This window comes from Euprymna scolopes, chromosome 24 (genome assembly GCF_053919585.1).
Source record: "Euprymna scolopes isolate OS-2025 chromosome 24, ASM5391958v1, whole genome shotgun sequence".
NCBI lineage: Eukaryota > Metazoa > Mollusca > Cephalopoda > Sepiida > Sepiolidae > Euprymna > Euprymna scolopes.
This window is the reverse complement of record NC_136505.1, coordinates 64692676-64764764: the sequence shown is the minus strand read 5'-3', so window position 1 is coordinate 64764764 and position 72089 is coordinate 64692676. Positions and strand designations below refer to the sequence as shown.

Below are 72089 nucleotides of genomic sequence, written 5' to 3'. Positions count from 1 at the left end.
ATAATAATAGTTCGTGAATTGTGAATATACGCATAAAAAATATATATGTATCTTTCAGTAGTTACGTCAATCGAACTCAATACGTGAGGAGTTCTGACTGCTTACAACTAATAAAGAAATATATTTATAGACACTAAACTATACAGCATAATCGTGTTGACACACTGATTTTCGTTAGATCATCTAAGGCGATGTTCAGCCTGCTCAGTACTAAATTTGGCAATACAGGTTGCTGTATGTGCTCTGAAGCCTAAAGAGGGATAACCGCCGTCAGGCTATTTTTGCCCAATACATGCTACTTGAAATAATGTGGCGCTCCCACAACCCGAGATGGTTAAAAAACAAACAAACACATCCATCGTCCAAGCTTGACAAAATCGTTTATGTTTCATTCTCGAAGAAATCAGCAATTTAACTACAATTAACTTTATGAGAATATATATATATATATATTTATGTATATATATGTATATATATACATATATATATAAAGAGAGACAGAGAGAGAGAGAGAGATTTGCATATATATATATGATATTTGATTATAAAAATATATTATATTTGATTATAAAATATATTATATTTGATTATAAAAATATATTTTTTAATGTGTATGTTTAATAATTTTTTCATAATTTCCACAATTAATTAAGCTCAATAAAAATGAATTAACATTTTCAGAGTGTATGTACCACTAATAAACATTCCAAATCCAAATTTCACATTCATATTTCTTGTAAATATTCAGAATAATACACTGAGTGTAGAATAAATAATTATTGATTTTGAAATGTTTACAAGCGATATATAAATATATATATATTAACAATTAAATTCGATTTTCATCAGTAAATGCCATATATTTGTCTCTTCCGTGCCATGCTGATAGTACTGTGCCACACGTCCCCGGGTGTATATATATATATATATATATATATATATATATATATATATATATATATATATATATATATATATAATAGGACAATAGGAATTGATCTTCATCTTTTCTCTTTTACTTAAAGCTATACATATATATATATATATATATATATATATATATATAATAGGACAATAGGAATTGATCTTCATCTTTTCTCTTTTACTTAAAGCTATATATATATATATATATATATATATATATATATATATATATATATATATTCGTATGTTCTTAGTAACATTTTTAAAAATTACTTTTTTCATACTATATTGGCAAAATACTTGTCTTCTTCGAATTATTAAAATAATATTATATAGTTTTTATTCTTTTATATTTATCATTGATTTTACGATTTAAATGAATAAAATTATTTATTTTCAATGGAATTTATCTTTTTTTTCCTGGTTAAAATAAGTTTATGTTTGCTTCACAATAAAACGAATCTTAATTGTGTTTCTACTGAACCATTGTTTTATTTCGCTATTTTGGTAGAAAAAAATCATTAAAATTATCGAATAGTTTCACTGCTGACTGACAATTTTTTCACTTTTTTAAAAAGCATTTTAATATTCCCTTTGTATTTAAATATTCTACAAAGCTGCTTTCATTTTGAGTTATTTCCCTTTTTATTGGCTGTCTGCACACAATGAATCGTATTTGAATGCCTGTGTCAATTCGTCGTGGAAGAGAAATCACAAAAAAGCGTAATGAAGAAATTAATGAGGCCTTACTAGTGTGGTTGTTCATGTGACGCCTTTTCGACTGACAAAAATAATGAGTGGGGTTTTAGTTGACCGATAAAACCATTATTTTTCTGTAGAGTATTTTTTTTAACACAGAAGATCAATAGTAGACGTAAAGTTTTGCAGAATTCGAATGCAAAACGCGATAAATCAAATTTCTTCAAATTGCGAAATTAAATAATAAAATGACGAAATATCAATTCTATACTTTAATTAAAGAATTATTTAGATTCTTCGGACTACTGTTTTCATTTTGAGTGACGTTTTCACAACGTTTTGGTTAAGTGTACATTGCCGACCCCGGAATTCTTTCTCGCTAGGGGTTTTAAATGATTCAATTTTTTATGGACCGTTCTTTTACGGGTCTAAGCCGGTTTAAATAACCTTAAGGGGTTAAAAAAAATGGGTTAAAAATTGAAAAACTAGTAGTACATTTTGTACATCCATCTTAGTTTATTTTTAATACGTCACCAGCTTTGAATGCTATAGTTTTGCTTTGGGTTTTCATTCTAGCTCATGGCATTGAAATGCTTGTTTTGTTTTACTTTTGAAATCACGACTCTATGATAATATATACGAAATCTAGAAAAATTAAAATATCATATTAAAGCGTATCGACCCGGTACCTCCCCTCCGTTGATATATATATATATATATATATATATATATATATATATATATATATATATATATATATATATATATATATATATATATATATATAAAGCTGAATGTCTCTGTGTGTGTGTTTGTGTGATCACGAATAGGCTCCTATATGGTTGACTATTTTTTAAAAACTGACTACATATAATAATAGAGGATTATCCAGACACAGGAATGGGTATGTTTAATCTGACAGAACGGTGGTTCATAAAAATTGTGGGGTCTGCGTTCGCGCCTGGTCCACAAAGTATGGAAAAAAATTTTAAATTTAAAAAAAAAAAACGTTTACAAGTGTTTTTGATATAGATGTTCATAAGAACACTTTGATAAGTATGTTTTAACTTAAATAGGGACGTTATAATAAAATTGTGGGGTCTGCGTTCGCGCCAGGCCTCCATAGAATGGAAATAAGAACAAACTTTAATAAAGACTTTTCATATCTATCTGCGTAAGTGTACTTTGATAATTATGTTTCAGTTTGAAGAAATATAGGATGATAAAATTATGAGGTGTTCGTTCGCACCTGACCTCCATAGAATGAAAATATGTCACAAAGTTTAACAAGGTTTTTTTAATATAGATCCACAGAATATTGTGATAAGTGTTTCAGTGTTAACCAGTATGGTATAATAAATTATGGGGTTTATCTATTTTATTTTTACTTTCATCATATTTTGCTTTGGTTTTGATACCCCCAAATTCAACCCAAATTTACAACCGTTCCGTTTCATAACCTATCATACTTTTATAAATCAGAGTCCATTTTCTGTAGTCTGTTTTTGAACGCAGTCAACGATGAGTACTTTTGCTAGTATATATATATATATATATATATATATATATATATATATATATATATATATATATATATATATATATATATAGTAGTATTACTGTATCGTGTCTGGAGAAGATGATTGTAATATAATCAGCATGAATATACAGTTGGACTCTAAAGAAAAATGAAATGTGAATGAAAATTGCATAGCCCTGTTGACACATCCAACTATGTCGGTCGAGAATACCTTCTACATCAATTTATATAATTTACTACTAATAACAAGATTATAAATGCCTTTCAGTGTTAATGCCATTAAGAAAAAGATATTTATTCTTCCGTGAACTCGTTACTTATTTGAGAGCATTTTTTTTTACATTGGAATCACCACTAATCAAGGCCCAAAAGCCACTCGAGGATAAGGGTTAATGAGTGTACAGTAGTCACTAACAACAGCATATCAATAGTTTATAGCGGAAATGAGGTAGAAATAGATTATTAAGGGGGACGACTCAACAGGAACTTGTTTATATTGAACTTGAAGACGATAAAAATATTAGTGTTCGAAGATCGTTTTCATTTTAAAGTCTATGGAATTATGCAGAATGTAGAAACTATGCATAATATAATCCAGCGTAATAGTGAAATGAAACCAATCATCTAATAAGAAACCATTAAAACGTGAATAAGTAATATATTAACGCTCGTTTTACAAAGGAATATTCAAATTAGTTGTTCTTCGTGTAGTCGCTCGCATATCCATGCCCAAGTATATTAAAATTTTAATAAATTCTAAATACAAAAGTAAGCTTTTAATATCAATGTAAAAGCAAGAAAAACTTAATTTTATAGGTATATACATGTATATATATATATATATTTATATAAATATATATGTATATATTTATCAAATTTATTTATACAAACATTGATGGCTATATATGTGCATACATGTTTCTGTAATCACTCGCGTTGGGGGATTACGTCTTCAGGCCAAGAATTATCGTCGATAACTGATATTTCAAACAAAAACATTTTCTTATTTCGTTTAAAAAGTTAGAATGTAACATGGGTAGGGGTTATGAGCCGGGAGAGGATAAGTGAGGTCTTTGAAGATAATAAACATCTTCTTTTTTTCATTTTTTTCATATTCCCTTTTTAAGTGTATCTACCTTATCTTTTGGTTTTTATGGCATATAAATCTGAAGGTGTGTTTAAAAATGTGTAGAAAAAGCTGTGTTAACTTTAGTAGATATGCAGAAGCTTTAGCGTTTGTCGCAAGTTTTCGTATGTTCAAAAAATATATATACAAAAAAGAAATTTGATTCACATTTTTTTTTTTAACGTTAAACTTGCGTTAGAAAGATATACAAACCGAAACCGTAGAGAATTGAATCAGACGATTTCGAAACATATAGAAAAAAAAAACACATTTGCTTAACATTATCGAAAGGTTTAGTTTTGGACAAAATAACGTGAACCATGTTTTTACAGTCGGTCATATTTACCTGAACAGAATTCGCACACATATGACGCAAAGGGTTGAATATTTTATTCGCATAAATTAATGTGTCAGAATCATTCAGTGCATTTCGACAAACAACTCGGCTGGAAGTAATTCACATCGGCACGGAGTCAAATAAACGTTTCTACGCCCCCAGAGATTAAGCGAGGCTCAAAACACGTTTTGGAAAGTTAATGAATGTTTGTCGTTCTTAAACTTTATATTTTATGCTCTTACAAACCATGTAGTGTAAAAATGCGTTGCCATGTTCAGAAGAAATAAGTATATACATAAAAAAGTTAATAATTAATTCATCTCGGTATTGGAACGAAGAGAAAATAAAATATAAAATCGGTTGTTTCTGAAGTTTTGATATGAGATTTGATAATTTGGATTCTTTGGGTTATTCAGTCTACTGTCCCCTCTTGAGTATTATTTTCACAACGTTTCAATCAATGTAACCTCCGACCTTCTCCAGATGTATATTGTCGAATTCGGGAATCTTTCTATCGAACTCGTGAATCTGTGTAGAATTTCGAAAATTTTGAAAAGAATCGTTTATTTAATCCGCGCTTATAGCATGATTTCGTTTCGTCAGCCCTGGTCGGGTAGAAACACTAATTAATCCACAATTTCGTATCACCCACATCGAAAATTGGGCATACAACTTTACTTTACCAAGTACTTTATCCGTTAAACTATGGGCCCTTTGTGGATAGTTCTAGTATGAATTTTAGGAGACTTAAACTTGTTATTGATTTTAGAAGGATAATCTTACTGTATATGATTATACATCACTATTTATTATTATAGATTACTATATATTAGTATAGAAACGATTAATCGGAATCGAAATTGAGAATCGGAAAAATCGGAACTTTTTGTGTTATCGGGATTGGTATTGGAATCGAAAAAATGTGTTCCTATTTTCCGATGCCAAAACTTATTCCTTTATTTATCTTTTCTTTTAATTTTATTTTCAAAATAAAATCTTCCACTGCTGGTAGTAATAATAAAATGATAAATATTGATGAATTTTAAGCTAACAGCAAAGCTAAAGGCTACAAATCACCCCCACGAGTGTTTTTTTTTTTTACGTTTCGAGAAAATATACGCACATTTAAAACGTGTTTTTATTGTCATCCTGACAAAATAACAACTTTATAGTTAAATATTTCGAGATTTATAAAGAATCAAAATCAGAATCGGTAAATGTATGAGCATCGGGAATTTAGTACGGAATCGGTAATTGTATCGGAATCGCGAAAAAATCTTGGAATCTCCCTATCTCTACTATATATACATATATATATACATATATATATATACATATATGTAAACATATATAGTATTTATATATATATGTATATATATATATATATATATATATATATAAATTATGACTGTATTATTTATAATTAATAGTTCGCATATGGTATTAAATTCTATACTAGGTTGCGTAGGAGATGATCGTCGCCCAGTAGATGCGTTGCTTCTTTAAGTCCGCTTATTCTTCACCGTTATTCCATGTTTAAAAAGGGTGTGTCCTCTATAGTATCAGATCTGACCGAATGGTTAATTGTTGGCATAGACCAATTCATACGATCCAAAAAATTCCAACAAAAACCTAACAGCCAGCCATGGTTCTCTCCTGAATGTGCTGCTGCCATCGCACACAGAAATCAATTTTTCCATAGCTACCAACGTAATAGATAAAACTAAAGCTGCTTTCAGGACCACCAGGAACCACTGTAAAAGAGTAATAAAAAATGCAAGAGAACTATATGTTCAATCCGTTAAATCCAAAGTAGCTGAGCAGCGGCTTGGTTCCCACCAGTTCTGGCAAATAGCAAATAGGATCCTGAACAGAAACGTGCGTTCTATCCCAACCATTATCAATGGCCCAGAGGTCATCTCGACAGCATCCGACAAGGTCAAACTATTTGCCAAGAACTTTGCGGCAAATTCTACCCTATGCGACGAAGGCCATCAACTCTCCGTATGCCCTTCTATAACAGACAACACGCTAGGTAACATTCAAATATCTGTGCGTTAGGTCGCCAAGCTAATCAAGAACCTTGACTCCAGTAAAGCAACTGGTCCTGACGGTATTCCAATTATAGTGTTAAAAAAATTACAACCAGAACTTGCCCCCATACTTACCAAACTGTTTAAGCGTTGCCTTAAGGAGAAGTGCTTCCCAACATCCTGGAAAACCTCACCGGTATGCCCTGTATTTAAGAATTCAGGTTATAAGTCATCTCCCTCTTAGTACAGACCAATAAGTCTCCTGTGTGTCATGAGTAAGTTGCTGGAATCCACAATACATAGAGAAGTAGTCAACCACCTCAGCAGAAATAACCTTCTTAGCAACACGCAATATGGTTTCCGTGCTGCTAAATCTACAGCAGATGTGCTAACGGTTATATCTCATAGGATTAGCGAATCTCTCGACAAAGGCTTCATTTATAGGGCAATTGTTCTTGACATATCAAAGGTCTTCGATAAGGTTTGGTATAAAGGCCTACTACACAAGATTTCCAGCTACGGTATAACTGGAAATGTTTTCTCGATCATTAAATCATTTCTCTCTGATAGGCTCATAAGAGTAGTGGTTGATGGGCAGAAATTAGAGGCCCACAGTATTAATGCTGGAGTCCCTCAAGGGTCCATCCTAGGCCCAACTCTATTCCTGATCTACATCAATGATCTCCCAAAATCTTTCGTTGACATCTATGCTGATGACACGACTATCTATGGCAACACATCAAAGGCCGTAAATGATGATGTTCTCTCTGATTATCTCTCCTCTGATCTTGAGCGCGTGGTACAGTGGGGGAAGAGGGTGCTAGTTACCTTTAATGCATCTTAAACCAAGCTCCAATCTCTACATCATCAACGCTCTGATCCTCATCTGGCATCAATTGAAATGGATGGCTCTCGTCTAGGGGAAGCCCCATGTTTTGATAAGCTTCTGGCTTTAACCTTTACTTAAATGGAAAACATACATCAAGTCTGTTGCCAAGGTCGCCGGGAAAATGGTGGGATCCTTCTACCGCGCCAAAAGGTATCTCACTAATGATGCAATTCTCTATCTATATAAAAGCCTAGTACGCCCATGGTACTACTGCCATATCTGGACAGGAGCTGTAAAAACAGCCTATCCTGCCTTGATAGAGTACAAAATAGACTTCGTGGCTTGGTGGGGGATGCCCTTTTCTCTTCACTTCAACCTCTTTCCCACAGACGTTGCGAACCTATCTTTGTTCTATCGTTATTTCCATGGCAAGTGCTCGCCTGAGCTCCATTCTCTGCCCCCCTCGCCAATCTTTTTCAAAAAACACCCGACTAGCTGAAACCACCGTCAATAATTTCCTCCACTCCTTATCTGTGCCTAAATCAAAACGTAGTTTATATGAACAAAGCTTCTTTCTTAGGACTGCACGCCTGTGGAACTGTGTTCCGCTTGCCTGTTTCCCTCCCGAATTCAACTTGGATGTCTTCAAGTCCAACACAAACAAATTCCTGATGAACCGCCCCCTTAAGTAATGACACTTTATCAATTCTCCAATACTATTACTACACTATCCCATTGATTACTGTACACACAATAACCATTATCCGCGAGTGGCCCTTGGGTCTTGATAAGTGGTGAACTCCATGTAAAAAAAAAAGTTATTCTGCCTATAATTTCTAATTCGCCTTATAAGTATCGATGGTTTCCATTCTTGACGTTCAGTTTAGATACTACATACTTCGTCATAGAGTCTGATATATATTGAAACATGGAACATGTAGCGATGGAATCAGCACTGTCCCTAGTACTGGTCAATGTATGCATGGAAGACTTTCAGAAAATAGCATTAAGATCAACAGCAGTAAAGCCAACAATTTGACGACGATATGTGGATGACACATTCATACTCTGGCCTCACCAGGACATTAGTGGACCATGTGAACTCTATCTGTCAATCCGTACAGTTCACAATAGAAAAGAAATATAACATTATTTTTTTTAGATTGTGCTGATAACTCGCACTGATCGGAGGTTGAGGTCATCTGCATATAGTAAGCCAACTATACATCAGATAATATCTAACTTAACACTCTCACCGAAAACAATATATAGTAACAGCAATATATATCAAGAGGAGATGGATAGCTTAAGGGAAACTCTTCACTATCTAGAAACCATGAGATCACCTCCAAGATATCTGGACGAAACATTAAAGAACACAACTCGAAAACTTACGACGGATTGTATATTATATGTGACGGAAAAAAATCGCTCACTAAAAGTAAAGTAAGAACATCGTAAAAAAAGTAACACGTGTAGATATTGAAAAGGCCCAAGTTCTAGTATATGTTAAATATTAAATTGTTTTAAACACTAATATGTATTTAAAGCACAAAATAAATAATCTATATATTAATACGATAGCGAGTGTTGTATTTATTTATTTTCTGTGTCACGCTTACATCCAAGTCGTTTAATTGTTATGGACTTCCATTTCTTGTAATAAAGAATTCTTCAAAAGTTTTGATTTCAGTTTCGATTATAACTGATGACACTCCAGCAATTTATTCTTTTTAGAAATAGTTTTATCAAGCATTCTTCATACGTTTTGGTTTCGGTTTTGATTATAGCTGAAGGAACTCAAGTTATATATATATAGATATATATATATATGTTTTGATTAAAGCTGATGCACCCAAGTCATATGTATTGTTTTTATTTTTGAACTCGCAACTTTATAATATATAAAAATCGATAGAACATTACTCTATAATGATATATACGAAATCTGTACGAATTAAAATATAAAAACCGTACTTTACGGCCGGACTACGCCGAGTGTCCCTGCTAGCTTAGGCAAATACTTTTAACAAAAGAGCTCCAATAATATCAGAGCGTCTCCATTTACGCTGAGCATCTACAGAATGACAACATCAATATATTACATAGGAATGAGTTCTCCATGGAATTTTCACAGGTCCTGCTAGTTTTGACTATTGCAATAATTTCCAACACTATTTATAATGTTTACCTATGTCTGAATTCATGTTTTAAAACATGACGTAAATCATAAATCTATGATGTAACGCCATAACTATAATTATTCTGTTATGATAATGTTTTAAGGTTTATTTAAGAACGTCAGACTGTAGATAATTTTCGGTTATGACACAAACATATTTGCTGTGAATTTATTATCTACTGTCAATTTATTATTTTACGTTTCTAAATGGATTAAAAAATTATGATATTTCGAAATTAGACGAATACAGCGATGTATTTATTACGCTTCAAAAATTCTTACTGGCTTCAATTACTTGCCAACCGGACAAAATCACTAATGACATTATATTAACACGTGTACAATTAGAAGCAATTCAACGGAAACAAAACCAAATATTACGTCAGACTTACGGGTCGGTAACAATCAAGAAAAACACAATGATATAATTAGTAAAAAAATTGTATTAGCAACAATATGGTTCATAAGTATACGTCATAATTCTGGAGGTCATAACTATCACGACTCGCTACTTCCTAATATGTAAGATATAACAATATTTATTGTCTCTTGGTAATGTTCAAATAAATGCTCAACGAGAGTGTTTTGAAGTAAATTTTTACAAATCCTTACTGACAGTATTGTGACAGTGTAATTTTGGAATAATCCATCGCAAGTGTTGTAAGTTGTGTAATTTTAAAAACGATTATATCAAGTGTTGTATGCTGTGTAATTTCAAATCACTCATCAAATATGTTGTATGTTGTGTAAGTTTCAAATCGCTCATCATATATGTTGTATGTGGTGTAAGTTTCAAATTATCCATCGAAAGTGCTGTAGGTTGTGTAAGTTTCAAATCACTCATCAAAAGTGTGTATGTTGTATAATTTTCAAATAATTCATCGCAAGTGTTGTAAGTTGTGTGAGTTTAAAATCACTCATCAAAAGTCTTGTAGGCTGTGTAATTTTCAAATTATTGATCTCAAGTGTTGTAAGTTGTGAAAATTCTAAATAACTCACCAAAAGTGTTGTATGTTGTGTAAGTTTCAAATTATTCATCTCAAATGTCGTAGGTTGTGTAATTTTCAATTCACTCATCAAAAGTGTTGTAAGTTCTGTCATTTTCAAATCATTTATGTCAAGTGTTATATGTTGTGTAATTATCAAATCATTCATCGCAAGTGTTTTATGTTGTGTAAGTTTCAAATTACTCATCAAACGTGTTATAGGTTGTGTAATTATCAAATCATCCATTTCAAGTATTATAGGTTGTGTAAGTTTGAAATCACTTATCAAAATTGCTGTAGGTTAGAAAATATTTAAATCATTCGATCTCAAGTACTGTATGATGTGTAAGTTTCGAATTATTCATCAAAAGTGTTGTAAGTTGTGTAAGTTTGAAATCACTTATCTCAATTGTTGAAGGTTGTGTAATTATCAAATCATTCATCACATCAATGCTGTACGTTGTATAAGTTTCGAATCATTCATCAAAAGTGTTGTAGGTTGTGTAAGTTTCAAATCACTCATCTGCAGTATTGTTGATTGTCTAACTCTGGATAGCCAAGAATCTGTACTGAATCTATGGGAGTAGGTTGCTTTTCTTTTGTTTTCCATGACAACAAAAAAGGATTAAGTTAATCGTCATTGTAATATGAATATAGCCTGTATTGAGAAATGGAGCTTCAATCTTCAAAACAGATTATAGCCTAACACTTATATCTCTTGTGCCACAGGTTTGTGCATATTAGTATTATTTCAAATAAAAATAATGCATATTTAAGGGAATATTTCATTAGAACTAATATTCCAAGTATTTTGTCTAAAATTCTTCTGTTTTGTGCACCTCTCACCATATATATATATATATATATATATATATATATATATATATATATATATATATATATATATATAAAGAAATAATATTTTGAAGTCAGAATATTTGAACAGGAATGGCTAATTTCTTAAATAGCTAATCATTATAAAGTAGGGTAAAGCGTATACATTGTTGCTGACTGATCATTAATTTCGTGTCAGCTCTCAACCCCTCTCTGTTCTAATAAGGAGACTGCATTTAAATAAACTTGATATCGTCTCTGAAACGATCGTACACAGTTCTATGTTTTTATTGTCTTCCTTCCTTTGCACATATGTAAATGATCTTTTATGAACTTATTAGTTTTATTTACATTCCATTTAATACATATCTATCTATCTATAATCCTATAAATTCGTTTTTTTTCGTGTGTGTATTGATATTCATATTAAAATCCCTTTCTCTATGTATTTAAAAAGAAAATACAACTTTCTTATATGTGGTCGTGGAATTGCATTCACTAGCAAAAGATCTAGCTAATTTGCATATTCTTGTAAACATTCACTTTAATTAATTCCCTATTAGTTTCTTCCGTTTTCTTATGGGATGATCATCTTTAGTTTTATATTCATACAGTTGTTCTACATGATTTATACTTGCATAATATTTGCGTAAAAAGTTTATAGTAAACACAAAATTGTTTTCATATATATTTATGTACACGTATATATTTTTGTTTAAAAAATTTTGCCTACCAAACTCCTACTAAAGTTTTTGGTCTGCAGATACGAAGCTTCATATATAAGGTATTTGAATCCATACGAAACTTTATATTTGGGTTTTAGCCCAGAAAAATCAGTGCAAAAGTGTGAAAATTAAAAAAAATGAAATTTGCCAGGTGAAGGTCGAACGCCGGCATTACGAACTCATAACGCAGTAGCTATTGGTTCATTTTGTGTTTTTTAGCCTTGCAGTAAATATCTCTCCATAACCCAGTCGTTGGCGGCAGAGGCAAAAGTAAATCCTAAACTGAACATTTGGGTTTCGATTCTCGGTGGTGACACACGAGTTTTTTTTACATTTAATTTTTTAAATCACAAGCACCCATTTTTGCCCAGCTGAGCAAATTTGAATCCTTGTGTTACATGATAAGGGCTGTCCCCTTTTTATGTAAGTAAATAAATAGGGAATTAGTTTAATGTAAATATGAAATAGGATAGTCAAGGATTCGAACTTGCGAAGCTAGATTTGGAATTGAAAACTCCAATCAGTCAATCAAGTTAAAATAAATACAGAATGTTATTGAAATAAAGAATGTGGAATTGCAATTGTTTAGCTTACATATCTGTATATGGAAAAGGAATGTAATAATGAAATTTGTTTCTGTGAAAATTAAAATAAGGAATTTAATCGTCAATTGAAATTGTAAACCTATTTTGTAAAGAAGTTATTTGAAAAATAGGTTACTGAACTCGGTGTCATGTCAAGTTTGGCAACGTGACGCATATCATCCAACGTGCTTTATGAGCATAAGTTTGATCATGCGATGACGTGACGAGTTCTCACTATAGGTAGAGTTTTTAGGTGCAGTCTGAGAGAAGAGGAGAAGAGTCGGAGAGAAGCAGAGAGGTTCAGGCTTATTCTCCGTTAGAATCAAGGCACCCTCTAGAACTGAGAGAGCTTTAGAAATAACCATGTAACAACTTTGAATCCCTGAGATAAAATCATTTCCGACCGGTCGAAGATGAAATAAAGGACGTCAGCATGTGTTTTTGTATCTGCGTCTCCGTGTTGTTTTCAACAGAAAAGGTATTGTCCATTTATATTACAAGAACTTTGTGAAAATCATCATCTCAAAAATAGGTAAGAAATATATGTATCAATCTTTATAGAAACACTCCCGTTCATACAGAACTGTCTCTCTCTTTATATATACCTGTTTATGTCTCCAATATGCTATCTCTTACAACATGAACACTTTTAAGACTGTCTCTATCACTCTCACAAACATGGACAACAACAAATAACATCAGTCCTCTTCGAATAAGAATTACATAACATATACGAATACTTGGTGCCGTATATTGGTACTTCTAAAAATAACACCCCTATGCAACAATTGTACTGGAAAAATATCCAAGTAAATAAAACGTTGTTTAGTAAATCGTTATTATTTTGCATTTTTTTTTTTTTTTGCATTTCCATACACCAAACATGGATATAAATATCACTAAAATATCCGCTGGATCATAAGCTTCATTTCGAACCGCCTGCCTGCCTGCCTGCCTGCCTGCCTCTCTCTCTCTCTCTCTCTCTCTCTCTCTCTCTCATTCACTCACTCACTCACTCACTCACTCACACATTTACTCACTCACACACGCACACACAGTAAATCGAACTTACTAAGGGAGATAATAACTTCCGGTGAATACCGGAAAAGTATCCAGTAAATAAAACGTTGTTTAGTAAATCGTTTTTGATTTTTTTTTTTTTTTTTTTTTGCATTTTCATACACCAAACATGGATATAAATATCACTAAAACATCCGCTGGGTCATAAGCTTCATTTTGGTACCTAACTTGCCTGGGTTGATTGCCTGTAGGCTGAGACAAACCGCGTCACACACACACACACGCACACACACACACACACACAGTTAATCGAATTAACTAAGAGAGATAATAACTTCCGGTGAATACCGGAAAATTATCCAGTAAATAAAATGTTATTTAGTAAATCGTTATTTTTTTGCATTTTTTTTTTTTTGGCATTTCCATACACCAAACATGGATATGAATATCACTAAAACATCCGCTGGGTCATAAGCTTCATTTCGGTACCTAACTTGCCTGAGTGGATTTCCTGTAGGCTGAGACAAACCGGTCCACATACACACAGGCAGACAGTACGAAAATTTATAATAGGATTCCTATATATTGCGTCCAATATAATCTATCTATCTATCGATCTATCTATCTATATCTATTATACATATAAAAGTGAACGTGTCTGTGTGTATCTGTCTGTGTACATTTTCCTACGCAATAACTATGTCAATTTTTAGCCTACAGACTCGAAATTTGATATACAGGGTACTGAGATTTGGGCAAATCTTTGTAATTCGTTTTCGGCCAGAAATTTGGATGTTCAGTGGTCAAAGTTCAACGATTTGAGTTTTGAGAACTCTACTAAACTCCTCTGCCAATTTTGGGTTTAAACTCTTGAAATTTTAGATATAGGTTCCTTGAGCATGGATCTAACTTAATAACTTGATTTAAGCCCAAAATGATAAATGTTAAGCCGTAATAATAGGGGTTTAAGTTAAAAAAATTGACCGCTTTTTTTTTCTTTTCTTTTTTTTTTTTTTTTTTTTTTGCTTAACATACACCTCCAAACACCCGAGAAACGCCGGGCTGAAATGCTAATATATATATATATATATATCACTGCCAGAAATGAATGTAAAAAGAATTATAGAAAATGCTCAAGAGTCATATGCTCAATTGATAAGGTCCAAGTAGAACAGAGATTGGACTCCCATGAGTTTTGGAGTATAACAAATAAGATCCTGAACAGATGCTTTACCTCAATCCAAACGATCATCAATGAGTTTGAAGTGATCTCATCAGCATCTTACAAAGCCAAACCCTTTTCCAAGAACTTTGCAAGAAATTCTACTCTATGCAATCAGGGCCACCTTCCCCACAAATTTCATTAAATGCCTGAAAATAATCTGAGAGAGTTCACATAACTGTTCTTTATGCTTACAAAGCAACTGGTCTTGACAATATTCCAGTCATAGTACTCAAAGGGTTACAGCCAGAAGTGCACATACTCTTGCAAAGCTGTTCAATCGATTCCGTAAGGAGAAATGCTTCCCACCACATTGGACAACATAGTTAGTCTGCTCAGTACTTTGAAATATTTTAGGACTGTCTTTAGTACTTCAGTACAGACAAATTCTGTATGTCATAACTAGGTCTATGACAACAGAATATTCTTGCTATTGTTTTGACTCTCGAGTATATATCCGACATAACTGAGAACTATATTACTCTATATGAAAGCATATATGTTAACGGATGCACAATTAAGAACCAAAACAATGAAACGAATATGCTATTGTCATGGCCTTAGTCATAATTAAGTTGTTTGAATCCATACTAATCAGAGAAATTGTCAACCACGTCGACAAAAATCAGCTCAGCGAAAAGTGACATGGTTTCTGTCCTGGAAGATCCACAGCTAATGTACAGACTGTAATTTCACACATGATCAGCGAATTTCTCAATGGTGAATTATTCTCCAGAGCAATAGCTCTTGACATACCAAAGGTATTTGACATGGTTTAAAATAAAGGTCTACTTCACAACATCTCTCGCTTTGGAATATCTACAAATGTCTTCTCAAGCAAAGAATCCTTCCTCTCCGACAGGTATGTAGAAATCGTCATCGATAGACAGAATTCCGAAGCTGCAAGTATCAACGCTAGTGTGCCATATGGATGTATCCTGGGCCCATCTCTTTTCCTTATTTTCATTAATGATCTTCCAAATCACATTCTAAGGTCATTACGCAGACGACACCGCCATCTAATGTAACACTTCAAAGGTCAGCAATAACCAAAATCTCTTTCCTCCGATTTTAGGCACATGTGACAATAGGGCAAAAAGTGGTCTCAAAAAAGAACCCTGCTTCGACAAGTTTTGGGGATTACCTTCATTCATGACTTGAAATGCAAAAACTTACATCAAACCTATTGCCAAGGTAACTGGAAAATGGTTGCGTGCTTATATATAGGAAAGAGAGAGAAATGTTTATAGAAACTAATATGCTAACAAATTGAGATTAGTTTTAATAAGTATTAAAAAATTTTCGGAAATTTTACACCATTATTCATATTTCTCTCTAATTGAGATATGCAATGTCCAATTATCGGTTTCTATGATTGCTTGATATCTATGATTTCTATGATTGCTTGCCAAGGGCGCAATTAAAAAAAACACTCACGCCAAGTTAAACTAAAACCATTCTCGAGTAAAACGTTACGAAGGCTATAATGGTGGTAATGATTGTTTTAGAATGTTTTTATGCATAAACAGTGACGTCTTACTTTATTTTAGAAATTAATAGAATAAGGTAAAATTGATAATATGGAGTTGAATATTTAGAGCAGAAGCAGATGGAATTCTCATCACTTCCTGCGCAACGCGATAAAAATATTTTTAGATTTGCTTCCAGACAATAGTAAGTCACTCGTGTGGTAATAAAAGTGAAGCTTTTATTTCAAATTAAAATTCTTTTATTTTCCTTAAGTTTTCTTTTCTAACGATTTTTTTCTCTGTAAATGATCCTCTTTAATACAAATGTCTTCCAGTGTTCTAATGATGATCAGTTATTATTTTTCGCTGATTTCCTTAGGTTATGTTGTGCCGAGGCAACATCGGGTGGCCTTGCTGATAGTCGATTTAGAACGTCGACTATTATATATATATATATATATATATATATATATATATATATATATATATAAGTGAACATGCCTGTGTGTGTGTCTGTGTGTGTGTCTGCGTGTTTGTCTATGTACATTTCCCTATGCAATAACTATGTCAATTTTAAGTCTACAGACTCGAAATTTGACATACAGGGTACTGAGATTTGGGCTAATCTTTGTAATCCGTTTTCGGCCAGAAATTTGGCTTTTAAGGGGTCAAAGTTCAACTATTTTACCTTTGAGAACTCTACCAAACTCCTCCGACATTTTTGGGTCCAAACACATGAAACTTTAGATATAGGTTCCTTAGACATAGATCTGACTTAATAACTTGATTTGAGCCAAAACAATAAGTGTTAAGGGGTCATAATAGGGGTCAAAGTTAAAAAGATTGACCGCTTTTTTCTTTTTCTTTTTTGTTTTTTGCTCAACATACACCTCCAAATACCCGGGCAACGCCGGGCTGATATGCTAGTTATTGAAAAAAAGTAAAATGATCGATAATGAACGTTATTATTGTTTTGTAATGTGATGTACAAAAAGGTACGCAGAGAATATATTTTTGTAAGAAATAATGCTTTGTAAAATATTTAGAAATAATCAATCGGCGTTGAGAGCTGAGTATTAAAATACTAAACCATAAATTTGGCCAGAAAACGTAGCTGAAGGTTACGTGCTGTTTTTTTTGTGATCGAGTGACGTAAGCACAAAGGAATAGTTGCATATATACATGCAGAGTTAATAGTAAAAAGAAGACAGAGCTAGAAAAAGAGCTAGACTGAAAAAAAAAAAGAGTTGGAGTGTTTAAGACAGTGCCTGTAATGGCCCTGTACGGGGGTAAAGCAGAGTCTAAGACCAGCATGCAATCTTCCAACAAAGAAACAGAGTGAAATAAAAAGCTGTCTAAAAATATAATTGAAGACTCCTAGTCGTTTCTTTGGAAGAAATGTTCATTTCCACTTTTGGTAGATTCATCAACCAACACCCCAGATGTACAAAGTTAATTTCTCCCTATTTGGCAAGAGGTAATTTCCTCAGAAGATGTTCTGTCCCTTTGTTGTTAATAAAATGTTTGTTGTAAAATGTTATGTCCTGGTTAACTTTATATATGTGTAAGCATTTATGAACATTAGACGACACGAAGAAACGTCACTATATACACAACTCATCATATACTCAACGCGCTTTATATACATCGCCTTGAATATATATAGACCTTATACCTCCCACAACGTAACACTTATGCAGTTCTCTGTCGGTGTTTGTTTGTTACACGTAGAAATTGCAATGAAAATATATTTTTTTTAGTTTTAAAATGAAAAATGGAAAATATCTGAGTTTATTTTCATTTATTTTAATGAGGTGAATTCAGATTGCGAAAGAGCTTTGCTAAATGACGTTCACTGTTTTTCTCTTTCGTATATTTTGTTGTTAGAGGCGTTTTCGCATCTGTATAAGATATTTGGTCCGCCATTTTGTCTCTGAGGGATTAAATTGGAAATAGTAACGCGCAGATAAAATTGACACATCTCATTTTATGAGTTCAGTTTCAGAGGTAAGTTTAAAGCAGCATTTTATTAGTCTATAACGCTCAACTTTGAAATAGTTTTTTAGTTGGTATGGACGGCTTAAGCTTTTAATGATATTGCCTGGGGTATAGAAGGTTTGGGTGTAGTAGCATATTTTTGTAAATAGCATTTCCCTTGCTATCGAACGCATAGTTTTAAAATAGCATTTTTATTGGAATGGAATGCTTAGGTTTTAAATAGAATTTCCATTGGTACAGAATGCTGAAGTTTGAAATATAATTTGTGTTAGTATGGAACGCTTAATATTGAAATAGTATTTTCATGGTTTAGAAGCTTAAGTTAAGTATTTTCCTTGGTATAGAAACTTAGGTTTCAAATAGTATTTTCGCAGATGTGGAAGCTTACGTTTAAAACATATTTGTGGGGATAGAAAGCTTAAGTTTGAACTAGTATATTATATATTAAGCTTAAGTTTTTAATAGAATTGCCGTTGGTATGAGACGCTTTCATTGAAAATAGTATTTTCGTTATTATAGAATACTTAATTTTTAAATAGCATTTTCGGTGAAATGGGCGCTTCGGTTAAAAATAGCATTTTGTGAATATGGAGCACTTAAGTTCGAAATAGTATTTTCGTTCGAACAAAACGCTAAAGTTTGAAATAGAATTTTCCTTGATATGTTAATACAATTCTGAATATAGAGGAAGATATTTGAGAAACATTTATTGTTTCCTTAATTTTTGTTTATTTCCAAAAATATAATTAATACTTAGTAACGTTACAGCTTGATGTCAATGAATCAGATATCATTCCACTGTTTGTATGTTTGGACGAGCTTAAATATGATGAAAAGTAGATGGTGCTTTAAGTGAGGCTGCATTGTACATCAATCCGCTATCGTAATTAGGTTCCAGTAAAATATAAGCTTTATCTGCCGGAAGGAGGTGGACATTTAAGATTCTTCTTCAAATATGATATTTCTCATAAAGGTGAAAAATATATGATATGACGTAATGTCTCAACGGTCGTAATTGTAGAATCTAACGAAAACACGATTTTACTTTCTTAATAGGAAAACGAACTGTATCGATTTCTTAATTTTCTTATTTATTTAAAGCATTCATTATTAATTCATTTCCTCCTATATCAATCAATAAGTTGGTTGACATAATTTAAAAGAATTTCAAGTGATTATTCATTTAGATACATATTATATGTATATGTATATATATATGCACATATATATGCACATATATATAAGTGTGTGTATATATATATACATAATATATATATTATGTATCATTCAACCACGGTAGTGGTTGAATATATGCTTAAGTCCGAAATTGAATGAATCGAGACACATTCAAACCCCCACCACTAATTCCGTTCGCAACCAAATTTCAAACAGGTTCTATAGTTGGATAGAACACCTCATTAGCTACATTTTGAAAAAAGATTTTCAAAAATTGGTTCGGTAGAAAAAAAGTTACAACAAAATATGTGGGTTCACAAACAGGAGAGTAAGTACATAAGTGACTAACGCTTTTTTTTATTTTGCATAACTTTTTTTTTGTATATAAATATGTTTTACTGCGATTTTGCCAATATGACATGTTAGCGTAACGGTTAGAGTACCGGGGGTTGGTGGAAAGATTTTAGATTCAATCCCGTGTATCGTTTTTTTATATTTAAAAAACCGAACTTTAAAAGAGGATTCAGCATACAGTTCCATAGTAAAGGTGATAAAATCCCACTTTGGGGGTTTCATTTAACTACTTCCCTTTTAACAGTTGCCCTCAGTAGTTCTACTTGAACTGTTCTGTGCCTCACCATATACTCAATCCATCGGATGAGTACTGGTGGCACATTGAGTTCTCGTAGCAACTTGAACATACTACTGAAGGGTATGTTGTCAAAAGCTCCAACAATATCTAAAAAGACACCGAGTGCCATCTTCTTTTTTGTTAGTTTACGCTCTATACAGATCACGAATTCATAAACCGCAGTCTCGGTAGAGACCCTGGCTCGGAACTACTGTGATTGAATGATAAATATTGCATAAATGTGTGTTTGAGAGCTAATTTTTTTTGACAATCATTAATAAATATTATAAATTTATATACAATTTTTATACAATAGCAATGCCTGGAAAAATCATGGATTATATGGAAAAATGCGCGCATGAAAAGTAATATTCTTAAGATTTTATTAAACCTGGAAAAGTAAAGGACAAGAAATTCAACCTGGAAAAGTAAAGAACAAGATATTCTAGTAAAGTAAAAAATAAGAATTTTTTAGACTTAAAATATTGCAGCTAAAAAATGAATTAAATGATCCTAATTATGATATAATAAAATTATTAATTTTTATGTAAATTATAAAATTATTAATTCCATCTACTAACTAACTAACTAATGAATTAATTTTATTCAAACAATTTTCACTACATAAATATATGCAAATAATAGGGGGGAAATAAGTTCAATCCAGCGACTGACACCCTTTCTAACTCAACAATAAACAACAACATATGCAAATAATAAATAAAGTATTTATCAATATTCAAATTTTATTTTTAGCAGCAATATTTTAAGTCTAAAAAATTCTTACTTTTTACTTTACTAGAATATCTTGTTCTTTACTTTTCCAGGTTGAATTTCTTGTCCTTTACTTTTCCAGGTTTAATAAAATCTTAAGAATATTACTTTTCATGCGCGCATTTTTCCATATAATATATATATATATATATATATATATATATATATATATATATATATATATATATATATATATATATATATATATATTCGTGTTGTGAGGATTAATCGGAATCGGAAAAATCGGAAGATTTGGGTGTATCGGAATCTGAAAAATTGATACCTATTTTCCGATGCCAAAATGATTCTTTTAATTGTCTTTTTTTTATTTGATTCTGTTTAAACCAAAATCTTCCATTGCTGGTAATAATTATAAAATAATATTTTTTAATTGATTTTGAATTACCAGTAAAGCTAACATCGATAGATTATCATCCACAAGTGTATTTTGACGCTTAGGAAAATATCTGCACATTTAACATGTGTTTTTTTTTTATGTGTTTTACGAAAATCGAGGAAAACACTAACGCTATAGTTAAATATTTAGAGAGTTAAAAGAATCGGAATCGGTAATTGTAGCGGAATCGGAAATTGTATCGGAATCGGGAATTTAGAACGGAATCGGTAATCGTATCAGAATCGGGAAAAATATTGGAATCATCCCATCACTAATATATATATATATATATATATATATATAATTTCACCTGTTTTTAAGCTAGTAATTTCAAGGTTTTGAAGGGTTTATGAAGCATAAACACGATGTTGTTTTTATATTTAATATATTACTTTTTATACATAGTGACTCTCTTAAAAGTAGCCTAGAAAATGTAGTAGAGATGAGAACTTCTTTTATTGTTTAAATTACATGTGGCATTGTTGAAATTGCCTGTAAAGTTATAAAAGATGCCGGAAGGGCTCCCGGTTTACATCTATGCATTTCTGCTCACGTTTAGCAACGCTTGCATATACTTCTTGTCTCTACTGGTGATTCTCCTGATAGTGTTGGTAATGTTTTCCTACTTTTAAAAGGGGCGTTTAATATGAAAAAATATTGATTAGAGAAAGATTAGATGGATCGATCTACTTTTAAATGGTCTATCCTGTATTTCAAGCGTTCCCTCCTTCTTGATCAAAAACCCCAGCGAAATAACAGTGAAAAACCTTGAAAAAAACTAGGAATTTGTTTTTTGTCTACGTTCACTGCTGGTAAAAGTTTTCGGAAGAATTCACGTGAAATTTCTTAACCGTTTGTGTATTTTTTTTATTTGTAATGCATTAGCCTTCGTTTCAGCCACCAACAAGCATCAAAACGCAACTGATTTCATATGAATAATAATTTCATATGAATAATAAATGATTTGAAATATATAAAGTAATGATGGTCTGAAGAACATGAGAACAACAATGGGTAATTAATTATATCGTAGAGGCAAGTATATGTATTACAAGCAGTTGCGCAGAATAATAAGCAATTAAGCGAAGCCCACTATTTATTTGTTTGCAAACAAATGACGATTTGAACACTGTCTGGGATTTAATACACACTCGAGGAGAAATATCTACAGAACTGATTCGTGGTCCGATGGTTAGAGCTGTAGACTGTCAATGTGACGGTTGTAGGTTCGCCGCACTGATGAGTTGTGATACAAAGAAACAGTAATTTATGTGGATAACAGATATATATATATATATATATATATATATATATATATATATATATATGGAACAATTTTAGATGTAACAAAATTATAATCAATAATATCCTTCATGAAAAATACAATTTTTTATTTTTATTATGTTTTTTCATTGAGAATTATGTTTGGATCATTGTAATAATGTTTTTAAGTCATTGAAATCGTTTACGCGCGTTTCAGACGGTCTGTGATGCGTCCTCGTCAGAAATTATTTGGCCGTCTGAAACGCACGTAAACGATTTCAGTGACTTAAAAACATTATTACAATGATCCAAACATAATTCTCAATGAAAAACCAAGACACGGAATAATAAAATAATGTTAAAAAAATACACATTGTTGGTGACTACTCCCTTATTTAAATATACATCTTTCTTTCGTTGGAATTTATTAACCCATTTTATATAAATATATATATATATATATATATATATATATATATATATAAGGTTTTTAAATATATGGTTGTAAAGTAAGAGCGATGCGGTGTTATAAGAGAAATTAATAGCTAGAGTGTTGAATTATTTTCTAATAATACTTTTAACATATATTTACTCCTCTGGGTGGAGTTGTCAGTGTTCCCGTGAAACCAAAGCTATCGACAGAAGATACAAAGTAAATTTCCATTTATATTATTATATTATTTATATTAGTTAACAGACTTTCTTGTATCTGGCGTAATTGCTTCTGGGATAGTGTATTCACATCACTTTCAAGGGACACTTCTTTTTAATCCTTTGTTCGAACATGTCCAACTGGTACGCCCAATAGAAACCAAAACTATAGGGGTTCTAGTCCGTGTTTTCCATAATTTAACAGCTGCGACGACACATCCGATTATATATATATTTTTTCTCATCCATATATATATATATATCTGGATGAGAAAAATAGCATTCTTTGAAACTCCGCGGATTAAGGAGCATCCAACTTTGGAGTATTCTTCCGAATAATAAAAAAAACCTTCTGTAAAATTCTACTTTACAACTCTGTTCTTATTTTATATATATATATATATATATATATATATATATATACATATATATATATAAATTTGTTTTTACATAAGCAGTTGTTGTTACACAGTCATGAGCATGTTTCGGTCTTCTAGCATTAAGTAACTAGAGACTTCCTCAGGCAAGAACGCTTATTTTCGAAAGCAGAATTCTTAATAAAAAACGAAAATCAACTTTCAGCAAAAGAAGGCTTCTTTTTTTCTTTCTTTTTTTTTAAACGGATCATGGGGGTGAAGGTTCAGCAGGGTGGATTGGGTGCGAATTTGTTAGTTTATTTATTTTCCTATTTGTTTATTTACTTATTTACCCCTGTCGTTATTCATTTATTTTCATGTTGGTGTTAGCGAATAGATTTTATAGGGTTAGGGGGTTAAGGTGTTAGGTTCCAAAGCCAGAGATATGTAGATGTTATCTTAATAAAGTATGAGGTCCGCCTGTCTGTTGCCCGCTATCTCTGACTACCCTTAATGTAAAATTTCAAATGTTTAGAGCAGAAGTTGACTGAGTAATTTGGTAGAGACCGCAGAGGTCAATTTTTTTTAAACATTGACCCCAATTTTGACCCTTTAATATTTACTTTTAATCAAATTAAGATGTTTTCTCCTAAGTCTAAGGAACATACATTTAAAATTTCAAGTGTTTACACCCAAAATTGGCGGGGGAGTTTGGTAGAGTTTCCAAAGTCTAAATCGTTGAACTTTGTCACCTTGACAGCAAAATTTCTGACCGAAAACCGATAAAATGATTTTCCCAAATCTCACTATCTCAAATTTCGAGTCTGTAGACCGAAAATTTACATAGGAATTTCGTAGGGAAATGTACACACACAGACACACACAGACACACGGACATAAATATATTTTCACTTTTATATATATATATATATATATATATATATATATATATATATAAAATATGTAATAAAATATATATATATAATATGTAATATAATATATATATATGTAATATATATATGTAATATAATATATGTAATATATATATAATATGTAATATAATTAATATCATATATACTCTATATATTATACATATATATACATGTTATATAGATAGATAGATAATTAATTTACTCATTAATTTATTAATTATTCGTAAGTTTATTTACATTATCTAATTTTATGTCATTTTAGCAAAAATTCCTTTCAGTACAATTCAGTTTTTTTGTTCATATATTTTCAAATTTATACTGATCGTTTGGTATATTTTTCCAATGGTTTTTCTCTGATGAAAAGGTTTTATCTTTGAAAATATATGGGTTAAATGTTTACTTTATTAAATTCTTTGGTTGAATTTTAATGCCTTGATAAATATTTTAATTTATTCAGTTTTTATTTTCATCATCAATATTTCTTGTTTTATTGATTTTTCTCTGTGGAGTATTGAGGTTATTGTTATCTACATGGGTTATAATTAAAGGATAAATTTAGCTCTCGAATTTTCATTACATATATATATATATATATATATATATATATATATATATATATATATATAAATATATATCAAAACCTATCTCTTTACAACTCCCTCCTTTTCATAACCTATCATACTTTCATCAATCAGAGTCCATTTTCTGTAGGCTGCTTTTGAACCCAGTCAACAACGGGTACTTCTGCTAGTATGATGGCGTGTGCGATATTTTCCGTGTAACGCTTACATATTTTTCTTCCAAGTGACTGTCGTTTAATTGTTATAACCTTTTAATTCTTGTAGTAAATAATTTTTGCAAAATTCATCATGAGTTTCGGTTTCGTTAAATATATATATATATATATATATATATATATATACTATTATATAAAAGGAATTTTGTCTGTGTATCTGTGTATCTGTGTGTTTGCGTACCTTTGAGTGTATTGCCTATAGTACTGAAAACGGCGGTGACAACTTTTATTAAATTTCATATTAAGGTACTTTATGTTTAAAAAGGATGTGTCCTCTATGGTGTCAGACCTGGCCGAATTGTTAATTGTAGGCATAGGCCGATTCATACCATCAAAAAAATTCCAACAAAAACCTAACAGCCAGCCATGATTCTCCCCAGAATGTGCTGCTGCCATCGCGCACAGAAATCACATTTTCCATAGCTACCAACGTAATAGATGCTCTGAGACTAAAGCTGCTTTTAGGACTGCCAGCATCCACTGTAAAAGAGTAATAAAAAATGCAAGGGAGCTATATGCCCATGCCTTTAAATCCAAAGTAGCTGAGCAGCGGTTTGTTTCCCACCAGTTTTAGCAAAGAGCAAACAGGATCCCGAACAGAAGCGTGCGTTCTATTCCAACCATCATCAAGTGACATTGGGTCATCTCGTCAGCATCAGACAAGGCTAAACTATTAGCCAAGAACTTTGCAGCTAATTCTACTCTATGCGACGAAGACCATACAATCCCCGTAGTTCCTCCTATAACAGACAACACGCTATGCAACGTGAGATCGCTAAGTTAATCAAGAACCTTTGTTCCAGTAAAGCAACTGATCTTGAGCACACGGTACAGTGGGGGAAGAGATGGCTGGTTACTTTTAATGAATCTAAAACCAAGCTCCTATCTTTACATCATAAACGCTCTGATTTCCACCCGGCATCACTTGAAATGGATGGCTTTCGTCTAGGGGAGGCGCCATGTTTTGATAAGCTTCTGTGATCGACCTTTACTCCTGACCTGAAAGGAAACACGTACATCAAGTCTGTTGCCAAGGTCGCTGGAAAAATGGTAGGATCTTTCTACTGCTCCAGAAGATATCTCACTAATGATGCAATTCTCTATCTATATAAAAGCCAAGTACGTCCAAGGACGGAGTGCTGTTGCCACATCTGGACAGGAGCTGCTAAAAACAGCCTATCCTGCCTTGACAGAGTAGAAAATTGACTTCATGGCTTAGTGGGAGATGGCCTTTTCTCTTCCCTGCAACGTCTCTCCCACAGAAGAGACGTTGCGAGCCTATCTTTGTTTTATCGTTACTTCCATGGCAAGTGCCCGTCTGAACTCTAACCCCTGGTCCCCACTCGCCAATCTCTTACAAAAAACACACATCTAGCTGAAATCACTGTCAAAAATTATCCCCACTCTTTAACTGTGCCAAAACCAAAACGTAGATTCCATGAATAAAGCTTCTTTCCTAGAAGTGCACGCCAGTGGAACTCTCTTCCGTCTGCCTGTTTCCCACCTGACTACAACTTGGATGTCTTCAAGTTCAACATAAACAAATTCCTGATGAACTGCTCCCTTAATAAGACACTTTATCAAATCTCCAATACTAACGGTTTCTACGATACTATCCCATTGATTACTGCACACACAATGACCCTTATCCTCGTGTGGCTTCCGGGTCTTGATAAGTGGTGACTTCCATGTAACAAAAAAAGATAAATAAACATTTAAAATACACTTTCACAATGATACTTGAGTTTTTCATTTTAAACTTAAATTCAAGTCGTTATTATCGCCCAAACAGTAATGCAAAGCATACAAAATCAACAGTAAGTTCTTTGATATGACAAAGGCGCGTTCGAAGTTAATGTTTCTGTTCATAGCACAGTTGAATATATATATACTGAATAAGAAAAGAAGGGTAAAATTACACATGAACGTTATTATATTATCAAGTTAATAAACATTACAGAAAAAGAAAATGAAGGGGAAACTTTATATATATTTTTTTATTATTTTTTTATTTTTATTGATGTAGCTATATTCAATAAAGTATCAAACGTTTTATATGCCAAATATCTGTTTTCTCTGTTACTGTTTTTCAATTTTAGGAGTCTGTTTTCTTGTACATACATTTATATATATATATATATATATATATATATATATATATATATATATATATATATATATATATAGCGTGTCAAAAAGGTTACTGAACGATTGAAAATTTTGTCATGTTTCCGTTAATGATTATTTTTTTCTCTATTTCAGACAATATTTTGAAAATTAAATATGGATAAGTATCGTAGTGAACAACATTGTGAAATTGTTTTACTAAAATCAGTGGGCAATTGTTTTGGCTCAAAGAGCTTATCGACCGCATTTTCGTGTAAGCGATAGCCCAAGTCACAACACAATTCGAAACATTGTGCGCCGGTTTGAAGACCTAGGAGCTTACTTGATCTACCGCGACCTGGCAGCACCGAAACATCATCACAAATGAAAATAGGGAAACAGTGCGAGAGAGCGTGAAGCAGTATCCTGAAACATCGATTCTACGACGTTCCAAACAACTTGAGATATGTTTAATCACACTACACAATATTCTTCACGGTTTAAAACTATTTCCTTATAATGTACCGCTTTTCCAACACTTAAAACCTGAAGATTTTTATACACGGGTTCAATATGGAGTTCAAATTCAAGAACTTGTCCGAAATAAACCTAATTTTCTGCAAAGGTTCATTATGCCATTCGTTAACAATCAAAATTACAGATTTTGGAGTTCTGACAATCCAGGGAGACATTCATCAAAATCAGTTGCATCCCTTAAAAGTGTACTGTATGGTATTTTTTTTAAGATCATGAGAAAAATGTTATCGCTGTTACTGAAAAGAGATACCGGACTATGATTACAGACTTCCTGCGTCTACAAATTCAAAATAATTCCGACGACACTTTGGAACTTCTCAGGCTATGACAATGTCAAATAGCCACCACGTTCTTCAGACTTGACTAGCCCCGACATTTTCTTATGGGGATATCCTAAAGAAAAAGTCTATGTTAACCAACCACAAACCCTGCAAGAATTGAAGGAAAACATCAGGAACGGAATAAAGGAGTTAAGTTGCAATCCATATATTCTGCAATCTGTCATGAATAATATTTTGGAAAGAGCACAAATATGCGAAGCTGAAAATGAGCGACATTTAAAAGACAGTATTTTTCATAAATAAAGATTGTTTGACTTTTGCATTGTTTTTTTAAATTTCCTTACTGTCTTAATTAGATTGTGTTACCTGAAGATATCATCAAAAATAAAGTATCTATTTAAGTTCAAAATCGTTCAGTGACTTTTTGAACTCTTGTATATATATATATATATATATATATATATATATATATATATATATATATATATATATATATATAAAGCTGAATATGTGTGTATGTGTGTGTGTGGTCACGAATGGGCTCCTATATGGTTAACTATTTAAAAAAAAACTGATTGCATATAATGATAGAAAATATATCGAGACACAGGAATGGGTATGTTTTACCTGTCAGAACGGTAGTTCATTACAATTGTGGGGTCTGCGTTCGCGCCTGGTCCACAAAGTATGGAAATAAAAAATTGTTTAAATTTTGCATTTGTTTCTAAATTCCCCAGTGTCTTATTCAGATTGTGCTAAAATTACAGAAAGATTTCATCAAAAATAAAGTATCTATTTAAGTTCAAAACCCTTTAATGACTTTTTAGACACCCTGTATAAATATGTATATGTGTGGGTGCGTACATATGTCTACGTGTCCGTGTGTCTGTGTTCTTGAGTGGGTGTCTGTTGGTTTAAAGAGGAAATACAGTATAAACGAGTCACATAGGAAGAGTCGATATTTCGCTTCCTATTTTATTGAATACCGATTCATGATTGGTGGTGCGATTACAGTAACAGGAATATTTATTTATACATATGCTGTGGAGAGTGGAAAGTATACTGAAATATCCTTGGAAATAAAGAGTCCGTTGAATAGCAGTAAAGGGTAGGACTAAAAATGTTAGTAGCTCAAATGGATAAAAGAGAAGAAAGATGGGTTCGATGAGGTTTATAAAGGAAGGCACGTGTGTAGGAGTAAGAAAGATCATCTCAGACTTGTATGACTTGTATGTTATGATCGTTGTTTTTGTCTTCGTTTATCCCTTACTTTCTATGTTCGATTAATATCCTTACAATCTGATTTTTACTAAATACTCCACGCCTGTATGTCAAATGCCATGCTGATTTATTTGTATCGCTCAGGCGGGGGGGGGGGGAGGCTTTCCCTTGGAACCGTCGTCAACAATGTACGGGTCTTTTTTTAAATGGTCTTTTTTTTTTGTTGACTGCTGTATGTTACTGGTCCTTTACTTTTCCAGGAAGTTCGTCATCCCAGTTTTGCCTTCTCTTTTTGAGAGGGGGTCAGTTTATCGATAATCCTCTGAGATGCCCCTATAGAGAAATTCCAATGGAGGCTTTCAGGCATTTTTTGCAGGCAAGAGTCCTCTTTCTCTAGTGCTGGTTCTTCAATCCTACTTTTCGACGCATCCTGTCACGTGATCCCGTCATGGGATAATATGACAGGGGGGGTCGAAAAGTAGAATTAAATGAATACCTTCATTTGTATTGCATTGTTAAAAACGTAAAATATATCAGTAAAAATTGTCATATTTTTTAGAAAAAAAATATCTGCGCATGCGTAAAATCCTTCCTTCTTTTATTACTTCTGAATTGATTTATGATATTTAAACTTCGCCAAATTTCGTTTGAATTTATTTCTTCGAATTTTAGGCAAGCAAAAATTCACGATATATATCAACTATTTTCATTTTCGCCATAGTTTTGGCAGCTCTACCGTTACTAAAGCCCGTTATATACGTGATTTGGTGCCGTCTTTAACGACGTTCTTTCTTCGACGTGCCTCTTTCGCTGTCAAATAAACAAAAAAAATATTTTCTGGTTTTCATATAAACCATTCTCTTTGCTGCGGGATTTCGAAGGTGTCAGCGGTGTACATGACAGCCATGTTGGGAATATCCTCCGGGTCGCTATCCGTCTTTATCTCTTCCGTTTCGTATTTCCCTTGCCGGCCCGTATGATTGCACATCACATACAGGACAGCCGTGAGTGTAACGAAGAACGCAGTCAGGGCTACTGAAAAAAATCCGAGAAATGTACATAATTATTCAATAAATATTGAAAAATAAAAATAAAAATACAACAACAAAAAGTATATTGTTCTCATTGTGGATATTCATTTCACAGAGTGGTTATGCTAATTATATTCTAATTGTCATTTATTATTCATATAACTCTACACAACAAGATATTGAGCAATGTATTTTGTCCAAGATCTGCTTTCTTAATTTGTTTCTCTGGCAATTTTCAGGTGTTTGTCGCTTGTACAAACATCTTTATATACAATAAATGTTCCTCACTGTTGAACATTGTTATGACGAACAACTAGTTCTGACTATCTCCATTGATACATATATATATATATATATATATATATATATATATATATATATATATATATATATATATATATATATATATATATATAGGGTTATTTCCCATCTCGCCTGTTGCAATTTACGGTAACAAGCTTATAGCAATCAGTGAGCACGCCGGAATTGGATTCAAGCATGACTCTAGTTTTAGGATTCAAATAATGTGACTAGTGCTAACCTCTACGCTGATTACATCGCAAAAATTAAACGTATACCAAATGTTGATTATATTTAGTATTCATTATTTACATTCTTAAAATAATCACACAAACATACATATATATATATATATATATATATATATTTATATTATTTTTTACGTAAGTATTTATATACCGCTACACATTCCTTGGCATGTTTTGGTCAGCTAGTTACATATAACGAGAGACCTCTTCAGGCGATATAGCTTATACAAAAGTGAAGTTCGTTCGTATTAATAATATCGCCTGAAGAGTTCTCTAGTTATTTGTAACTGACTGGCTGAAACATACTCATGAATGTGTAGCGACATATAAATGCTTATATAAAACAAACAAAAAGTCTATATTGCCCTACTTCGGTATTGAGCACTCTTGCATTAACCTCGTTTAAATCCATTGTTTTCTTTACCTCTGGCAAATATTAACGTGGAATTATATATATATATATATATATATATATATATATATGTAGATATATATATATATATATATATATATATATATATATATATATATATATACTAGACTGCCCGTGACCCATTGGGTCAGTATGTTATATTAGCTATGGAATTAATGATTGAGCCTGACACTTGTGACGTAAAGAAAGTAGTTTTTTTTTATATAACAGAAACATTTCTATGAAAGCATATTAAAATGGAAAAAGAATATAAGTACATTTCTATGGGTCGTTCTGTTTATAATTGTTTATTTTTGAAAAAAATCTTACAGCCATTGAATTATACGTGGTTTGCCATACTTAGGTAAATATGCACTAAACAGATATCGGAACTTGATGACGACTGTGGACCCTGCGCAAACATTGGTCTATTTAACTATGAAAAACTTTTTCAGGACCCCCAAAAAAATGTTTAAACCAAATAAAATGCCAAATTGATAACTGTTAGTCACATTTAATTGGCATAGATCAGCAGAAATAACACCAGTGATCCGTCTAGACCAGACATACACAATTTTTATAAATTAACTTTGAGTTTAAAAAAAAAAAAAAGATCCTTTTTTAATGGATATCTTCTCACTCTTATGAATTTTTCACCGAAAAATCTTCGTATCACAATACTTCATGAGAGGCATCTCCTGGTGACAAACACTACATTGCATCATATATGCAAGTATTTTTCGTTCTTTGAGGAAATCATGAGAAGAATCAAAGTCCTTTGTCCACTTAAATAGTTGCGTAAACATTTATTTATTATAAATGTACAAAAATATTTAGTGGACAAAATAAAATAAAAATAAATTTAAAATGAAATAAAATTTTAAAAAAATAAGCACAAAATAAAAGTATGAATAAAATTTACTCAAAGAAAAAAGTCAAAACAGAAAACACGCTCGATTATTTTGGAGTTTAAAATCAATTTAGATTTTTATTTGGGGGGGGGGCTTTTTAAAAATATTATTGGGGGGGCTGGAAAAGTTTTTCATGGCTAAATAGACCAATATTTGTGCAGGGTCCATACTCGTCATCAAGTACCCAGATACCATAATACTTAAAATTAAATTCAAATTTTGATATACCTTTTAATTTAAACGCGAAAAAATAATTGGGACGCTGAAACGTACACAGTAAAACAATGCGTTTTATTATCGCGTTGATTATGTACGCATGCGAACCGGAAGTTGTAAACCGGATGTTGGGGTACAACACCCGTTATAAGTCATTTGTGCTTTATAATTATATATATATATATATATATATATATATATATATATATATATATATATATATATATATTTGAATTTTTTGGGGGGGTACAAAATTTAATTATGGCTAAACACAGGCAAATTAACATGATAATTAAAAAAATAAAATTTACTTCTAATTTTTATTTATTCAAATGTAGTTGCAGCGCGCATATGTTGGGCGAACAAGTCTAAGATTTGATTTTCGTTTGGAACATCACATACAATCAAAGATTCGGTATGCAAATTTTTCACCTTTAGATGATCTGACTAATACGTCTGGTTCTTCGATTTGCGAGTTCCTTATAAAACCATGCGCGTGCCATGAATTTCAGTGCTGAAATGTTTACGATCTCGACTTGGTCGCACTCACTATTTTTATTAAGTCTTTGAGACCTTATCTTCGCAAGCAAAAAAAACATCTTTTAGGACTTAATTTAGTTTCTATGCAATTTTCCCCCGCTTCTTTTTCTTTTTTTTTATTCCCCGCCATATTCATGACTATTTTTATCGTATTTTTCTCGATTTTGCTTTGTTTAGCGAGGAACGAAACCTGGTTAGCTAACCTTTATTTTCATTTTTTATTTTTTTTAATCGTCATCTTAATTGGTCTGTATTTAGCCATAATATATATATATATATATATATATATATATATATATATATATATATATATATATATATATAAACTAAAGTTATGTAGGAAAAATCGTGGTTATAATAACATCCAAGGTGAGAAGGTAGTCCGATAATACAAATTCCAATCTCAATCTGAAAATATAAGAAACAACAAAACGGTTTCAATGTTAAATGTTGCGCTATGACTTATATTATTGTTGTTATCGAAATAGTTCTACGTTATAATTACCTTGAAATATGCCGGATGTTTTTTTTTTTTTTACATAGAGTTCACCACTTATCAAGGCCCAATGGCCACTCGGGGTGTACAGTAATTAATGGGATAGTATTGAAGAATTAATAAAGTGTCATTACTTAAGGGAGCGATTCATCAGGAATGTGTTTGTGTTGGACTTGAAGACATCCAGGTTGAAGTCGGGAGGGTAATAGGCAAGCGGAACAGAGTTCTACAGGTGTGCAGTTCTAAGAAAGAAGCTTTGTTCATTGAATCTACGTTTTGGTTTAGGCACAGATAAGGAGTGGGGAAAATTATTGACGGTTGTTTCAGCTAGTCGGGTGTTTTTTGAAAAAGATTGGCGAGGGAGGACTAGAGAATGGAGCTCAGACGTGCACTTGCCATGGAAATAACGATAGAACAAAGACAGGCTCGCTACGTCTCTTCTGTGGGAAAGAGGTTGCAGGGAAGAGAAAACCACGAAGTCAATTTTCTACTCTGTCAAGGCAGGATAGGCTGTTTTTAGCAGCTCCTGCCCAGCTGTGGCAGCAGTACTTCATCCTTGGACGTACTTGACTTTTATATAGATAGAGAATTGCATCATTAGTGAGATATCTTCTGGAGCGGTAGAAGGATCCCACCATTTTCCCAGCGACCTTGGCCACAGACTTGATGTATGTGTTCCATTTAAGATCAGGAGTAAAGGTCAAACCCAGAAGCTGATCAACACATGGAGCCTCCACTAGACGAGAGCCATCCATTTCAACTGATGCCAGATGGGAATCAGAGCGTTTATGATGTAGAGATAGGAGTTTGGTTTTAGATGCATTAAAGGTAACCAGCCACTTCTTCCCCCATTGTACCGCGCGCTCAAGATCTGAGGAGAGAGAATCAGAGAGAACATCATCATTTACGGCCTTTGATATGTTGCCATAGATGGTCGTGTCATCAGCATAGATGTCAACGAAAGATTTTAGTATGTGGGAGATCATTGATGTAGATCAGGAAGAGAGTTGGGCCCAGTATGCACCCCTGAGGGACTCCAGCATTAATACTGTGGGCTTCTGATTTCTGCCCATCAACCACTACTCTTATGAGCCTATTAGAGAGAAATGATTCAATGATCGAGAAAACATTTCCAGTTATACCGTAGCTGGAAATCTTGTGTAGTAGGCCTTTATGCCAAACCTTATCGAAGGCCTTTGATATGTCAAGAGCAATTGCCCTAGAAATGAATACTTTGTCGAGAGATTCGCTAATCCTATGAGATATAATCATTAGTACATCTTCTGTAGATCTAACAGATCTTAAGAGAAAGCAAAAATTTTGACTTTGGTGAGTTGAAGAAAGAACGCTTAGCTCAAGTATGATTCATATATCAATTGAGAATATCCTGAATCTTTTTAGGAGTTAACATATTTTTATCAATAAACATAAGGAATAAAAACAGACAATAAAATCACTATTCATCCACAAGCCTATACCAACCTTGTAATCTCTTTAAAATCGTCCTCTTTAACCGGGTTAAACATGAAAGCGTAACTTTAATCATAAAACGTCTCGATAATGAAACAACTTTATTGTGCCTTAATACACATGCAGCGAATAAAGAAATACTTTGATTTGTATAAAACTGGTTTGTTTGTCTTTTTAATACTAATGCTGTGACAACAGCATATTCTTTTCATTGTTTTGGCTCTTGAGTATATATTCGTTAATATCTTATATATTTTTATATAGACGAATGTGGTTCTCGGTTGATTAACTGTGTCTAACTGTGTCGGATATATATTCGAGAGTCAAAAGAATGAAAAAAATATTCCGTTGTCACAGCCCTAGTTATTACTGACAAACTTGATACGAAATTATATGTTTCTGAGCGCGTTCATGCATTTTTTTGCGAGAATAAGGTTTAATGAGTGTAGGGTGGTCAGTTAAACAACAACATAACGATCGGTAGTGGTGAAAATTGGGTATAATGTAATTAGTTAAAAGGACAGCCCAACAAAAACTTGTTTACATTGAACTTGAAAATTACTATATTGTAATCAGTTGGAAATCAGACCAGCGGTATAGTGTTCTACAGGCAGTTATAGGAAATAAATTTTGTTAATGGAATTTGTGGTTGGATTTAGACACCGCTATAAAGTAGGAGAAATTTTTTGACATTGATTGTAGCTGGGCAAGTGTTTGTTGTGAATGTTTTGCAGGGGGGAAGATTGAAGTTCAGTTGAGCACTTGACATAAAAATAACGATATAACAGGGATATATTCGCAACGTCTCTTCTGTGAGAAAGAGATTGTAAAATAGAGGATATCATAAATTAGGTTTTGAAGCTGGTTTTGAAGCCGGTTTTGAACCCTACAAAGGCAGGAAAGAATGCAATGTGGCAATAATACTCCATTTTAGGACGTATTTGGCTATTATCCAGATAAAGGATACTTTCTGGAACGGTAGATCTATAAATTTTCCAGCGACCTTGCCAACAGATTTGATGTAAAACTTCCATTTCAAGTCAAGCGGTAAAGTCAGTCCCAGAAATTTGTCGAAGCATGACACTTCTTTGAGACAAGAGCCATTCATTTCAACTGGGACTTAGTGGAGATCAGAGCGTTGCTGGCGAAAAGAGAGAAACTTGGTTTTGGGTGCATTAAAATTAACCAGACACATTTTTCCCTTTCAACTTCATCGATGACATCACTCTTACGTAATTAACAGTCCTTACATTTCCTTCCCTGGTTTCGATTAATCTAATATTCTAACCTCGCTAGACAATCTTGACCACGACGTTCATTGACAATGTATAGAAACATCCACACTAAAATTAATAATTATATTACACAAAATTACACTAGCTAAATATCTAATATTCAGTATACGACATATGTAAGAAATCTTTTAATGTGATTATTTACTGTATTTACTTAATATGATGTGGCTATATTGGTCAAAATAATGATATCAACAGCGAACAAGTGACCCGGGAAAGGTCGGGTATTTATACTAGTCTGTTTTAAAGAGGCTGTCTCAAAATATACAAAACATTTTATTTATGTCTTGTCCGACATCAATATTGTTTTGCTATTTCGAAGTGTTTTTGTTTTTAAGTGTTTCTAGATTTTTATCGTTATGCTTAACATCTCTTTTTTTGAAACATTTCTTTTGATGTGATTTTGCATCTGCTTCTCCTGTTGTTGTGATCCGCCATGTTTTTTATGTCGACCTGTTTTAACAACATGGCGGCTTATTAAGATAAAAAAAAAAACGCTTTCTTTCTAGAAAGAATAACAACGCTGTATTTCTGCTTACGTTTGGTTTCTCGTTCCAGTATATCTAGTCAAATTTAGCCGCAAGTACAGACAAACTAAATAGTGAAAGTATAAACAAAACATATGAATACAGATATGAAAGATAAGGAAGAATATTTTTAAACGCATCCATGAATATCTATGTGAAGTAATGTCGGCCACACTACAGTTGAAAATAACATTTTCATCGATAAGCGCGCATATTTAATTCATCCAAGCCTCTCTATAAGACATAATTTTGGCTTTGTTCGTTCGGAACAAAGCCTTATTCATTTGCATATAGAAGTCGCTATTATCAAGGTCCAGAGGCCACTCAAGGATAAGGGTTAATGTATGTACAGTAGTCAATAGATAATATCGTAGTTATTGTTAGTAGTGAAAATTTGGTAAATTGAATCACTTAAGGGGACGGTTAATCAAGAATTTGTTTAGATTGGACTTGAGGACGAAAAAATTGAGGTCAGCTGGAAAGCAGGCAAACAAAAAAAGAGTGCAGTTCTAAAGAAATAAGCTTTGTTCGTGGAATCTACGTTTATGGTTAGGTAGAGATAAAATTATTAGATAGAATTATTAATAGTGGTTTCAGCTAGACGTGTGTTTTTCGTGAAAGTTTGGCAAGGGGTCATAGATTAGAGCTCAGACGAGCACTTGCCATGAGAATAACGATAAAGAAGAGACACAAAACGTCTCTTTTGTGGGAAAGAGGTTGCAGGAAATAGAAAAGGTCATCCCCACTAGGCTACAAAGTTTATTTTGAACATTGTCAACATGCAGTATGAAGTCTGAGGTCTTTTTAGCAGCTCCTGCCCAGAGGAGCCAACAGTACTTTATCCTTGGACTACCTGGGTTTTTTATAGGTAGAGAATGACATCAGCAACGAGATATCTACCGGAGCGCTAGAAAGATTCCACCATATTTCCACTGGTGCATAAAAAGTTACTATAATATATGTAAGATTTATTGGGAGGAACTTTAGGGTCTAGGTAAAAGCTGTTTACTCCCATTACATTTAAATATCTACTTGATAATACAGTCGGGGAAACAGGAAACAGTGAGAGAATTTCAAAATTAGCATGTCGAGGAAAAAGATAGTGTTTATGCCGAATTCGGATTGTGCTGAAGTAATAATATCATATTAAATGTGTCTTTAAATTTGAAATAAGAGGCGCTGTCCGTAAAATAATTGGGTTTGAATTTGAAGTGTAAGAGATCAGGTATACGTAATGATACAGCAGTACAAATCAGCACTACTGTTCGTATATCTGTGTGTCTATCTGCATTGTCATCTCTCCCTCAGTGCGACCTGGAAATGTTTTTAAAAATAACAAAACACATTACTCTTCCATGTTTATTGATTGTGGTCAACAACGATCCAACTAGAAAAAGGATCAAGAGGAATTCATCATTACCAGTCCCGCCTGGAAATAGACATTGTCATCCAACTAAGTTGTTCAATTCTTTCAAGTTTTCATCCTTTTTACCTACTTTCACCCCAAACAAGCCATATTACCACTTGGACGTAAGGGGCTACTAATTGGGACCATGCCTATAAAAGATTAAGATGTTGGTTTACGCCGGATTTGAACTTCTGCATATCAGTACAGTTTGGAAAGCAGATAGCAGAATAAAATTCCAAAGTCTAGCCGTTCTAAGGAAGAACCTATTAGAGTAGAAAACTTTCTGGCATTTAGGGACCTCAACAATGAAGGGGTGTGATTTTGTTGATAAGCAGGTTTGTCGAGGATATGTACGTCGTGAGGGCACAAGTGCAATGAGTTTATCAAGCACATTCCATTAAAATACTTGCAAAATAAGCGCAGAGATTGTGGCGATAAGGCAGGGGTTAACGCCTAGTTGACAATGTGAGACCTATTAGATTGGAGACCCTTTTTGGACCCTATCCAATCCAAGAGGGAAAGGCTCGTGATAGATGCACCAGCCCAAATGTAGCAACAAAACTCCAGGCATGAGCGAATGGTGACCTTGTAGAAGTACAGGATACTTTAAGGTGTGAGTAGTTTTCTAGTACGATAGAGGGAGCCCACCTTCTTTTCAGCAATCTCAAAATATTTGTTCCAGTTCATATTTCCTGCGAATGTTAAGTCGAGGAGTTTAAAGGAAGAATTCTCAGTCCTACTATCATTAAATGTAACTTTCCATTTACGTCCCCATTCCACTACGGTCTGGAGGTCATTTTCTAAGGATTCAGATATTGCCTCTTAATCTTTTCAACCCATGAAATGGTCACCATTATTGTCGCATGCAACATGATATGCTCTCCAGGTAAGAAGAATTGAAATTACATGTGGTAACAATATTTAACAATATTTCTAATGTATTAGTAAAAAATATACCCAGACGTTACTCGGAAAAATTAAAGAAACCAAGAATCGCAATGTGTGTGTGTGGGGGGTAGACTTCTAAGCCTATATACTCAATGAATTTTGGATCTACAGACTTTAAATTTAGTATGCACAATATTCAGATATGAGGAAAACTTTTGAATCGGTTTTCACCCGGAAAAAAAAATAACTGCTAAGAGGTCAAACCTAAAAAAATTGGAAAAGTATTTAATGTTTTCTTTGTTTACTTGATCGCGATGTTGGTGTTGTTCGACGCCATATAAAAGTAAAGAAGTTAAGTACAATGTGTAACATATTTGTATTAAAATTTCTATCTTTTCCTCTGCCTCCAGCCTTATCTGTATCTGTACCTTTCTCTTTTTCCCTTTTCCTACAATTTTCCGTCCTTATTCTTAAAATATAACTCAGACACTGGAGCTATCCCTTTAAAATGTAATACTGTAATATCCTACTGACTGCTTATGTACAACGCCGAGTAGAATAATGGCTGTCTTGATTCCAGATAACCATACACCACGTGACCAAGCAAACGTCAGTGAGTATCTTTCGCATTATCCCATATTCCATTACAAAATTAAATTCGGCTGTAATGCATTTCGGTTCATTCGTTTTGGTTCATTTTCTTTTGTAGTATTCAGAAGGGAGCAATACAATTGTTTTTATTTATATTACTGCATAATATTTGGTAAGTGAGTCGGAGTAACATAGCTTTTTGTTCCACTTGAAGTTGTATAATATGAGATTTTATCTCTTTGGGCTATTTTCATTATCAACATAATTTCTCTTCATATTATTGTTAAATGGGTGGGGGAAGGGAATTATCTGGAATCAAGACAGCCATTATTCTACTTGCTTTTTGTTGCAGACCATCTACTAGTTGGCTTGTTGAGTACAAATCCCAAAAGCGATAGGAGCCTTCTACCATGTTTGAAAGTAACATAATGTTCAATAAACGAGATCAGAGATGCACCCCTGTACAACTAACGCTCGCTACTGATCCAAGTAATGACAACAGGACCATTGCCAGCACCCTCAAAACGCATCGCTGGATTGCCACAAATAATAGAGACGTGCACACGGTGATGGAAACAAAGTTTCCGGCCACGATTATAATCTTTGGTGTGGTTTCAAGTAAGGGCCATTCTTTTACCTAATGATTTTGGACCATTAAGAAAGCTGGAGGAATTACTATCGCTAAGAGATTAATATGCCTCTAGTAAGAATCATCATCATCATCATCATCAACAACAACAACAACAACAACAACACCACACTAGGAGTTTTTACACAGTTATCATCATTGCTCACTAAAACTAACTGCTGGTGCTTTCTAGAGTTTGACTGACAAGTGTTCCGTAATGTACTAAAATCCTAATCTCTTTCGATCACAATTGCCAGCTGCTTTCCATTGATTACTCGTTGGCATCGACTATTGATCTTCTCTGTAGGATTGGCTGGCAATAAGTACTCTCCGCACTTTTCCGGTTGAGGAGTCATCGGCGCTTTTCCTCCTCAGTATTTCCATCTTTTTTTACCCTTCATTACTATTTAAGTGTGGTATCAGGCTAGGCTGGCTCGATTACATTGCGTTTTTTTTTTGTTTTGTTTATGTTTTTTTGCGGAAGGGGGGGGGACAGTTTATGAGATTTTTTGCAGTTTCAGTTCCTTCTGTTTTAAGTGGTTTTCCTCCCATATTTTTGTTTTAGCTTTATTTGAATACGTATTTATTAATTTGACATATTAATAATGACAAATGGCTAGTTAGCGTTCGTAATTTAGCCATTGTAGGTTGGTTTTCCGTATTCCAAGATTTTATTCAAGTTTCATTATTTTTATTATCATTATTATCATTAGTAGTAGTAGTAGTAGTAGTAGTAGTAGTAGCAGTAGTAGTAGTAGTAGTATCCACTCACTAGCAGTTCTCACACAAGCCATAACCAGAGATAACTTGTGGTCAATAATCTGTGTTATTGTCTTGAGTCTGAGTGACAACAAGTCTCCATAGATTTTCAGTACTCTCCACGTCTCTCGATAACCATCGCAGATAAATTCACCTTATCGCAACAGCCGCTTACCTTTGATTTTTCGCTGGTAACCACCATTGGGTTTCCTTGGGGTTTGAATGGTAAAACGCCTCCCCTAGCCCTCAGTGCTCCCCGCACATTGTAGTGCTCTCTCTCCTCGGTTCTCTCGGGCTTTTCCTGATTCTCTAGTATGGTGCCAGCCAACATTTTTTAAGGGTTGTTAACTTAACATTTTACAGTTTCGGTTTCCTTGGTTCATGTATTTGGTAAATAATGTATTTCAGTTTTTGTTTTATTTATAATGCAACATTTAAGTTATTATTATTAGTAGTAGTAGTAGTAGTAGTAGTAGTAGTAGTAGCAGTAGTAGTAGTAGTAGTAGTAGTATTTAATGATACATGTAATTTATCAGTGAATTCACACTGTTAAAAACAAGGAATGTGTTCCATTCAAGCCAAGTAACGACAAGTCTCCTCAGATTTCTTGTATTCTCCGTATATTTCGATAATATTTACATATCATTTTGCTTTCTCGCAACAACAATTTGCCCGGTGTTAACGACCATTGACTTTCTTCTGGAACTTTACGCACCAAAAGTCTCACAACATTCCAGTACTCTCCGTTTTCCTCCGGTGTGGTTCTGTAAATTTATGTTAAACTTACCTTCGTTAAACTAATTTTTCTACATCGTTAATGGATACTCAAATCAAACCATGAAAATATGAATTAACTACATTTTTAGCTTGTTAAACACGAGAGGAACTTGGTGCACGTTAACTTAGGATGTGTACTTTATGCGAAACTGATGGTTGAATATGATTAAATTTGTGTTTGTTTTTGCATTAAATAATATTCTCTGTATATACTTAACTGTATATCGAACGGATACTATAATACTTATCATAGTATACCTCCATACAAAATTTCAGCTAGATCGGCTATGTACTTTTTGAGAAGTGAGAATAAATGTGGTATTGTGGTGACTAGTCCCTATTAATCTCTAACTCTGCATCATAGGGATATTATAATACTTAGTTTGCTGCATCCTATCATAACAAAAGTTCCATAGAAAATTTTATCGATGTCGTACCAGTAGTTTCCAGGTAAAGGTGGAACGAGAAAACAGACAGGCAAAGAGAAATGTAATATAAATAACTAGCAAGACCCGTTAACTGGCGTTTCTCGGTCGAACCATGCCCCCCTTGTAAAAAATTAAACTGCGGCTTACTATGCTAAGAACGGCTTTCGGAATAGACACTCCAATCTCCTCATGTTAAGAACGGCTTCCGGAATATACACCCCCAACCTCCTCATCTTAAGTACGGCTTTCTGAATAGACACCCCAAAACTGCCATTATGAGAACGGCTTTCGGAAAAGACACCCAATTTTATTAGGGGAGTTTTCAAAGTATTTGCCGAAAATCTAATCTTGATATTCATTGTCAAGACTATAAACGACCCTCAAAATTGTCGTCATTTTAAAACAAATTGGTGAGTTGGAGCTAAAGTAAAAATTTACCTAAAAAACAAAAAAGCAAAATAAAGGAATTAAAAAAAAAAACAAATATATAACAAATAAGTGTTTCCGGAGGCAATGTAATTTCTTGTAAATTTGTAGTAATTATTTGACAAGCCCAAAAATTAAAAAAAAAATAGTTAAAGCACATTATAAGACCCAAAAGCTGAAATCAGAAAAAAGTCATTTTTATTATGTATTCACCATTTTTTATTAGACTAAATGTACGCCATATTTCTTTTAAAATTTGGTTTTTCTAAGGTTTGACAGATTGGCGTTTCTAAGGCCAGATCTTGTCTATTTCATGGAACGACTTTTTAATAAAATTTGGCATTAAAAAGAATAATCTTTCACAGTTTACAAAGGCCAATTATTAAAAGCAATATGGCGGCCTCGAATGTTGTAAATTTAGTGTAATAAAAAATGATGAAAACATAATAAAAATGTATTTTTCTGGTTTTATTTCAGCCCTTGTGTCTAAGAACGTGTTCATATATAAAACCTTTTTTGTAATTTGTAAGTCTATCAACAAACGAAAACAAAAAACAAAAAAAAAATGGCTCGTGGAATGTTTGAAGCCTAGGTAATCGTTGGAAAGTATATAAACAAAATCACGCATAGTAATATTATATGTAAAAAATAAATAATATAAATATTAAAAAACGAAAACAAAACAAGAAAAAGAACATCGTGTAAAGGTTGTGAACCGCTGCCAAATCGAAAAGTAAATAATGGTGCAAGTAAATGTTTAGGTTTTTTTTAGGGATTTTCTTGGTTTTTTTTTCAGGGTTTTTTTTTGTTTTGTTTTTTGTTGTTTTTTGGTGGGGGTATTGGTGTGTAGACAACTTGTGCATAGATTAGTGTAAGGTTTGAGCGCTTAATATTTGGTATTATTTTTTCAGCATGATTGCATCATATAGAGAGCGCCGCCACATTGGAAAATTTCTTGAGCGTTAGCTGGTCTTAGCCAATCAGATAATGCGGATTTTGAGAAAGGAAGAAGTTATTATTTTTGAATCGGTTAATGGAAAGATTATGGCATAGCTAATAACCAGTTACGATGGGTGCAATGAAAGTATAACAGAAAAATGTAGAATAGGTCCCGGTGTCAACTGGTAGCAGGGAGGACTGAATATTCATAGAGAAAAATAGCGACTCTTCCTCTATAGATGTCGCGATTGTGATTGTGTTGCTCCTAGGGTGCAATGTAGCATTTTATTATAATGACTTTATGTGTCTAAAACTGTGTTCGAAAATTATATAAGATTGTGGCTAATAGCCTAGACGTAATGAATTATTATGTGGCATGTGTTATTGCAAACTTACGATACTTTGGTCCAGAAGGGAATTTCTGCAATCAAAATATTATATAAGAGAAACAATTCGCTACTAACCTGTGATGATAAACGCTTCGTATAAGGCCATGTTTCTTTCAGATGAACTACGCATCAATCTGTTGTGTAATAATTACTGTTTTAAGGCACAAACTGGCGATTTCCTGTTTTTATTTTGACCCGAATGTGCGCCAATAAACCTGAAAATAATAATAGAAAAGTGATTGATCTTATTGCGAATATTTAGGTCACTTATTTATACATTTCTTTCTTTAAGTCCAGCTAAAAAAATGATAAAATTAATGCAAATATGTCGGCTTATACGGTTACATTAGGCACCGCAAAAAATGGCCGCAAAATCAAGTTGTTGTTGTTTTTTAAAACTAAATTACATTTATTAAAATCCATTATTTCTGAGTAACTTTTTTTTCCAGAAAGATAAAACCCTGAATTTTATCATATAGAAAACAGAATATTGTAAAACTTTTTCTACTATTTTTAATTCAATTTTAAATGTTAAATTTTCCCAAAAAGTTAACAATTGACATTTTTTGTCTTGCACAAAAAACGTATTTAAATATTTAAAAAAAAAGGGTTTTTGAAATAATTAATTTATTTATTTATTGTCTAACTAAGATTTAGGATGATTTTCTAAGAGAATATGCAAAAATATTATAATATAAGAACCTGAATTTCAAATAATTCCACTTATTCATATAGGTAACCAGATATTTCTCGTCGACGTAGAGTTCAGATCGACTCTGTTTACGTTTTCGTTTGATAATAAGAAAACTATAGAAGACCAAACAGGCCAAAAAAACTTATTTTTCAGTGACGAAAATTTCAATGTATTATTAAGCTGAGGCTGGCCAGTACCAGATGGGTGACCATTTGTATGAGTTTAGTTTTTAATGTGTATGTGTGTGGGGACCAGGCTCTCCAAAATGGGGGAGGGGCAATTTAAAGCAGAATAAAAAAAAATTATTTCAGCGCATTTGGTCCACCGTAGTCGAAAGGCGGCAAACGTTTTCAAACGGGATCGAAAAAAATGATGCTATTTTTAACACAAAGGGCACAATATTTATCGAATTTTTTTTTGTATCGATTATTCAAAGCATGCCCTGTTTAATAATGGTCATGCATTATTCGGCTCGTAATTGTTAATTTATTTATCAAAAATTTTAAAATGGCTTTTTTCGTATAAATATTAAAAAAAAATTTTTTTTTGTTTTGCTTAACTTAAATTAATTATTTTACTTAACATATTCCCTGAATTTCACACTTCAAAACTCAAAAGCGGGATAATTAAACACAATCGAAGTTCTGATATTCAGACGTCAAAAGAAGGTATACAAACAATTTTTTTTTTATCTATAATTCTGCCCCTTACAACAACACAATATGTTTTGTTCAGTTTCAGATGATTATTTTAAGCATGTTTGTTCCCACTTCAAAACAAGGAGGGGTTTTGTAAGCAAAAATATATATATATATATAAATATCGTTTATGAAAAATAAGTACACTGTTATAAAGTTCATTCTTCTCCTAACAATCGCTGAAAATTTCGTATTGATCGGATAATTACCTGATTTTTGGTAGATTTTTAAAAAGACGGTCCGTCAAAAAGTACTGACCTGCCCCCCCCCCAGTTTTGGCGGTGCCTAGGTTACATTAACATTCTTAGACACCCTACAATATGTTACTAAGTTTTGTCTATTCACTCTCATTTTCTGTCATCTTGTTTAAACCCCACATTCGTTTTATACCGTCTCTCTCTTTCTCTCTCTCTCCCCTCAGATTCTTTCTCTCTCTTTGTCTCTGTTTGTTTCGCTCTCTTTCCGCTTCTTATGTGTTCGTTAACAGTAAAAAGTAATAAAACTAACTAAAATGTTTATAATGAAATAATTATAAACAAAAGGACATATCAGTGCATATACAGAGTTTTGCAGAAAGACTCGACACATGGGAAATTATATATATATATATATATATATATATATATAGAGAGAGAGAGAGAGAGAGAGAGAGAGAGAGAGATATTAGGGGGGGCACCTTACCTAGTAATATATTTTAATTCATGCTAATTTCGTATTTATTATTACAGAGCTAATTATATATATATATGTACGTATGTATATATATATATATATATATATATATATAGAGAGAGAGAGAGAGAGAGAGAGAGAGATATTAGAGGGGGGCACCCTACCTAGTAATATATTTTAATTCATGCAAATTTCGTATTTATTATTACAGAGCTAATTATATATATATATATATATATATATATATATGTACGTATATATATATATATATATATATATATATATATATATATATATATATATATATATATATATAGTACTGATTTCCAAACTTTAAAAAATGACTCAGGTGATATCAGGAAAAATTTAGCATTTCGAGTGTGTTCCCGCATTTAGAGTTTCAGCCGCGTTCGCTACCATTTGAGCTGGTCTGATGGCTAGAAAAGAAAGATGTAAAATTAAACCTCTTCTAGCTAATTATTCAATTTTGCATACGTACAACTAATAAAGAATATGTTGAAATAAACATTTTGTATTGATTACTCGATTTCCTGTTTATTTAATGCATATATATATATGTGTGTGTGTGTATATATATATATATATATATATATATATGTGTGTGTGTGTGTGTGTGTGTATACTATAATAATTAAATATCTACAGACACTAGTGTTTCATCCTTTCGGGAATCTTCAGTGCAGGGTGTCAGGATTAACACCAATCGACAGATTCGAACTCAGCAACACGATACCACTCCGGCTCGATTAGCAAAGACTTATCCAATCGGCTACCATTAACCGCGTGAAATAATGTTGAATTTAAACATTTTAATTTTAAATGTTCTTTATGTAAGTGACACGGTAATCTAATCGTTATACGATGATCTATGTATAAGTTTGTATATATATATATATATATATATATATATTTCTGAAGAAATATATTTTCTTATTATATAGCAGTCCTTATTTAAGAAGCTCAATGTAATTACAAAGCAATATAGATAATAAGTGACAAAAAGTTAGTATCAAAAATTCATGATGTTGACCATCTTATAATTAATTCCTTTAATTCAGTTGACTTATATAATTCTTAACATTATCTGTTTCGTAGCGCAAAATCACTCACTTAATTATTATATCAATCAGTGAATCTATTATGTCCTAAACTCATCAGAAGAAATAGCAACAATCAATCCGTCAAAAGAAATTGAAATATGATTTGAAATGTTAACAATACGAAAATTAGAAGAGAAGCGGCAGATACCTTTATATTTTTCCATTACACCATATTTAATTTTTTATATATATATATACATATTAATATATATATATATATATATATAGAGAGAGAGAGAGAGAGAGAGTAATTTATCAAATATATATGGCGATTAAGCTACACTGAATATTCCGCGTTTCATCCATTCTAGAATTCTTCAGGCGTATGCTCGAATTTTGTGGTTGTCTGTCGTTTTTATATACGCACCTTCTATTGAGATTTTAGTTAGCCAATCAGCTTTCTAGTATCCACCACGCCATACCTCTCAGCCAAGGGACATGCCCTTATAGGACAAAGGGTCATTTGACCTCTAATTGACCTGATTCTTTGTGTGTGTTCTATGTAGCCTGGATATCTAGTGCCTTGACCTGTTTTAAATCTAGGTTAGGTTTTTTATGTTAGTTTATATATATATATATATATATATATATATATATATATATATATATATATATATATGTATGTATGATAGTTTATGTATATGCATGTTTATTTATTTTATTCATTTATTTGTTTATTTTTTATTATTTTTGTTAGTTTTAAAGTTATTTTGTATCTCTATCCTAGAGTAAATTTTAGCCTGTGAACACAGTTGTTCGCTATTTCTCTCCTACAGTTTGATAGACGTTGCGGTTCTTTAAAGTACAGGATAGACAAATTTTTCATGAAGGCATAATCTACATGGGTCGTCTAGGTCTCTACAGGTGTTTGCTTCTCTTACTATTTTCCATTCGACTACCGGCGAACGGCCGCTTTCCTTGAGTTCCCAGTATTTATTTGCTAGCATTTTTTTCATACGGTGTTTTTTATTGTTGAATGTACTTTTGTGGTCATAATATCGGGGTTTGAAATCTAAGGAAGTCATACCTACGTAATATTTCTTGTTATTCGGGTTTTCTTTCGCAAATATTGTGGCCTGGTAAACGATGCTTTTGGTTAGATATTTATTTTGAAGTGGGCAAAATGTGCGGTATCTACAGTTGCATTTACCTTGTTCGTTATTAGTATTTTTATTTTTATTTCTAGTATGGTTGTTGTTGTCCGGAGTTCGTTCATTATTATTATTATTATTATTATTATTATTATTATTATTATTATTATTATTATTATTATTATTTCTGCTAGTTATATATGTGTCTTTTGTGTTAGTTTTATTTTTGTCATGGTGTCTACTTTTTATTGCTTGTTTTGTTGTTGTTTACATTGTTTTATTTAATATTTTGTTATGATGTGCTTTAATTATCATCTCTAAATTTTCGCAGCAGCTGTAGGATACCTTTAAGGTATTTTTATTGAAAATTTTGTGTAAGGGGATGGTTTCGGAAAAGTGGTTTTCGATAAGATCTAGAAATTTCTTGCCAAGTATTTTTATAACTTTTGATTGTATGGGGCCGTATACCAGATTATATTTCTTTTTCTTCTATTTTTAATTTTATTATAGTTTTTGGTATTTTTTTTTTTGCTTATATTTGATATCAATATTTCTGTATTCACTATTTTTAGGACTGTTTCGTAGATATTGGTTGACGTGTTAAATGCATTTTCATCGCTTGAGTTATTGCTGAGTCTATTACGATCGAGTTCGGAATCTGTTTTATAATTGCTGGTGGATGATGTTTACGTATATTGGGGTAGCGTTATCTTTTAAGTACGGTTCATATGTGTGTTTTTCTAAATTTAACGTGACGTCAAGGGAGTTTGTTATTTTTATGTTAGCTAATACGTCTACTTTTAGACCTAATTTTTTCATTTCCTTGTGTTTGATTTTCTTAAAGTTATCTCCCCTGACTTTGTTGGAGTCTTTTATTATAGCTAATCCGTCATCTCTATATAAGCCGATATCCGTAGTATCAAATATGCTTGTGAGGGTATATAGAATGAATAATCCCACAAGATCTGATGCCTCTGCAGAATCCCTGCCACCCATCGCCAAATCAAACGAATTCGTCATTTTAGTTTTTATCCATTGGTTATTGTTATTTATTAAAACTGATTTTCTACATTTTTTAATGATGTTGATTTCTTCCGAGGATATATCAGTGTATGCCTCGGCAAATTCTAAGGCAATGTCAAAAAGTTCTTCGGATATCGAGGGATAGAAGTCTATGATGTCGAACGGTATAAACGTACATTTATTTTTGTTTTCTATATTTTTAAGCCATGTGATTGCTTCGGTAGTATTTGCCCACTGGTTTAATTCTAGGTTTTGTTTGATTTGTTTGTTTACTCTAGAAAGTATCGCTCTGCTAATTCTACCTATTTCTGGTTTTGTTGCGTTTATCAAGCGGGTGTTGAGATTATTATTGAAATCCCATTTGTGGTCTTTTGAGCAGAATGTATGCTTCTCTAGGTTTCAATTTGCCAACTTTATCGCTAATTTTTAATTTATCGATAATTTGCTTACTTTCAGTATTTATTATATCTATGTAGTCGCATTCGTTTGTATCTAGTTTTTTATTTGTAGTTTTTTTGTAATGTTTTCTCTGATTAATTGGTTATATTCTTGTTTATCTATTTTATAAAAGTTTCTAGTTTTATCTGCTTTTACAAAGATTTTATTAGAGCTGTTTATGTTTCTAACGATTTTGTGTAGTTTCCGCTGGAAATTGTTAGGTTGATTGTGGGATTTTAAGTTTTTAATTACGTTTAAAAGGTCATTTTCAAAGTTTATCAAAAGGTCTACTGTTTTCGCATTTTTGGGGGTTTTAAAACGATAGGATTATTTTTTGTTTACGTTTTCATTTTTAAGGAAGAAATTTGCTCGCCATCGCATTCGGTGTATTAGTTCATCTGTTTTTTTTTAATTAATTTAATAATATAGATATGCTTGCTAGCTGTGGGTATGTTTTTTAGCGATGTTTCGAAATTAACTCTTTCCATATCTATTTTTAACAGACAACCACAAAATTCGCGCATAAGCCTGAAGAATCCTAGAGTGGATGAAACGTGGAATATTCAGTGTAGCTTAATCGTCATATATATTTTATAAATTACTAACTAGCTCTACCTATGTATGGAGCACTTTTGAATAAATACTTAAAGTTTACGCATAAATTTATACTTTTGTATATTAATTTTATGTGAGTAAATGAAGCTGTTTTATATATATATATATATATATATATATATATATATATATATATACATATATAATTATTTTTTTACTATAATAATAAAATACCTACATACACTAGTTTTTCATCCTTTCGGGAATCTTTAATGCAGGGTGTCACGATTAATACCAGTCGAACGATTTAAACCCCGCAACACGAGACATCTCTGGCTCGATTAGCGAAGACCTAATCCATTCGGCTACCATTAACCGCGTGAAATAACGTTGAATTTAAACATTTTAATTTTAAATGTTCATTTACGTACGCCAAACAGTGATCTAATCGTTATACGATGATCTATGTAAAAGAGCTAAATTGACCGACTTTAATTCAACTGAAAGTGCTCAACGATAAGAAACGAATTTCTTAAAGGGGCTGTCATATATATATATATATATATATATATATATATATATATATATATATATACTAGCAGGGGTATGATAGGTTATGAAAAGGAAAGATTGTAATGATTTAGCTTCGAATTTGGGGGTATCAAAATCAAAGCAAAATGTGATGAAAGTAAAAATAAAATAGATAAACCTCATAATTTATTATACCATATCTGTTCAAATTGAAACGCTTATCACAATACTCTTTGGATCTATATTAAAAAACCCTTGTTAAACTTAGTGACATATTTCCATTCTATGGAGGTCAGGCACGAACGAACACCCCATAATTTTATTATACCATATTTCTTCAAACTGAAACATAATTATCAAAGTATACTTACGCAGATAGATATAGAAAAGTCTTTATTAAAGTTTGTTCCTATTTCCAATCTATGGAATCCAGGCGCGAACGTAAACTCCACAATTTTATTATAACATCCCTATTTAAGTTAAAACATACTTATCAAAGTATTATTATGTACATCTATATCAAAAACACTTGTAAATGTGTTTTTTTTTTAAAATTTATTTCCATACTTTGTGGACCAGGCGCGTACGCAGACACCACAATTTTAATGAATCATCATTATTCCATATCAAACATACCCATTCCTGTGTTTCGATATATCTTCAATCATTATATGTGATCAGTTTTCTACAATAGCCAACCATATAGGTGCCTATTTGTGACCAGACACACACACAGGCGTTCAGCTTTATATTATATATATATATGTGTGTGTGTGTGTGTGTGTGTGTATGTGTATGTGAATGTATGTAGGTATGAATGAAAATGGATAAAAATGATACGAAAAGTGTTAATAATTTAAACTTTTCTTTATCTGTTTTTTATTGGTGACGTGCAGGAATACAAAAGATTATGAAAATAAAAAACTTTTTTACAAACACATATTTTCGACCGTACCTCCGGTCTTCCCCAATGTAATATATATATATATATATATATATATATATATATATATATATATATATATATATATATATACGCTCACACACAAATATATATAGAGAGAAAGATATATAGATATATATTACATATATATATATATATATATATATGTATGTATGTATATATATATATATATATATATATATATATATATATATATATATATATAAAGAAGCAAGAGCTTTTTCATCTCTGATTACTTTGGACAGAGTAGAGTAGAAAAGAACTCCCACGATATTATTTAAATCGTATAAATTAGATTGTATATTTATGCACATATTGTTAATTTGATCGGTGTAGTACTATATTATATTGAAATAAATAAGAAACAATTAAAGAAAGAAAGAAAGAAAGAAAGAAAGAAAGAAAGAAAGACAGAAGTGAAAACGAGGAATAAACGAATTGATAAAAAGAGCGAGGAATAAAATGAATAAAATAGATAGATGAGGAATATGCCACCCGAATTAAACAAAAATAAAAAAAAACATGAAGTCTTAAAATTGAGAAGTAGCGCTGGCGAGGATACGATATTACTTCAGATCAAAGCAAACAGAGAGACAATCGTTTAATTTAAAATGAAGTCGATACCCCCTCTGCTTGGATAGCCTAACCAGGTCGAATCGTACTTTCTTCTTCTTCCCTCTTCCATCCCACCACTACTCTCTTTATTTGCCATACATCCCTAAAAAAACCTCTACTTTTCACATTCATAAACTAACCCCCCTTTTCCTTCAAAGTATAATCACTACTCGGATATTTCTTTGTATACAAAACGAATTGAGCTGTGATTCTCGTTTCAATAAGTTTCCTTCTTTGGTGACGAGGTGGGTCTCTTTAAATAGGGACTCCACCGAAGCAAGTATGCACATAATGAACAAATAATTTTTGTATAATAAACAGATTATATATAAACCGAAACATGTGTGCACATATCGCAATCAAAATGGAAGCAAAAAAATTGAAATTGCTGCTTTACTGCGAGCTTCGCATAAACAACAAACATTTACAAACTCCTTAATGTGAGTCGTATGACGGTGCATAGAGTTGATGATGCATAACCAATAGGGAAACTCTCGAAGATCGCCCCCGCAAAGTTGTTAAGACCAAGACGATCAAAAAAGCGTTCGAGAACGATCCAGCCCTTAAAATGACATATCTCGCTAATATGAAGGGGATCTGTTTACTGTCAGGTGGACTGTGAAACTAGAAGTGTGAAAGAGCATGTAAATGATTAAAAAAAATGGGATAAAAAAGAAACGCCTTGAACGCAGTAAAAAGCTTCTCAACAACATCAAAAGCCATGGAAACCCAATCATCATTTTTTCGGACAAAATTTTTTTTCGGGTCAGTCGTGAATAAACAGAATTATAGAGGAGCGTCCTTCGGTCAAGATGTCTCTGAAGTGCGTAATGACTCCACGACAAAACATTCGCCGTCAGTTATGATGTTTGGAGGAGTTTCTTCAAATGGAGATAAGATGCCTCCATTGAGGTTCCCTATTGGATACCGGCTTACCGCCCGTGACAAAACTGCTACCTTGGATCAAGAAGGTCGTCAAAAAGTCCGATTATGTCTTCCCACAAGATGACGCACCATTGCACACTGCCAAAATCGAACAGGACTGGTTAAAGGAAAGTATCAATTTTTGGTCAAAGGAGTTTTGTCCCCGCAATCATCAGATGTGAATCCGTTGGACTCTAACATCTGGACGCATGTTGCAAGCAAGGCGTGCAAGTGTCGTCACAGTAACGTATAAGAGTTGAAGGTTGCTGTGAACTGCACGTGGTCTTCAATGGTCAAGGAGTACATCCGTAAAGTTTGTTATGAATTCAAACCACGGCTGGGTGGTGTTATTAATGCTGATGGATGTCATATTGAGTAAAAATACTTTTTGAAGATTCATATTATACGTCTTTAATGATTTTTGTTTTCTTTACCATATGAAAAGTAAATCAATACGACTTAAACCAAAGATAAAAAAGTATAAAAAGGAATTTTGACCAGCCCGGTGTATATATATATATATATATATATATATATATATATATATATATATATATATACTAGCATGGGCGCTCGGCGTTGCCCAGATGTTTGGATGTGTATGTTGAGCAAAAAAAAAAAAAAAGTTGTAGTAGGAAGGCAGGTTCGAACCCGTACCGAAAAGGAGGAAAAGAACAGGGTAAAACCTAACGTTTATGCTGTTACGACCACCGCCAAACCGGAAGCGACATTTTTTTAAAATTAAGGCTAGACAATCTAAACGAGAGGATAACTTTAAAAAATATCGGCAAAAAAGTGACCACCCACCCCCCTGTAGAAAAGCGCCTAGTTGAAGGGGAAGATATTCATGTATTTAGCCAATTTTTCGATATTTGACGTATGAAAGATCGAACTTTTAAACGATACTGATCTTGGTAAAATCGGTCGCCTCTATTGAAAGTTTACGGTAGACATGCAAACAGACATACATACAGACATTTATATATTGATAACTAAAAATTTTCGACCCAAACTGATGAAAAAGCTTGCCCTATCTTTGAATACCCTTTTTGTAAAATTTCAAATATTTAGACCAGAAATTGTCTGAGTAATTTGGAAGAGACAGCAGAGGTCAATTTTTTGTTCACTTTGACCCCTATTAAGACCCCTTAGAATGTATTGTTTTGGGGTCAAATCAAGTTATTAAGTTAGATCCATGTCCAAGGAACCTATATCTAAAATTTCAAGTGCGTAGACCCAAAATTGTCGGAGGAGTTTCGTAGAGTTCTCAAAGGTCAAATCGTTGAACTATGACCCCTTAATCGCCAAATTTCTGGCAATAAAACCCGATCACATCGATTTTCCCAAATCTCAGTAATCTATATTTCAAATTTCGAGTCTGTAGACTAAAAATTGACAGATTTATTGCGTAGGGAAATGTACATAGACACACAGATACATAGACCCGTTCACTTTTATAGATATATAGATATATATGTATGTATGTATGTATATATATATATAGATATAGATATATATTATAAATATTTATATATATATATCATAAATATTTATATATATATATATATATATATATATATATAAGTGAAAGTGTCTGTCTGTGTGTCTGTCTGTGTTCATTTCCCTACGCAATAACTCTGTCAATTTTTAGTCTACAGACTCGAAATTTGATATACATGGTACTGAGATTTGGGAAAATCGATGTGATCAGTTTTGGGCCAGAAATTTGGCGATTAAGGGGTCAAAATTCAACGATTTGACCTTTGAGAACTCTACGCAACTCCTCCGACAATTTTGGTTCCTTGGACATGGATCTAACTTAATAACTTGATTTGAGCCCAAACAATAAATTTTAAGGGGTCATAATAGGGGTCAAAGTTAAAAAAAAATTGACCGTTTTTTTTGTTTTTTGTTTTTTTGCTCAGCATACACCTCAAAAAACCTGAGCAACGCCTGGCACCCATGCTAGTATATTATAAATATTTGTATGTTATATATGCTTACAGTTCGAACATTCAGTAAAAGTTTCAATAAAAGTTAAATTTCGCAAAACTCTAAAGACATCATTTAGATTTTCCATTTAGATTTTGTTTTAATTCTACTTAGTTAGGTCTATAAAATAACTGAAATATATTAGAAAGTAAAGAAACGAAATATTAAAAGTAGTGTGGTTGAGTCATGGATAACCGATACCACTATCGGATGCCCCTTTGTCTTTTAGTAGACATTCTTGTATAAAACGCTAAGTCGGTCGAGGCGTGGATCTTCAATAATGTTCCGAACCACTAATCCCCTAACTTGTGACCGCGCTACTTAACCAAATTCAACTCCTGTAATTTTTCTCCTTGTGTCATGGTCGAGGCCAAGATCAACACGTTGCCCGTAACACGTTCGACTCTCTAGAAGCTTTCGTCGTGGAGGCTTTTGTCGCTATAGACAAGATCATGGTCGTCAAAGCGTGTGGCCTTTGAGATGCTCATCTCATCTCCACCAACGACGGTGGTATTGAAAATAATGTAGTATTTAACAGTCGATTCTGTGCATATAAACCCTTTTGTTTTTATGACTTATCTCGTTTTCTTTTTGTCAAGTAACGAATTGCAACACAGAAAAAAGATGGAAAATTTTATGTAAATGACAAACTTGTTATCGGTTGATGAAATGTGGATTGTATCATCTTTATTAGGAGATTTTTTAATGAAATAAAAAAAAACATTTTCTATGCAAGGGTTTAAAGTGGCGGTGATTGCATGTACTAGATCACGGAGAAATGGTCAATCGATTTCCTCTTTCAAAAACAAAAAGACCTCTTTGTAAAAAAAAATAGAAATACAAAAGAAACTAGACATATTTGGTGGAGAACAGAATATACGGAAATAAATCGATGAACAAACTGACGAACATAGCTTTGACAGTAAATATAGATGTGAACCGTAGCGTTAAGAGGGATGATGGAGTCATACACACACACACACACACATATATATATATATATACACACATACAGGGAGTGCAACAAATATTTGGAGAATGTATCAGGGTTTATATTTTGCTTTGTTATTTTTTAAACTTGTGAATACGTGCGTTCCCCAGCCTCGGCAGCTGCCAATGTGAGAGACGACGACACGACCTGATAAGGAGATGAAGGAGAAAAGGACCATGTAAACAACGTTTAAGTCAGCGGTTGTCGGGCAGACAGCACAAAATGTATCACATATGCAAAACAATCGTTGCATGGTGTCACAAATGCACATCAACTTGACGATATTATATAGAATATAGTATCTATATTTTCATCAGGAAAATATTTTTAATATAGGTGTAATAATAATGTTTGTTGGTCGAAATAATGAAAACGATCTGATCATTCTAACAATGATGCATGATATGCGCTGGGAGTTTTGTTTAAAGTGGAGCTGGTCTGCGCAGAACCAGCCTCACTATTTCATTTCAACGAGTTTGATTCAACGGTGCGACAAGATTGCGTTAGCTGGAGGTCAGGTGAAATGTAGGAGTTGCCGGGAGTTTCGATATCCTCCTACATACAGTGCATGGTATTCCCAAATAGTCATTTATCCCGTAGGATAGGTCCATCGTTGCTTAACTTCAGTGATCTAACTAGAACCGATGAATCAACCGGTGATTTTAATATAGGCATTAAGAACTTGAAACGTAAAACTATTACTGAAATAAGTAGATATCTTAATAAATAACCGTTTTCATTTTAATTTCAATATTATCTCTCTGTTCTGTTTGTTTGTTTTTTTACACAGGAATCACCACTTATCAAGGCCCGGAGGCCACTCCAGGATAAGGGTTAATGAGTATACATTAGTCAATATAATTATAGCGTAGTAAACATAAGTAGTGGGAATTTTGTAAATTGTATTACTTAGGGTGACGATTCATCAAGAACTTGTTTTCGTTGGACTTGAGACAATCAGATTGTTGTCAGTTAGAAAGCAGATAAATGGAAGAGAGTTCCACAGACGCGTAGTTCTAGTAAAGAAGCTTTGTTTATGGAATTTAGGCACAGAGTGTGGGAAATTATTGATAGTGGTTTGGCTAGAGGAGTGTTTTTCGTGAAAGTTTGGCGAGGGAGGAACATAGATTGAAGCTCAGACATTTGTTTAGAATTGCCCGCAAAATTACGTGGCATAGTGGATAAAGTAATTCATAAAAATTCAGTCGTAAGTTACACCCTTCTGAAGATGGAAAGTTCAAACCTTAGAGTATAACTCAATATACAATTGCGAATATCTTAGGACATGTCATGGCCTGTTATGTGAACGAGGGCATGCTACCCCTGTTGATTAAATAAAAGGATTCAATACAGATGCCAGATTCTACAGAAAGATTCCCGAGTTCAACAAGATATGTAAGGTGAATTCTCTCGTGTGATCGTTTTCTCGAACATGCTCTCGAACATCATCCACGTTTCTAACGTAATCATCTTCTCGAACATGCTCTTTCCTTTTTTATAGTTTTATTTTTTCCTTACCTTCGGTCATTTAGCTTACGGCTCCGTATTTGCATATAGCCGCTTGCGCTATGTTACAGCTAAACCTGAAGAAGGTCGAAGGTTACCTCAATCAAAAAGTTGTGAAGATATCACTAAAGATGAGAACAGCAGCCCAAATAATCCAAATAACACAAAATATTAAGTTGTTCAGAAATTTTTTCAGAGTGTTATAGTAAATTTTATATCTTTAATAATTGATTCGTACTTTTTAATCAATTTCTTATAATTCTTTTTGAAAATACATTGTTTTAGTTAATGATTCCTTAACGTAAAGAAGAGATTCGTATGTTTTTTCTCGTATGAAGTTCAAGATGACCATAATGCTTCCCCTAAAGTGTGGCTAATAACAGCGAAAGTTTAAGCGACGTGTTCTCAGGTAATTAACCAGTATAAAGATCGTTTGAGAAGTTGCTTAGTGATCATGAGAACTTCGAAAATAAAAAAAAGATTGAAGTTATATTGCTGTCTGTTTTTTGTTGTTTTTTACAATTTGGTTATTAGTTAATATATATAAAACAAACATTGTTTCACAAATAAATATTAATACTGAAAACGGACTCTTACATACTTTTATTTCTGCATGATTTATATATGTATATATATATATATATATATATATATATATATATATATATACTATTTATTCAAAAGGAATCAAAATTCAAGAGGTTATCTCATTTGCATATTACATTACAGAAAATCTGTTTTAAAAATTAACCCTAAATTTTTAATGGAAATTAATAATCGAATTTTTAAGTATTCTATTTGGACATATATGAAGTTAATTTATTTAATGTATTTTGGATTTAATTTGCATTTAATTTATTTTTAATTATTAGTATAACCAATATCAGCAGCGGTAAAAACGACAGTAAGTTTTCATTTAACCTATGAGTTATTTCCCTTTAATCTATGATATTTTATTTACCTGATTGAATTTCATAGATGATGATGACGATGTTTAATGCTTCCAAAAATCCAAAATATTATCAACGTAACAGCTTAGGACATTTCGTGTATTTTAAACAGTATGTGACTAAACCCTTTGTCCGGCAATTTGTTTTTAACCTAGAAACGCCGGATGTGTATAGCTAGCTTTTGATAATGATCATTTGTAAGAATCTTTTTAATAAAAACTTACGTCAAAATTGTCTGGGAAATATTTAAGGAGCTTACGGTCAGTATTCCAACAGTGTACGAATACTAAACCAATGTGAATAAATTTTTATTTTAAATCTTGATTAATGTCCTTACAAAAAATAAATGTTTATTTCTAAAATCAGGCATTATTTTCTTAAGAATTAAGAAACAAAAGTAAATAACTATGATAAAATGGTGTTTTGTTGTTAGTTTATGCTGTATGTTACATTTTCTATGGTAGTTCGTTGTATAATAATAGAGAGAATGGGGCAGGATCTCCAGAATCTTCACGGTGTAAATTGGCTTGACCATTCGTCAGCAAACTTGTGTAACGTTATACACGTGTTAACATGTAAACAAACAAAGACAAGGAAAAACTCGACTTTTTTCAGTTAAACGACAAAGCATTTATTTACAGGTACTTTTTCTGTCCGGCCATGTATAGCACACGTCTTTTCCTGCCGGTCTCAGACCACACGTGTGTCACATGTCTGTCCTTGTCCGTCTCTCGAGCGTGATCATCGGTCTGCGCACACGTTCTGCTTTTCATATTTTTTTCCTTGCCGTGACGTCATCTTGCACAGGGCTTGTTCATTTGCATACAACTGCCATACGCGTATTCGGGCTCTGTTACACTTGGTCGAAATATCTATCATGGTCTAATCTAGAACTGGTGTAATTTGGGGATATTTAGCTCAACGGTCCAAAACACGAAAAAGGTAAAGTCACATTTTTGGGCAATAAATTCGGTTCATCGCTGAAATTTACTACTTGACTCACACATTAACCATCATGCATCTTATAAAACCTTGATATATAACATATATATTTATATATATATATATATATATATAACATATATATATAACATATATATAACATATATATATAACATATATATAACATATATATAACATATATATATAACATATATATAACATATATATAACATATATAACATTGATCTTTAAAAGTTTTCTCAAACTCGAATTGACGAAATTTCAACTGACGAGTTTTCAACATTTGAAATACAAATGTGATACGTTTTGATAACAATAAGCACCATGCATAATTTTTATCAAGTAAATATTCTTGAGTTATAAACATTTTTATAGCATGACTTCAGGAATATTTCGTATAATACGCAAAAAGTAAGGACCATAAAAACTTTAGTCCATTCTTACATTGTTGTTAGATAGTACTATAGAGTTAAGACTGCCGGATACTCTTTTTCAATTCAATTTCAATCTTTAAAAAATAGCAGACAAAATTCTATTTAAAATAAACGTGACAGAGCAACGCGCAGATCAAATTACGGACAGACAGAATTTTTACGCTGATGCATGGACGCATATACCTTGAAATATTTGATCTCCTAAAGTTCGATCGGATTATTCATCAAATCTGATTAAGAGATTTAATATTTATTACTTTCGAGATATTTTTTTCGTTTTGAAGATTTTTAATTAAAACGCTGTTTTCAAAGGTGAAATATTATTTCTTCATAAAATCATGAAAAAAGAAATATTACTTTAAACCAAAACAAAAAAAAACGGTGAGAAACCACCCGGAAGAGACTTGAAAACGTTAGTTGAACTCTTGTATGAATGTCCAGAATAATAAAAAAAACAATAACGCTTTACAGTTTATACTAAGAGTAATATGTCATTAAAAAACAGAGGGTCTGCGTGTGAATCATGTTTTAACCTTCTTCAATTTCAAACGATTCACTCTATAAATACAAGCTTAAAAAACACGTTACTCTGATTTTATTACGGATCGATATCGATATCAGTAAATTGGCAAGAAATTCTCCAAACACGAAAATCGATAATCAGTTTGAGTTTTTTTTTATCACACTTATTGATCAGTTTTGCTTTTTATATTTGTGTCCTCATATACATTTAAAAAGGTAGAACGTTTCGACTGCTGACATTGAGCCAGTTTATCTGTCTTTCTCTCTCATTTTTCTTTCAGTATATATATATATATATATATATATATATATATATATATATACATGTATATATATATACACACAGATAAGAAATTCATTTTTATAGCATGAAAAGGTTAGTAATTGCAATTAAGAATAGGAAATTGGATCAAATATTTGTAACATGTCCTCTTCCTTAGATTAAGGGAGGTGGTGTTTGATCAACACTGCTGGGGAGCCATGATGTAATATACTGTTTTGTTTTTAAATCCCCGAAACATTGTTTCATGGTAAATAACTGATGATCCCTTAAAAAATAAATTGTTAGTACTATAGTAAATTTGAGAGCGATTTGATACAGTGATTGCAGGTGATTAAATGACTTACTGACTAGATGGTTTTCTAACGAATGATAAAAAGTATTTTTCGTATAGTTTTAAAGGTTAAAAACTTCAAAGACTATATATATATATATATATATATATATATATATATATATATATATAAACATAATTATTTCCACAGACTAACAAAGTCGCAGCGTGCAAGAGCAGTGATAAGGCTAAGACTGGAGTTTCGCCCGCATTTGGACTCATCTGTTAGATATATCCGAACTCAGAATTCGAAACCCGAGCCTCTTGCATGCGAGGCGAGTACTCTGTCGCATGGACAAACGCGCCACACAGAAGAAATTCCATTAACTAACACAGATAAAGCAAACCGCAGCGAAATCCGATTATTGGATTGACGTACTTCGCCTCGAACCAGGGATGTGGTCATTCAACCAAGCTATAACCCAAGTTTATATCTCACAAGTAGTAATTTTATACTCACTAGGACGATGCCATCTAACATGCTACCCGAGCGAGCAATTAGTAATACAATTTTTCAGAATTCCTAGTTACCTAGCTCTTTTTACGTGTTGAGCACTGTCGAAGTACATACTGAAATTAGATGCGTGAAATTTCATGTACCACTATTGATTAGATTTTAAAAACGGTTCCTGTATATTCATTCTTCCAACTTTGGGTATAGTTTTTACACTATCACTCTAATTTTAATTTTTTATCGGTGGGCTATTAAATAAATCCATAATTACGCATATCTGTTTTGCTAACAACGTTTCCTCTGATAAGCTGAGCTATTTATTGAACATCCATGGGTTATGGAAAAGACTTTAATAATTATAAGAACTCCTTTATCAAACAATAAATTTTGCTACAATTATACATAATTTAACTTAAAATTTTCATTTATATATATATATATATATATATATATATATATATATATATATATATATAAATCCAGCTACCAATTATAAATATAATTTAGAATTACATACTACATGTATAACAACATTTCAAAAAATATTTAACGTGAATACATTTTATTCTGCGACGGTAATTCTCGTGTTCGTGAATTTAAATTTTAAACATTCTTCTGGAACTGCGCCGCTTTGATGTGTACACGTTTGGCGATGTTACATATGGTATTCTTTTCATCATATATATATATATATATATATATATATATATATATATATATATATATATATATATATATATATTAGTGGTCTGGAAAAACCACAAGAGAGACAACCAGACAAAATTTATCTCAAAGCAGCAAAACTAAAGCTGGCTTGCTAGGACACTATATATATATATATATGCTAATTTGGGCATATTTTATCGGTTTGCAAATACATCTTTTTATTAACCAATTGTTGTAAAATTTTAACCATAAAATATTATAATCTTCTAAAAGCCTGCAAATTTTCATGTAGTTACGACCTATAGAACCAAAGATATGAGCATTTCAATATTCAATTTGGCGACGAGTATATATATATATATATATATATATATATATATATATATGTATATATATATATATATAGATAGATAGATAGATAGATAGATAGATAGATAGATAGATATACCATTTTTGGAGACAATTTTATAAGATCAAAATCTCAGCAACTACTGATCAGAATTTAACAAATGAAAACTCGTTGGAAAGCTAATGACCGTATTTATGTTTTCCCTATAGGTCGCAAATTACTGTTTCAAGAAGTGGGGTATTGTTATATATAGTTTTTCATTATTATTATTATTATTGTTATTCTTCTTGTTGTTGTTATTGTTATTGTTTATTGTTATGAAGTCTTATTAAAAGTGAGTCTTAGATAGTCTTATTAAGAAAGATGTTGCGTTCTGTGTTCGTGTTATGAAGAGATTCATATATATAAAATGTCCATACTTAGAAGTGTTAGAAAGAAGCTCTTAGAGTGACGAGACAGTGTTGAGACAGTCTTAGTGTTCACATTGTAGATATGAGATGTAGACACATTGTGTATGTAAAGACATTTTAAAACACAGGATATATAAGACATATAATGACAATTTCACTTTACCTTTTGGTAGAATTATAACACAAAGATGACGTTTATAAAAACACCTGATGAGTTTATTTCTTCTTCGACCGGTCGGTGGTTTTCTTAGTCAAGAATTCAAAGTTTTACATTCTATGTTTCAAAGGTGACCGTCTCGCTTCCAGACGTTCGACTGTCAATCTCTCGACTCCAGACTGTCGTCTGTCGTCCTCAGACTCTCTCTGCTTAACTCTAAAGTTTCTAACTATATCGAGAACTTCCCATTTTCCATGACGTCATACACATGGTAAAACATGTGTCTTCTTTGACGTGTTCTGGAAATGCGTGTCCAAATCTTTTTCCTTTGTTTACAAAAGGAATTTTAACCTATATTTCGAGTAACCTATATTTCCAATATGTTAAAAACATGTTTATTAAATTATCCTATAGTTGCATTCCTTTTCTTAAAACTATTTTATCTCTAAGCTAAACAATGGTTTGTTTTACATTCCATTTTCTAATTCTCTCTCGTAATCTATTTCTAAACCTAAATTACGAGGTTCGAATTTCGTCTATTCTATTTCTTTTCATTTTAACTAAATCTCTCTATTTTTATACTTACATGAAAAGGGGACAGCCCTTATCATGTAACAGTATCACTTTTCAATATTAATTTAACGTAACATGAGCACCCACTTTATGGCCATCTTGACTATAAAGTGGATATTCATTTTACGTTAAATTAATATAGAAAAGTGATACCCAATTTTATAATTTCTTCATATCTTGGAAACTATTCGTTTCCTGGGATTGTTACTGTTATTTTCGTTTTCAGAACCTTCGAAACCCGATAATACTGTTAATTTTTAAAGATTTTTCGTGAGTGAAAAGATACTGCACCTTTACCTATACTTTAATTATAGTCATTTGTTTTCTTAGTTTTGCATATGAATTACAAAATACCTGATATTTTCCCAAAACCTCTTGCCTTGTTTTAGAGGAGACAAAAACTTGCTGCTATGGTTTCAAATGATCTGAAATAACAGCAAAGGAAGACTTGATTCCAAATATTTCTCATATGTTATATCTGTCCTTTTTGGTTTTCATACATAAATTTCACAGTGTATAAAGATTATTTGATACTCGACCCAATCGTACCCAATTTCCAAAATAAGGAAGATATATCATAGGAGAAATATTTTGAATTAAGTCTCCCTTTGCTGTTATTTCAGATCATTTGAAACCATAGCAGTAAGTTTTTGTCTCCACATCCCCCCATCGAGGCCAGAGGTTTTGGAGAAATATATACATACATAAAATATTTTCAGTTTTCATACATTAAAATGCTGGGAAAATGGTGGGATACTCCTACCGCTCCAGTATATATCTCACTCCTGGTGCAATTCTCTACCTATATAAAAGCCTGGTTCGGCCAACGATGGCGTATTGTTGCCACATCTGGGTAGGAGCTACTAGAAGTAGCTAATCCTGTTTTGACAAAGTTCAAAATAGACTTCGTAGCTTAGTGGGGGATGACCTTTTCTCTTCCCTGCAACCTCTTTCCCAAAGAAGAGACGTTGCGAGCCTGTCTCTGCTTTATCGTTATTTTCAACAATTTCTCACACTCTTTATCTGTGCCTAAACCTAAACGTAGATTCCATGAAAAAAGTTTCTTTCTTAGAGCTGCACGCCTGTGGAATTCTCTTCCGTTTGCCTGCTTTCCAACTGACCACAATCTGATTGTGTTCAAGTCCAACATAAACAAGTTCTTGATGAACCGTCCCCCTAGTGTAATCCAATTTACAAAATTCCCACTACTTATGTTTATTACGCTACAATCGCATTAACTAATGTATACCCATTAGCCCTTATTATCAAGTGGCCTCCGGGCCTTTATAAGTGGTGACTCCTATGTAAAAAAAAAGCTACAACTTGCTAAGCGTTTCGAATTTTAAAGTGATAAAAAACGTTTGATTCATAGTCAAGGCCACCTGAATTGCCAATGATGATTGTGGTAGTTTCGTTGTCATTATTAGTTGTACTCTAACAGCCGTATGTCGCATGGGAAAAGCTTATGAGGATTAGTTCAGCGTCACCTATCTTCACTGCAATTTTATTTGGGGTTGCTTTCCTAAAAATAACAACTTTTCCATACATAACGAACTTGAACCACACAGACAACTAAAGGCATACGTTGGGATTTTCTGTATTTGCTAGTCTTACAAAAAAATGATTTCGGGGTTGCCTTCGTATACACGAGATTGATAATCTTTCAATCAAGGCTAAGATAAAGAAAGACGACAAAGTGAGACCACAGCTTCCAAATTTGCAGTGTCCGGTATTCCCCAATGGTAACCACTCTAAATACAAACCACGTTCTAACTAATTTAATCAATCGAGGTTTCCAGGTGGTGTATGTGTAGGAGCTTTTTTCTTCTACATATATATCTATAATTACAAAATTGGAAGAAATTTTCGAAATCACTCTTTTTAGTTGAATTTAATCCGCACAGAACATATATAACAAATTGTTGAATACAATGTGAGTCTAATAGCTATAAAAAAACATGGCCGATATAAGGTCCAGTAAATAACCAGAAGTTTACTACCCTGTTTTCTTCAAACCAATATCAAGTAGATTCAACATCATATATATATATACATATATATGTGTGTATATATATGTATGTGTGTGCGTGCGCGCGCGCGTGTGTGTGTGTGTGTGTGTGTGTGTGTGTGTGTGTGTGTGTGTGTGTGTGTGTGTGAAGTAAGTTATGAAAATATATTTATGGCAACTAGGCTACACAGAAGGTTCCGTGTTTCATCCTGGTGGGGAATCGTTAGACAGCTAATCAAATTCGTTCTTGTTCTCTCGCACATGTTAATGTTTTCATTAGCCAATGGCAGTGCTTCTCTTAAAAAAAAAAGGTTCAGTTGACCTTTACTTGATATCTTACTTTGTTTTGTTTTGTGTAGGAGTTATGGGCCCCTTCTTTTGTTTGCATCGAATTACAGATGGCTTTATTTTAACATGTGCGTGTTTGGGCAGTTTTATTTCTGTTATTGTAATTCAGAAAGTTAGCCGAACCTTCATTTGAGAGAAGTCCTGCGATTGGCTAATCAAAACATTATCCAAGGGAAGGGAATAATAATAAATATGTCTGGTTAGTTAGCTAGACTAAAAACCGACGTGGATATATTCTTAAAACACTCAGTAACACGAATTACATGCATTCTAGACTGAGAAATCCCTATAGGGTTGAAATACAGACGCCTTTGTGTCGATAATTTGTGACAAATATATTTTCATAACTTACTTCCTATATGTACTAACATATTGAACACTGTTGACGTAAATGCTGAAAATCAGGTAATCATTTGTAGCAATCACGTAACAGTCTAGACTACAGACTACAACCAATGTAGTTGCGTTGATGGGATCTTGACAATGGCAGCCACGCTGAAGATCGGTGTGTCTGAAAAACATAGGTGTACATGAATAACTTTCACACACACACACACACACACACACACACATATATATATATATATATATATATATATATATATATGATAAAATTGACACACTAAAATTTTCTTTCTTTATTGATTTGATGATTTAATAAAGTCTTATTTAATTTTGAATTGTCAGTTTATTTCTAATATATATATATATATATGTATGTATATGCATATATATATATATATGTATATAATAGTGGACTTACAGAATCTTGCCCCCTCTCTATTCTTTATTTTCATCTTTTCTTTCAATTCTTTTCAGCGGATTATTATAGAATGACCACTTTTTATCAAAACAAAAATGAAAAGGTCAATATTTAAATATCTGTAGATATTCCGTATAATCTTTTTTATATCAAAATCAAAAGTACTAATAAAGGTTCCATCCCTGTTACTGTCATGAGCGCTTTCGATTCGTCCACGAATACTTTTCAGGTGTTGAGGCAATAAAAGTGCGAAGGAGCAAAAATTGAAATTAAAAACTGAAAAGTAAAATATACATTAAACTGCGTTAGGTGATGGTAAGTTAAAATATATAAAGTCGATGAGAAATCGATTAAAAGAAATTATACGGAAAATCGAAAAATTAAAAAAACAAAAAACTAAAAAAGAATTATGAAGCAAAGTGTTTCCGATAAAAATATAGGTCGATTAAAAATTCGAGTTTTAAAATCAGCAAGATCATTGACTTTGCCAACAGTGCCTGCGAACTTGCTGATTTTAATACTCAAATTTGAAGATGATTCGTGGACGAATGGAAAGCGCTCGTGACAGTAACTGCTATGGAATCTTTATTAGTATTTTCAATTTTGATATAAAAAAAGATTATACGGAAAATCGAAAAATTAAAAAAAAAAAGAATCATTAAGCAAAATGTTTCCGTTGCATTTATTAATGTTTGCTTAATATATATATATATATATATATATATATATATATATATATATATATATATATATACATATATATATATATATATATGTGTGTATAGTTGGTAAAACTAGTGATTAGTAAAACCTGGAGAGAGTGCTCAATACTATTGCAGAGCAAATATGCGTTTTATTTGTTATTGTCGTTTTATCTGTTCAGTTACATATGTTTCGGTTGCCGGACCATATTTACGATCTAGCAGCCTCATCAGACCTTACAGAAAATCTTCAAGAATTTCTGTAAGGTCTGACAAGGCTGCTAGATATATATATATATATATATATATATATATATATATATATATATACATACATATATATATATATGAATAGACAATGCCTTTGTGTAGTTTAATTGCGATAGATATTTTTCCATAGAATATCTCTAAAATTATTATTCTTATTTTGGTTAAATCTGTTGGTTGTTGCTGATTCTTAAAATGTTTAAAATCAAGGATTATGCTTAAAGGATCTTAAGAAGAAATTCTAGTTCAGAAAATATTTTTAATTGGTGTCGAATAACTATGGATAAAATTCAAAGCGAATCTGAAATATATTTGTTTTATTTTCCCATCGGTTATGCACATATTATGACCCCTAAAAACCCTTGAAATAAAACGAAGAAACTAAAATTTGTGGAATAATTATTAATTTTTGTCAAACATATATTTTTAAAATTTCACAAAAAATCGAGGTATCTGAAGCTTCAAGAAGTCTAAATCAACAAAATATAGCCTATATTACCGACTCTCACACCGAACAGCTATACTCCAAAATTCATAATGATTATTTAATTAGTTTAAGAGTAAATCATTTACATGCAAATACATAAACATATGCACATACCTAACTTTATATATAGAAATAGTATAATATTGTGTTTGTATACAAGAAAAATGACCAGATAGATCAATGTAAAAGTATATTTTATTTCAAATAACACCGCAAATTAATTGCATCCTTCATCAATACGTGCGGTTTAACAGACACCTTAGAAATTGAGCAAGCTCAATGAAGAAATATTGAACGTGAAGATTCTTTAGCTGATAGTATGAAAATAAAAGCAATAACCACTTTCAGATCATCAACTGAAGAACGGTCGCGATCAGTGTGTTTTTTTTTTTTAGACTAATAGGCTTGATTCCCAGGATTTCACTGAAACCGCAAGCATTAACAGATGATCAAATTAATGTTTAATTATTTATTTCATTCTTATCTGGTCTCTTTCCGGTCTTTAAGAGACTAGTTAAGATCAAAATAAACTATTGTGTTGTATGTGCAAAGTTTTTATGTTACTCTTTATTCATATATGTTTTCTCGGTACGTTGATTTCTAGCCAGAAATGGTACAGTGCTCTCTCTCTCTCTCTCTATATATATATATATATATATATATATATATATATATATATATGTGTGTGTGTGTGTGTGTGTGTGTGTGTGTGTGCGTGTGTGTGTGCGCGCGTGTGTATGCGCGCGTGTGTATGCGCGCGTGTGTATGCGTTCTGCTTGAATCAAAGAGAGAGAAAGAGAGACAGAGCGAGATAGACGGAAAGAAAAAGAAAGTGCGTCTGTGAGAGACGGCTCACTTTATATATATATAAAGTGAGCCGTCTCTCTTGAATACACACAAAAAAAACACTCACAAACATATATATATATGTGTGTGTGTGTGTGTGTTTGTGTGTGTGTGTGTGTGTGCATATACGAAAGCACACTCGCACATATATGTGTGTGTATTTGTGTGATGTGTGTATGACTTTTTTCACACGGCCTCTCTCCACAGACTTTTATGATTTCCCGTGTATTTTTCATCTTTATATATACATATATATGCGCTTGCGTATGTGTGCGTATATGTGTGTGTATGTGTGTGTGTGAACAACAATATTTTATAACAAATGTTTCCAATTCATGCTTTTTTACGAGAACAAACAAACAAACAAACATGAATAAAATACGTTAAAAATGTTAATCACAAAAAAGTTCTTTGTTTTGCAAACAAGGAATTGATTTTTTGTTTAGAACTTTCAAAATGTATACTGACCATGCGAAGCTTCCTCTTCCTTCTCTAAAAGTAGAAGTCAGAATAGTTTAAGATGAAATTCTCTTGGAAAATACGGCATGAATTGTTTCAGGATCGAATCACACACACAGTATTATTAGTTCATTTACATTTTTTTCGTATTTTTTCGTCTTTGTATATTTTTCTTAATTCGACATGCTTTCTTTTTCTAATAATGTGTTTCTCGTTATACGTGTGTGCATAATCGAATTCTATATTTGATACGAGTCTATGATCAGATGTGTAGTTCAATTTATATAAAGCTATTTAAATTTCTAAAATTTTCTTTTTTTTTTCTTTAGCAATATATCATCATATTTTTTTCTACAATGCAAATACTTTTCTTTTTTCTTCCCTTTCTTTCTTTTCTTAGTTTACCGTTTCTTTCAGTTCTTGGTCAAAACATAAACGGAATGAGATACAATCAGAGAGGGGGGTGAAAGATGAGACTGAAAATCGAACGGCGCTTGCTGATCGAACCGGTTAAGAATGTTGTCTCCTGCAGGAGAAACGGACGTGCCGGTGTTGGCTGCAGCAGTTACAGAAGGAAGCACAACACACACAAAAAGAAGAAAACATTTTCATAGCAGTAACAGACATTATAACAGCTGCACTCTTCACACAATACGATGCAGGTGCAACAGCGGTATTTTTCCAACGCGATAAACAAGCCGGTAAAAGAAACACACGGTGTTCAAATTACGGGAAATAGTTTTTTCCCGTTCACTGCACAGCAACCCGAGATGTGACGCGTGAAAATATTTTCCGGTGAAAGGGATTAATCTCAAAATCGTTTTTCATATTGTTTCTGAATTTTTTAGATGAGGATTGATAATTTCAATTATTCTGATTATTTAGGCTACTGTTCTCATCTTGAGTTTATTCGAACAACGTTTCGGCTGATGAACCTTTCAATGTTCTCATTTTTTTTGCATCTTGTCGAACTCGGGAATTTTTTCTGTCAAACTCAGGAATCTGCACGATATTTCGAACTTGAATAAGAGACCAGATTTATAGAGGTCATGTATCAATATGTTGTTCACATTACATTTAAATGTTTGCATATCGAAATATCAGGGAAACAGGGAGTAGAGAGAGAGTTCTTAAGATTAGCAGTTGGAATAAATAAGTTAGTAGAGTAGAAAGCTCTCTATTATCAGAGTGCCTCCGCAGAATATTTACGTCAAAGGGTTACGAGAATAGAAAGTTCGTCGGAGCACATTTCATTATATTACTTGCACATAGCCTTAAGCCTCGTGAACAGTGTGAGGCTTATTAGATTAGAAACTTTATTTTGTAATCCTCCGAAATTTGAAATGAATTTTGAACACGATGAACTGTCGAATAGAAGATTTGTAAATTCTTAGCTAATTGTAATATATTAAAAGATTTAAACTTTTTGAAGTTATTTACATCCAATGAATTTATAAATGAAGATTAAAATAACAAATTTGAATTACTATTCAAATAGGATCATAATAATGAAATTTTACTTTCAAAATTCTATTAAAAAACAGAACGGCATAAAATATAGAAAAGCTGAACAAAAATAAAACTAAACACACTTCCAAGCAACACCTGGTAAGCACAATTATTTACGTAATAGACTTGTTACTTAGCGAGCGCTGTGTTTTAATGGAAAAGTTTACTTGACACTTTAATCTTCAGAGGTTACCACAGACGGAAGTCACTAAATCACGTGATTTCCGAACGGAACTTTTCTATCTCTTATCTAGTGAGATTTCCAGCAGCAAAAATGCAGAGTGTGGTTGGATGTAGCGAGACAAGAAATATATTCATATATACCTCTCTCTCTCTCTCTCTCTCTCTCTCTCTCTCTTTCTCTCTCTCTCTCTCTCTCTCTCTCTCTCTTACTTTACCCTCGCGTACGACGGGGGTCGCTAAACCATGTGATACTCCGGAGAAGATATTGGCTGAAAAGATTTCAACCATAAAAGACGTGTCGGT

The 72089-nt window shown here is 32.5% G+C and overlaps 1 long non-coding RNA gene across 2 annotated transcripts; it reads right to left on the bottom strand.

The window, feature by feature from the left end:
* Window positions 1-28337: 28337 nt before the first annotated feature.
* Window positions 28338-70924, bottom strand: LOC145246754 (uncharacterized). 2 transcript variants are annotated; one of them, XR_013863159.1, is made up of 3 exons: window positions 70104-70924; window positions 44384-44523; window positions 28338-30661 (listed from the first exon to the last, which is right to left on the bottom strand). It is a non-coding gene; the product is annotated as an uncharacterized LOC145246754 (long non-coding RNA). The 2 variants fall into 2 exon arrangements; XR_013863160.1 differs by having other exon boundaries at window positions 28338-30664; window positions 70104-70905.
* Window positions 70925-72089: the final 1165 nt, after the last annotated feature.